Source organism: Musa acuminata, chromosome BXJ2-11 (genome assembly GCF_036884655.1).
Source record: "Musa acuminata AAA Group cultivar baxijiao chromosome BXJ2-11, Cavendish_Baxijiao_AAA, whole genome shotgun sequence".
Lineage (NCBI taxonomy): Eukaryota > Viridiplantae > Streptophyta > Magnoliopsida > Zingiberales > Musaceae > Musa > Musa acuminata.
In genome coordinates this window covers 176106-237053 of record NC_088348.1, presented here as the reverse complement: position 1 = coordinate 237053, position 60948 = coordinate 176106, and the positions used below count along the sequence as shown (strand labels likewise).

The window sequence follows — 60948 nt, the reverse complement described above, 5'->3', positions numbered from 1 at the left end:
ACTGAACATTATGGTTGGTCGAGTCTCTTGCGGCCATGATGGTTCGAAGACCAAATAGATTGGAAATCACAAGGAGTTGTGATTGGTAAGAATTGTCCACATTTTTGGGTTTAGTGTGAATGGTCGAGCCCCATAATATTAATACTAAGACATTGATTGGATCCCGATCCCCATTAGAGATTCGTTGTGGATCTCCAATTCAGGGAGTTGTGTGTTTCGTAAGAAAATGGTGGGAGTAGATTGAGATAGAAGTCTATGTCTTGATTGTTTATTTTTATGCAAAATCTGTGTTATTTATTTTTACTGTATCTTTTGTTTCTTAGAAATATGTCTTGTAAATCCCTTAGTAGTATACTTGATGTCAATCATCTTACTGGTCTAAATTACACGAATTGACTTCATAATATGAGAATCGTTCTCGCGACGAAAAAAATCAGGGATGATCTTATTCGCTCTTTTTAATTAATATAAGTTTCTCTATTAAAAAAAAAAGATTAATAAACACCCAAATTAGAAATCATGTTATCTGCGAAGCCTGATGATGATGATGATGATAGTAGGATCTAGTTCGGAATGACGCGAACAACTTGCCAGCAAATCATGTTATCTGCGAAGCCTGATGATGATGATGATGATGATGACAGTAGGATCTACTTCGGAATGACGCGAACAACTTGCCAGCAACTAATTCATGTAAACATCTCTTATTTAACTACCACAAGTACTACGCGAACCAACAGTTGGAAATCCAAGATACTGATGTTGGTGAATCGAAAGAAAGACACAGGAAAACAAGGACCATTGAAAAATAAGATTTTTCTGAATGTTATTTCTTTAGAATCAAGATTCTAAAAAATCTTTATACACCACAGGTCAAAAAGCGTACCTCAATGATTCCGGCTACCAATATCAACTAATAATAAATTGTTCATCTCATATCCTGATGCCAACCTCGTTGAACCAAGGGCAACTACAAGGCATGGATAAATAGAAACCAATATATCATATGAACCCATAAGCAGTGAGAGAGAGAGAGAGAGAGAGAGAGAGCAATTCTCTGGATGGAACACCCTACAAAACCTAAACATAACTACGGTGCTCTCGATCAAAAAAATGCATCCAACTTTGATTTTATTGGATGCGTTGGTCGAAAGTCTTGCAACGGTAGATTGGAGCTAGCCCGGATCTCATCCAAGACAGTATCTCCTCTTTCTAGTTTTATGGTCTCAAAAATGTTACCGAGCACATCTGCCGCTAGCCCACTCTCTCTTAGACAGCCTGATTCTTCGCCTCCTTCACATAGCAATCTTCCTATGTCTCTCAAAGGGGCCATATCTTCCATCACAACTTTAGCAAAAATACGACCAAGAAACTCAGGTGCTTTTGGAGCATCATTTACGGCATCCTCCAACGAAGAAATAACAGATTCAAACCTAAAAAATAGTGACGTAATAATCAGAAAAGATATCATCAAGATATAAAAAAGAGTACCTACATTATCTCAGCCATTTTGCCATTCATACATACCCCTGGAGTAGCTGATCTTTATTAAGGAAGCTATCTCTTGATTTGCAAAGCTTAACAATAAGCTCGGCTAGGAGATCTCGTTCCACATCTTTTCTTTCAAAGGAGTCGATGACCCATAACGAGATGACAGAAGGATGAAAACTTGGAGCATTTAATTCCTTGATGCACAACACAACCTCTTTCTCATCCTCGGCACTGGAGAAAAAACTAGGTTTTATATTACTTCCAGACTAAAATCCAAAGTAGTTTTGATATAGAAAAACAGCAACCTAACTACTGCATGGAAGCAATGCTTATCTAACAAGATTGGTGGATGACAGCATGATGAATTAAAAAATAAGAGAAACTATTTCAGAAAGGAAATATGGAAAACATAAACACAAATTTCATTGCTCCATGGTTGCATAAGCTAAATCAGTGACCATAATGGTAAAAGTTTACTAATGAACAAGTAGGCTTGCAAGATGAACGAGGAAAATCCTTCACTACCGCAAAATTTGGCTTTGTTAGAAAAAGAGCAATGAAATTAGAGAACTGATGTTAAGTTGAAAATTTGAGTTAATAATTATAATAGATCTTATACACGACCATATCAGCTTTAACCCTATGCTCTGTGGCTGACCTCTGGAGAACCTTTTCGGCTTTGACCTATGTTTAACAGCTGATCCCAAAGGTCCAAAAGGCCTGGATGATGATAAATAATTATAAATCAAAGAAGTATGAATGATGAAGTGGATGGGGCATATTACCATGCGTGGATCCTTTAAATGTTACCATGTGGGATGGTGCCATTCGACATTGCAATTAAAACAGATGTTGAACCTTTAAATTACAGACAGATTGAAGGGAGAAATATTAACAGCTACTGAGAAAATATGGAAAACAAAAAAAGAAACATAGAGTGGTTAAATCTAGTCCAACTCATCCCATTCTAACCCAAAAAATGCCCTAGCACCTGGTTCTTATGGGACCCATAAAACCAATTTAAGAACATATCGCTAACACATTTATTAAAATCTAACAAACCCTCAAAACATCAAATAAAACTAGGGAATCCTCATAACTTAAACTAATGAGACCCAGACTCAACATGTCCATATCTCCCTTTGCAGAAAATCAAGGATATGGCTTCATTATCTGTTTCCTAAGATGTCATTACATAAAAAATTGCTTAAACCAAATAATAGAGCTTGGTGTTAAAAACTGGTATTAAAAGAAAAAAAAAACAGATGAATTACTTCTTCTAATAGCATTGCTGGTTGTAATACTTCAAATCTCATGGGAATTTTATTAAATGGAATTCTGACAATGAAAATATGAAGTATCTACAGAAAATAAAATGCAGGAGCATTGGTGCACTGCAGTGTAGTATAGAGGGAAAAAAGCAGCCAACATATTTCTTCTAACTTTTAGAGGTAACACGTAGTCTCGTGAATCTTTGTTCCGTAATGGCATTTTAAACCATCAAAATTGGAAGGATTTTGTCAGGTATGAAAAGTGGTCACATTCTTTAAGTCCTATAAGTAGGGCTCCAGAAAGTTTTAGATTGCTATACTAACGTGAATAGTAAAACAGATCACATACTGCATATGTCCTTTCAGAAAGCAAAGTAATAGGTTAAGCTTCGACAGAAGTACAGAACAAAAAGCAGTCCAAAGGTCGTGTACAGAAGTCCAGAATTAGAGGAAGAGATCTACACATGCTCTTTTGGTAAGAGTCAAGGATATTAAATATCAAATAATACTATTGATTCTTATGAACAATCAAGGATATTAAATATCAAATAATAGCGAATAAAACAGAATGCTAATAACACTTTTGATTCTGGGTCTGGTATAGGAAACAATCACAATACATTTGCTCAAACAATCCCAAGTCATTTGCTCATGAACCCATCCATGGGCCTCTTGCAAAGCGAGGACACTAAGAGCTGAGCCACATTATCTGAATACAATAGCTCTCTAAAATCAGGGACAATATGCAATCGACGGTATCCTTTGTCAATTTGCTTATCTTAATAAAGGTACACTGTCTTTGCTGAAGTTAAGAGTTCAAAGTGTCATCCCAGTTTCTCGTGACATGGTTCTGCAACTGGTATCAAACCTTAATTTTGGTTCCAAGGCAACAATGTAGATTGCCCAGATTTCCTTTTTTCTCATCAATTCCTCTTGTAACTCACACACGTCTTTTTTTCTCTATTATTTCATTTACAATTTATTTGTTACCGTCTCAACTTGCGCTCCATTTGGCAATTACATTCCTCCAGTTTCCTGATGGCTTTGGTATCAGTTCTCGATTGTTAGTTCATCATTTTGGCATGTAGAATTTGTTAAACTGGAAAATATTGTCTTCCAAACTAAAGTCCAGCAACCTACTTTACCTCATTCATTTGACTTGAATCATCCACTTGGTTGATCTTCAAAGCATTGTTCATATTAAAATCTTATCCGTTGGTTCAACTTCATTAGAAATATAAATTTATCAGAAGAATCTCAAAGTATACATGTTACAGTACATCACAGCATCCCCATTTTCTTAGTTTCATCCTAGATTGTTCTTAATGCCAAATTTTCATGGTTATCCTCATAAGGATGAAGTTTTCTAGCCTTTGCTTAGGACAAAAGAGAATTTCAGTGTCTTCAACTTGAGATTTTACGATAATAGGGTCTCGTGAGATTTTAGTGGGGTTATAATGAACATTTTTATCTCGAAAATTTGGTTGCTTTGCTCTACAAGCCCCTCACAGCCTTGTTCAAGTTAAAAATAAAAGAAAAAAGAAGGATCATGCAACGAAGCTTTCAACTGATGGCAATGTTCATGAGATGTTATCTTGCATGTGCTGCACAAATCTTGTAAATTGCAGCATTTGAAGTTCTTAGCATGAAAGTATCTTATGTCTAACTTTACGGAATCAATAATCCAACTCAAATAGTATTTCATGCTGGTATAAGATGAACACAGAGGTTTAGATATTGAAAAGATCTTTACATGTTTACAGATATTGGTTGAACTCTTAATGTCAAAATGATAAGCAAATGATTGACAGGAAAATATCATTTAGAAGAAAAATAAATCAAGCATTTTCATCATGCTAATTATGAGAAGAAAACAAAAGTACCAAACATCACAAGCATAACTCTCATGACCTACAAAACACATGATTGAGAATGATACCTGTAGAACTCTCTAATTGCCAATATTGATTTTTCTCGTAAAACTTCTTCTGATATTGTTCTTGTTTCAGAAACCGAGTTTAGGCTGCCACCTGAAGTGCCATGAGTTCGTCCAGAAGGTAGGATAGACGTAACAGATCTCTCAAAAGTATGATCTGAACTCTTAAAGTCTCTGACCCCGTAGTAACTACTATGAACTTGAAGGTTTAATTGATCAGATGTTGCTCCAGATAACCTATCTGCCATATAACTAGTACCATTTGGACCCGACGTTATTCTACGATGTTCAACAGCTAGAGAAGTTTCAGTAGCTGGAACATTAGAGATTGATGGGTGTCCTCTGGTAGACATTCCCCTGGCAAGACCCCCTTGAGGACCAAGGGTAATAGAATCATCATCAGTAGACCTTTGCTGCAGGGGAAGTGACATTGTTCTTGTTTCAAACTGATGCCTATCCTCCACCCGCACATCCTGTTTGCCGTACCCATGGGACTGAAATGGCAATCCACGAGGACCACCAACCTGCTGAGAGTTTGGAGAAGTTAATGGCATGGAACCACGGGGACCATAATCAACTGCTTGACCTCGTCTTGGGACATTACTATTGATGGGACCACGAGCCAACCTACTTGACTGGGATTGCCTTTCTTGAGCTGCATCTCTGTGAACCTCCTCAATCTTCTTAGGCCCCTCGACTTTCATTCTCTGCTGCCATTTATTCTTCCTAAGATCAATTGCATCTCTCAGCATAAATCTAACACGTGAGGATAGCTTTTGATTTGTTGAGAGCTTTGTCATCATGTCAAAGTATGCATCCATGTGCTCCTTTGCTTTGGGGTGATCTATCATCTCCCCAATTGTACTCATCAATTTGCACAAAGCTTCAAGATCTTCCTCATCAGGATTCTGATATTGTCCCAACAACTTCTTGATGCACTCATGCATGATTCTCTCAGTCAACATCTTCTTTTTGTACAATTCCCCAATTAACCTAATATTGCCCAGCATGCGCCTGCGGGCCTGAAGCCTTTTCACTTCCCTTTCCTCTTTGGTCTGCTGGATCTCACCTTCCTCTTCAACTTTGTTAGCTTCAGCTTGTTCTCTCTCCCCTCTTTCAAATTCCTCTTGACATTTGTTCAGGAGCAGTCTTTTAAAAGTGATCTTTTCATTGTCTTCATTGAAACCCGGTAGTTCACAGGCGAGATGAACACAGAAATTAGCATACATTTCACAGAAGGTTGGTTCCATTAAAGCTTTGTCAAAAATCTGTGAGATCACACCAGTAAGAGTAACTGCATTGTCAATGTTAACCTCCTTGACCTGGGCAAAGAGTTTTTCAAAATTTTGAGGTGTTAACTTGTTAAGGATGGCTTTTAGTTGTCTTTGCTTTGCCTCTTCCTTATCAACAGATTTGCCCAGTTCATATTTTTTCTCAGCTTTGTGCATAACCTGCAAAGGTGCTTGAGGAGAGGGTATTAAACCTTTTGCGCGTTGCCACTTGTCCGCATCAGGACTTCCACGTGGCATGCTTCCCTGAGATGTCAAGGGTTGTGTTGGTCCTGACAGGATACCTCCTCCAAATTGATTGGATGCCTGGGCACGAGAATTTCTCAGAACTGCATAACTGGCACCTTGCCCAGGTCGAAGACTAACAATTGCAGCTCCATGCCCAGCGTCCAATCTAAGGTCACGTCCAGGGCCAAAAGACACAGGTGATCTGCTCCATTTTTCATCATCCAAATTGCTAACCATACGACGCTCTGACCGAGGACCCGATGGCCGGTCTATGATCCTCCCAGGACTTAGACACGGTGATTTCCCAAGTGGAGTGCTCATCAATGCATCTGCTATGTCAGAACCAATCTCAAAACCTACAGGAAGCTCCATAAACAGCTGCGAAAAGGTCATTAGAAAATCTCTCGAATATTTCTTTCGACTAGTGGCTTCATAACCATCATCACCATCTTGCTTCCCTGCTCCATCAGCTGGCTTTCCATGCTCTAATGTTTTCAGTTTTGAAGTGGATATATCAGCTGCATCTTCCCAGTCATCCAATTCAGCTTTGTTCTGCCCATCTTCCTCACTTGCAGCAACATCCTTTTTAGAATAATCTACATGTGCAACCATTGTGTCAGCTGTTGAGCTATCTATACTTGCTGAGTTACTAACAATCACATTCTTTTCCCCTGGGCCCTTGTACGCATTGTAAAGGTCAGATGCCCCTGCAGCATCTGCTCTCAAAAGTATTTCCCTTCTCTTCTTCTTTCTTCCAGCCACAATCTTAGGCATTGAGCTTTCCAAGGAAGATTTTTCCTTCTGTCCCATGCTTGCCATAGAAATCAGTCCACTAGGCAATTCCATAACTTTAGATCCCAGCTTCTGTGCCACCTCAGAAAGGGATGAATTAGGGACAGGGACCGATTCAATGGGCATAACACCAGAATCAGTCAAACCAACATCCTTGCTATATTTTACTTCACGTGTGGTTGGAAACAAATCAAGCTTATCTTTGCCGTCATTTGCAGATGAAACATCACTAACAAATGCAGTTCCAGAATCAGCTGAGTCCAAAGCTGCATCAATAGGCCTATTTTGTACATTGACTGTCCTATTTATCTCCTCTCTGGTACCAACATCTTCAACAAAGCTATTCAACGGTTTGTTGTCCGCTGCATTGTAGTCCCTAGATGTCACTTTCTCATAATTTCTTACCCCATCATCTTCTTTTAATGACACAAATTGACATGAAAATTCAGAAGAATTTCTGATGGTAGAAGATGGATGTACTTCAGCATCATTAGAATCTCGCGATGAAGCATTAAATACATCAGATTTCCCATGCTCTGTTACGTCAAGCATTTCGTCTATCCTAGCATCCAAAGCTGTGTTTGCCACACTCAAGCTAGTATCCAAACTTTTGAAATGTGTTCCATCCACCATAGGGCTCAAAGAAATTGTGGTCTCAGAAGGAAAATCCTCTATGATGGAAACACCATCAGGTGCCAAACCAAATGAATCAGCATGCCCTAGTGAAGCACCTTGGGATGCTTCCTCCTCCAATATTGCTCCAGATAAGCTAGATGCAGCAGGCGTTAAGTTACCTTCACATGGCTTAGTTGTTCCTCCTGAAAGATTCCTGTTTTCAGCTTTAAGGGAAGGCCACATCGAAGAAGCGGCCAGATCAGATGCTAAAGGAGTTTCAGTGTTCTCAGTTTTAGTGTGCCCTTCCTGAAAAATAAGTTCTCTCTCAAATCTACCCTTGGTAATTTTTAACAAAGACAGGTTTGCTCCTTCAGGAGAAGATGCATCTAACTGCAAAGATTCAAAATATTCACCAGTCAAATAACAACAAATTGAAAAAGGAAATTAACTAAGAACACAAACCTGAAGATGCTCCTTTTTACTTTGCTTCTTCTGGGTATCCTTCAAAGAATCAGATCTTTCAACAGGTTCTCTTTTCCTGCCATCAGGCCCAAATGGAATTAAGCCAGAGTCAGCAGCTGGTGATTCAGAGATCAATGGCTTTGTTGAGGGCACAGAAGCACCAGCAGTAGAGCTTGTGTTTGCGATAGGCAATGAAACATCAGCTAACAGTTTGGAACCTGACTTAGGCTGCCAAGCAGGTCCATCTGGACTTGTCTCTTTGTTTCTTTGACAGGAACGAGTAGAATCTGCCACAGTCTTTACTGACTTAGGGGCTTTGCTAACAGGCATGCTAATTACCACTGGAGGTGCCAACAAGGAAGCCCCAACTTTCTCACCTTCTGAACCAATGGATGGTTTGACAGTTACATGAACTGTGGTGGGGAGGGAGGTGGAAACTGGTATCTCTTCTGAGTTTATCCCTTTAGTAATGCAACACAGAGAGGATGAATGTGAAGGTTTGCCAACTGGAACATTGTTGACCATGGTTGACTGCATGACAGGCAAGTTTTGCCCACTTTGACTGACAGAATAGCTATATCTTGCAGCTTGTGAGCTCATCGACACCTGCCCACTGGTCAGAGGAACAGTAGTAGTAAAAATAAGTGTAGAAGGGCTATAAGAATTTTGCTGTATTTGGGGGTAATACATCTGAGGAGCAGCATTATACGTTGCAATAGCCTGAGCTTGTGGGATTACATTAGGAAGTGGCCTCTGCCCAGAGGTACCACCATCCTTGGAAGAATCAGTTTTTTTGTCAAGCCTCAACTCTTCATGAGTTTCTGGATGAGTTATTTTCACTGTGGTCCTACGAAGGCCACCAAATTTACCCGGCTGCTGTTGAGGAAATTGTGAAGTAATGCCCATTCCCAGGTTTCCTAATTGTTGGGGTAATTGATGAACAATTGATGGGGGAAACCCTAAACCTTGTCCCTGATGCATCAGTGCCTGTTGTTGCACAAAATGAGGCTGGATGCCAGGAACATAAATTTGCTGTGCAACTTGGGGGACATTGGCCACAGGTAATGTCATCGTCATTTGCAGTGAATTGGCTGCAAGACCTGGTAGCATCTGTGGGCTAGGGCCACCAAGTTGAGGAGGAACTGGTGGTTGTTGAGGTTGAAATGACATAGACATGGGCAAAGGTATCCCAGAAACTGGAAGAACAGGTGATTTTGGTGGGGGTACAACTGAGGCAGATGGGACTGGGATGCTTGTATCTCTCTTTGCTTGTGATACAGGATGTTGCTCCAGATTGCTAGACTGATGAGTACCACCACCTACCTTTTTAGTTTGTTGTCGTTGCTGCTCTATTGGAACAGAAGGTATAGGCAATGTTGGAGCAGCTCCAAAGGACTCAGCATGAGCCTGAGAAGTCAGCAAAGTAAAACATCAGTGTGATGATCAAACTCAAAGCAGCCAGGTGTCTGTTGTTAAAACTAGAGGGTCATAAAAATTGCAAGTAAACTCTGTCAAAAAAGTAGAGGGGAAACACATTATGAGGTAGGAAAAGGCCATGCACCAGAGGGAGGGAAAACAGATGCAGAAAACTCCGAACAACTCTTTTTTCTTTTGGGAAAGTGAGAAATGGAAAACATAATTTGTAGTGCTAAAATATCCACAAACCTGGTCATGTTGTTCATCCAGATTTGGCGGAGCTGAGCTTGTCCGAGCAGGAATCTTTGATAATCATAATGCATTTACCAAGTATAAGCAGAACATCACAAGAAACACATGGAAAAGAACCGACACCAAAAATAAAATTACAGAAAAAAATGCTACCTGCAATTCGTTCATGATGCCAGGATTTATTGAGCCAAACTGAAGAGTAAAGGTCTTAGATGCATCCCCTGAAAAGAGCATCACAAAATGAGAATACTGTGAAAATTCTAGTTTTTTCTTGCAGAAATTGGCTCTTGCCGGTACGCAAGTAAAGTTCACAGAAGTTCATTCTTACAGGGCAAGTCGTGAAAAAGAACATGCAACTAATCAAAATGGAATAGCATTGAACCTTTAGGAAGTGTCAAGGGCGTTGAAGAACTTGAAGCTCCAGTAGCAGACTGAGAAGATGGCACCTTTGGGATAGCTCGGGATGCATTTCTGGGGGTCAGCACATCCATCGGTTTTGCACTGCCTGGGGCTGGTGCATCTGAAAATCCTACAAAGAACCGGCATCAGGAAAACTCTATGATTCCAGTTGAAAGAAAACATGTAATAATTACAAACAGATCACAATTAATACACAGGGATTCTAACAAATTAAGAAACTATTTCTAGGTTCTGGCTGCTACTGCTAGGGCTAGCAATGGTCTTTGAAGAGGGGAATCAAAGAAAAAAAAAGACAATTAATTTGGACAGTTTACCAGGAGAGGGAGCCGGGGCCTGAGCACCATTCTGAACAGCCCGATGGACAGTAATAGCCGGAGAAGCACCACTCGCTTCAGAACTCGCGGTTGTGGGATTTATCCTAGATTGACCCCCGTGTCCATTACCAGATTTCTTGAAGCTACAGAGACCGACAACGAAAGAAATCCTTTAGGAACCCTTTCTAAAACCATTCACGCATAGAAGCAAAAACGCCAAGCCCCATCGGCGACAAAGAGGATACCGATCAGAAAGAGAGAGAAGAGATGTCACCTTCGGTTCGTCGACAATGACGAAGGAGTAGCAGGGGATGCAGAGATGGGGATAGGAGGAGGGGCGGAGCCGCCGTCGCCGCAGCCGCCCCCGCCGCCAATGGAACTCCTCTGCTGGCCGGAGCTGCCCGGTCGACCGGGTTTCCTAAGCTGCCCCTGGATCCTCTCAGCCCTGGATTGATAGACGGACATAAATCCTGACCGCACTTCCTCGTCCAAATCTGAACGATCACAACCAAAAAAGAACCAAAACGCCATCAAGCAACGAACAAACGATCGATACCACCAGATCAAACCCTAAAGATTCCACCTTCCTACGGCTTCCGCAAGTAATTCTATCAAGAAAGAAGCAAAAAAGAAGCGCTTTTTGCCTTGTCCTCCGAGCTACATAAAACATAAATGGAAGTGATCGGGGCACAGTGGTGGGGATCCAACCACTCACCTCAGAGCTCAAGAGCGACGAAAGCGGGTGATTTAGGAAGATTGGGACTCCCCGTCAGTGGAATGCGATCGGAGCGGGAATCATTAAAAGCACAGCACAAGAAAGAGGAGCATAAAAGAAAGAGGAGGATAAGAGAAGAGGAAGGAGTATGGAAACCAACCGAGAGAAGGAGATTAAGAAACAGGAGAGGCAGAGAGAAAGACGACGAGGGTAAATTGGGGAATGGAGGAGGGGAAAGCAAGAAAGAAAGAGAAAAAAAAAAGAAGAAAAGAAATAATCACGAAGAAAGAGGAAGAGGGTTAGGATTAAAAGGAACGACGACGCAAGGAGGTCAAACCCTAAGCGAAGTCCACCTGCCTGCGTCGGACCCAAATTTGATCGGGTTGCCTGCCTCTTTAGAAGCCCATTGCATTTGGGCCTTAAAGCCCACGAATCAAGATCACGGGGAAGCATACGCTGTTTGGAAGAAAACATTCCTACGTTGCTTGACAACGCCATCGATTTCGGTTCCATCAAACAATTCTGGCTTGGTAAAATCTAAATTCAGAATCAAATCGATAAAGGGTTGATTTTGGAATCGAAATCCGAATCAACGATCTGATTCGGTTTCGGTTTCGGTTTCGGTTTCGGTTCGATCGGTTTTAATTTCGATTCGAATCTATTTATTTTTATTAAAAATCAATTTATAATATGAAAAGTCATAATTTTATTTGTCGATTTTAAACAGTACCGAACAAAGATATTACACTGTTGTCACTACTTACCATTACTGTTGTCTTATCCCTTTTTAAAACCGGTCTTTGTGTTGCTTTCGTTTCCTTTGAGAAGATCCCTTTAAGGGCTTTCTATCGTTTCCGAGTGTCATAATCCAAGAATTTGGCAAAGCTCTAATTGCTTTGATGAACTTTGCAATCAACTCGAGGGTCTCGGACGGCAGCGGAGAGAGGGCCTCGGACGGCAGCGGAGAGCTCTGATCCTCACCTCACGTCACCTCACCTCACCTCGAGCTCAAACTCCCCACCATCATTCGGTAAAGATGCTGTGAAGCTGATGTGCTCATTTTTCAGGTAGAGGCTCTGCTTCTTCTCAACCACCATCTATCCTGCAAGTTCCTGAACCTTCTCCGCGAAAAGGGACTAGATCGGCTCCCATTACTCGGGCGAAGATTTTATTTGGTTACTTTAACGAGGCCAACTCCGGTATGTTTCTAACTCTAGATTTTAGGAGTTCAAAAACTCCTCTTCAAATTCTGTGGTTTATGACTCTGAGTTCGGACTAGTGTTTCCGGTTCCCGAGCACGTCCGCCGCTTGCCGTGAATCGTGCTTTTGTTTCCTAACTTTCAAATTTCCGCTGAAGCCCTTGCGATCAACCGGACCGCCTCCGGTCCGGTTCGCGTATAAAAGGATAGTGGAAAAACCCTCAAGCCCACCTCCCCGCCGCCTCTGTTTCTCACGCAGTCGCGACCGATGCTGCGACTACTCACCGCGACTTCTCGCCTCCGTTTTCTCACCGTGACCGACGCTTGCCGCTACCGGCTACCGACGCTTGCCGCGACCTCGCTGCACACCGCCACGTACGATCTTTGTCCTAATCACATCTCAGGTATGACTCTTCTCCTCTTCCTCTTCCTTACATTTGAAGGCCCTCAAGTGAGGAGGATCATGATCAGAAATGCTTTAAAAGGAACCTCTTCCTGTTCCTTACATTTGAAGGCCCTAAAGTGAGACTTGGGCATCACCTACGAGGAGGATCATGATCAGAAATGTTTGAATAGGAAATCAATCATGATTATTTGCCTCTTTGCATTTTTGATTTATTTTATCAAGTGAATAATCTTGGAGAATTTTGCTTCAAGGGTAGCATGTAAGTCGCCCGAGAGCTTCCTGCTCGACCAAAGACTGCCTTGCAAAAATATTCAATTTCAAAATAGATAAATTTACTTGTCAGGTTTAGAAAAGTTTTTATAACGATTTTCATGTTTCCTTGATTTGAGAACTGGATTGGAAAGGCTTATTTGTTAAGTGTACTAGGATAACATACTCTAGTTTCGTTGAGAAGGCACATACAAATGCTATGGAAGGGGTACCTATGCCTTTGGTAAAATGCAACTGCTTTCTCAATTTGTGTGTTCAATATATGTATATACATATCTGTATATATACATACATATATACATATGTGTATATATATATATACATATACATATATACGCATATATATACAAATACACATATATACACATACATATATATATGAACAGAACATGCATTGTAGTTTTTTTTTCAAATAATAAATTTGATCAGATATTGTGGGTTTATTAAGTAATCAATCTACTAAGATTAGCTTGTTTAGATTTTCAGACTAGTGGCTCTTTAAGAAAACCTGACTTTGTCATTCAAATAAGGAAGTGTTTTTAAACTAACTTATCTCGGTACGATATTTTCACCATTTATTAATGTCAAATGTGGGATTTGTTTTTCTTAGAGAAGTATTTTTTTATTATTATTTTCATATTGTAGATATTGATTAGTTACTCCTTTTTGGTTCCAGTAGACAAAAGGAATGCGATAAGACTCAGAGTGAACAAAGAGTTATGTAAAGGATAAGAAATCAGAAAGAGGCTAAAGAAAAAAGAGAGAGAGAGAGAGAGAGAGAGAGAGAGAGAGAGAGAGAGAGAGATGGGATCAATTAAGAAAGGAGAGATGCTTAGTTAAGGGGAATGTGAGAAAATGTTCTTCAATTAATTTACTGATTAGATCTGGATGATTCAGAATAAGCATTGGGCTAGTTTAAATTGAGGCTGGTCTTACCATCTTTGTAGTTGGGGACAGGACCCTATATGTAACCGAATCTGTGTGTAGACTGGGGCATGTCCTCTTTCATGACACGATATCATGTCATGCCAAAAAGGTACAGACATTCTCTCTGTGTCATGAAACATGAATCCTTGTTCTAATATTTGTTTGTTTTGGGCACTTACAAAGTTACAATAACCATAAAAACATGTTTTGTGATATTCTGAAGTAGGTGATTGGTGAACAAACAAAAGCACTTCCACTGTTGAATTTAGCAGTTTTACTTCAAGCACCAAGCATTAGCAAAGATTTACAAAATGATATTATGCTAGTTCACTCCTTTATGAATTATGATCAGCCAATCTTCATTACCTTGTCTACTCATTTGTCATTCTTGTCAAAGCATTTCTTACATTCATAATAGATAGCTTTCAGCAAGTTAACATAATATGTCACTCATCTATTAACTTATTGAGTATTTATTGCTTACTTCTTAACTAAGCATTTGGTCAGAGTTGGTTTAACCATTGATAGAATGTAGTTGCTACTGTTATTCTTACTTCATTTATTTCATTGTTCTTGTATTTCATTGTTCTTGTTCAAGTTATGCTCTCAATTCCTCATATTTCAATCTAAAGATGCATGTAGTTGCTACTGTTATTCTTACTTCATTTATTTCATTGTTTCTTTGTTGTTAATGATCCTCAAAGGTGATTCTATTTACATTATCCTTTAATATTAAAGATAAATATATATACTGTGAACTATAAACTTAGTCAATATGTATGTTGCTTTGGTCAATGTCAACTTTGATTAAGTTCACCAACTATATTTTAGTTATGTTCCATTAACCTTTTAATGCCTGAACAATTGTTCTTGTATTTTATGAACTCTAGGAGTTGCCTGTGGGAATTTGGAAACTTCAAATTTTAAATTTCAACAATGGGGAGGTTATACAGTCTACTGTTGCCCAGCTGTCGCTCGTTTGTCTTCAGTGGCTAATAAAGAGAGCAGTCATCCTACAGGTTTTCTTCTTTGTAGTTTAACATTCTTTAAACTAATGTTTCAGTGTCTCATTTTAGGATAATAATTGACTGTATTTTGACCTAAACCGCATACATTAATCTATTAGGAATTTCACCTATGCTTCTCTACTTCGATGAAGAGACACCTTGAATATAGATAGAAGAGAAGAATGTGTTTATTGTTGGAAAGTGGAAATGTTGTTCAAAATGATGACAAAACAGCGCTGGTATCATTGTTTATATTTGTCTTTGATTTTCTTGTTATATTTTCATTGAAAAGGAGATTAAATTGCTCTTAGAATAGCTGAAACCGAAGGCCTGTATTTGTATTCTAGGACAGAAACTTCCATATTTTGGGAAACAATCCTTGGATGTTGTTGAAACTTGAAACCTAACAGGTGCAGCAGGAGTCAGTAATGCAGAAAAGGGTCACTGGAGCTGAACAGAATTTACTGAACATTGTTTTATTCTGGACATGGGCCACCAACCCTTTGCTGCTATAACCTCTGCTGCAATATTGCTATAACTGATCCTCCTCCAAAAAGATCATCTTGCGACTTACTCCATGTGGTCTCCTCAGATGAGCCATCACTTCATTTAACAAGATGCTTACTTGTAGGCTTCCGCCATCTAGATGACATCATTTATCCAAAATCTCCAAAAAAGTCCTGAATGTAAAATCACTGGAACCTCATGCTCTCCATGGCATGGAATTTGTCTCAATACATGGTTTTTTGTCAGGAGACCAATGATACAAAGAGAACAAGATGTAATGTTCCAAATAGATGAATGTTTTTTTTATTATCTCTATGCAAATTAATATCTTTTGCTATGATCATTTAGATTTCTATTGCTTCTGCTCACACCACTAATAGTGATTAACTCACTGTCTATCCTTAATTTTTATAGTGCTCCTTTTTGAATATGGTCATACCATCCTAAGATTTTTTTTTTCGATTCTCTATCAGTAGATTTGGTGCTACACTTAATTGTTTATGAATGAAAACATATTTATATCTATATATTCTAGCATCACCCATTATCCACCTTGACATTCTCATCCTCTAGATGTTATTTCTTAGTACCTCAACATTTAATTCCATAAAGTGTGGCTTAACGATTATTTTATAATATTGTCTGATTTTCTAGAGTATTCTAATTTTATGAACAAATCTCTTATGTCAAAACTCACAACTATTATTTTAATCTATGAAATATTCGTTGATATAAACTAATTGCAGCTTTCATAATCTCCATATTATTAACAACTTCCAACTTTTTGGATTTCCTCATACCACCATTAAGTCTCTGTTTAGGCTACACACCTACCTTTAGCTCTTTTAAAATCTCCTTTGCCATGCTATCATAGTAGCTGCTAAAGTCCATATGGAATTAATATCATTTCCATCCAAGTTCAAAGCAACTTCTTTTTCCATCTTATTTTAGAAAATTTTGATTATTTTTTATATAAGTTCCTTCACTTAGTTTTGATATAAAAAAAATACTACTTTTCCATTTTATAAAAAAATATGGTTGGTCTATGTTGATTAATCAAACTTTCTCTAGGTATATACATATAATCAAACTTTTCTATTTCGAATATATATGTTTGAATGTTTGATTACCATTATGTTTACTTTTATAAGTAATCAAATGATCATCTCTTTTCTTGAAATGAAAAGGTATAAGATTATTAGAAATAGCAAAATCTTAAACTGTATCTGTGTTTCTATGACAATATTATTGATCCCTATGTAACCTCTCGTTGTTCACTAACTGTAGAATCTTGTTCAAGTTTTTTTACAACGGTGCACTTACAAGTAATTGTTGGATAGTTATGAATTATTTGAACTTTTTTTGTCTGATCATCTAGCGTAAGCACTTTGTATCTCTTCTCTTAACAAAAAATTTATCCCCAACTCTGCACATCTACAGCATCATGTTTCTTATAATATGTTTCCTTCTTTTGCAACTTGTCATAAAGAGATTTGTAAAACAGATCTGAACTCTTTATCACAACATGTCTTCATATTTATTTGATAAATTATCTAGCTTCATTGACATAGTAATACAAAGGTCACTGTCATATCTGTTCTAATCCCTAGGGATCCATTGAGTTAACTTTCAATGTTTATTGCAGAGGCTGTAGAGGAGTTATATCAGAAAATGCTCAAATCTGTTGAAGCTCAAACCATGCCTCCAAATGCTTGGTTGTGGTCTCTAATCAGCAACTGTTTGAACCGAGAGGACATAAAGCTTCTTTTCCAGATATTGCAGAAACTTCGAATATTTGTTAGTTCTATGAATTCTTGAATAAATTCAATATATGCTTGCTCTTATTCTTCTCTTTCATTCCCTCTTTGTTTCTGTGCTTTTGGATACACTTGGACACCTTTTTTCTAGAATTGGATATGTATAAATATGTGCTTAAGTTGGTTATTGGCACTCTAGAAATTTAAACAAGAAAAATTAGTATTTGACTATTCAGGTTGATTGACGCACCTGAATATAGTAAATGAGCCATGACAAACCCGATAGGAGCCAGTGTGTTTGAGGACAAGGAGATCCATAGAGTTCCTTGACCAAGTCAAGTTGCTACAGTGTTTGATGGAATTGAGTTTGGGCAGGAGCTTCGAACACTATGACTGAGTCAAATCTGTCTATCAGTTGCATTCCCCGAGGGGGCGTGGGGTGAAATCTTTGACTTCTAACCCCCCTCGGGGTAGGTGGGTGACATATAATTTTGAAGTCACTGGTTGTTTGAGGGCAATGAGATCATCAGATCTCCTTGATCAACTCCGTGTTTGGCCCTGAAAATAGTAAAACAGTCTAGGGTAGTATCTTCTCTCACAGACCTGATGTGTGTGGATCCCATGCATCATGTCTATGAGAGACCACATCAACCCTAGCAATTCCTCAGGTGGTTCAGTCCACCTAAACATCAATTTTCTTATATAAAAAAATAAATCATGAAGAATTAGCTTCTTGTTGTCCACAAATGGAGATATAATATGGATGAACTCTTATAGATTAAAAAAATTTTGGTATGTGATGTACATACTAATGGTTTCATGGTGATGATTTTGGTACTGGATATGAGAAGAAAGAAATGACACCTGGGATAAAAGGAAAAAGACTTAGTTGAGTCCAGTTAGAAGGTTTAGGAGTTGACATTTTTTAAACAATGCTGGTGATAGGATTTATGGTTGAGTAATTGTTTTCTTTAATTGGTTATGCATAATAAGTTAACTGATGATATTATAGTGGAAAGTGGCTATTTAAACTTGCCCTAGAATCATGCAGGCAATTTGTCCTGAGTTCACTAAAAACATTAATGTTTGTAATGTACCTACAGTGATCGATTCATACATGCTGATGTATATATGGTTTGAAACTCAGAAAATAATATACATTGTGTATGGTAAAATTAATTGTATTTGGTAAAATATTTTGGATGCAGAGGCTATCCAACCTTCGTATACATTCAAATTTCAACTCTCATCTTTGTATGAGAGTTTCTGAGGCGTGCACTCATGCGGATGCCCTTGACTATGGTACGTAGCTCTTTATATGAACTTGTACATGTTTTTTGTTTAGTCATAATTGTCTGATTTACTACTTTAAAGATATTACAGTCAAGTTTTGTTTCCCTGAAGTCTACTGATTGATTTCAAGAGACTTATTGTATACGGTGAGGATTAATTTCATGTTCTTAAGTTTTTGATTGTCTAGTTGACGTAAATAAGTTTTTCAAGATTAAAGTCATATCTGCAATCAGAATATCTTGTTTTCTCTTTGCTACTTTTTTTGCAAATAATAACTATTACTTCTTTGGGAAAGAATCTAGAACAGTTTTGTGTGTCAAAGAGAGAGAAAAAAAAAACAGAGGACCATAGTAAGCTTGCTAGTTTTTTCTTTAAAATATCGCAAACTACAATTTCAGAAATATACACCTCGCCAAGTAGGGCCCTTGACTATGGTATGCGGCTTTTATGAACTTGCACATGTATTTTATTGAGTTGTAATTTGTCTAATCTTACTTTAAAGATATTTCAGTCAGGTTTTTTTTTTTCTGAAGTCTACTGATTTCTTCCAAGAGACTTATTGTATACAGTGAGGATTAATTTCATGTTCTTAAGATTTTGCTCATATAGTTGACAGTTGACACAACTAAGTTTTTCAAGATAAGTCATATCTGGAGTCAGAATATCTTGTCTATTCTTTTTGCTACTTTATTTTCAAATAATAACTATTACTTTAAAATATCACAAACTACAATTTCAGAAATATACACCTCATCAGGTTGGTTTGCTTTCAAACACACTCAAAAACTTTGAAACTATTCGATAGAGAATGAAATGCAACATTATTTTCACTAGCTTTGGTGTATTTCTCTGAACAACATAATTAGATACTTCATGCTGCTTGGCTAGTGGCAAGGTGCGTACTACTGTTGTTGTGCTACTCATCATGTGGCTTATGTACATTCTCTGCACTTCATCTGTAGCATGATATGTATCAGCTGGTATGTGCGATATTATGGTAGGGATTTCTGGTGGGACCATCACATTTAGAATTGGATCAATCAGGTTAGTCAAATTGGGTCCTGGGTTCAAGTGTCTTTTGAATGATTAAAAACAGCCAAGAGTTTTCAAGGCTGAACTTGGATGGACAAAGAGAATGGTAAGCCCAACTTCATTGTCACTTTAAGAAAAGGTGAGTGTGAAGTCTCTTGAAATCGGTATGTACGTATTGTCCTTGCTTTAGGGAGGGTAACAAATGACCAAATTTTTGTCAGGAACTATCCCAAACCATGACTTCTCTCTTTTTTTTTAAAACCTCTAGGAGACTAATATAGGGGAAAAGTGAAGTGTTTTACTGCTGGAACTAAAAGGTAACAACCAAAAGTATGCCTTATCGTTTGGGTTTTATGACTTGTTATTATGTCTCTGTTGAGACATTCGGGTTGGTTAGTGCAATGTTGCATAGGTTCGAGTTCACATGTGAGCATCATATACGCCATTTAATGTATGAGTTGTTCTTATTATAACCAAAAATCTCATATATATTAGGCTACTAATGCCAAATCTTAATCACAATAAACTAATAATTATTTGAGACTAATATATCTCTCTGTAATACTTTTGTCCTCTCTTTTCTGTAAAAATATATCTCTAGAGGACTGACAGAGTAACCAAAGCTACCTATGAAGTACATTTGGCTAATAATTTTTTTAGACTTATAGTCCCCCTTTAATATCATGTTTCTCTTATTTCAACTAGGGGACTAATAGTCTTTTTTGAATAGGAATGGATCTGTAGCCTTATATGCCCTCTCTTGTCTCAATCATATGCCAAAGCAATTAGAACTTTCAAGCAAGCTCTCTTAGTCAGATCGAGATTAGTGTTTGGATCAGTTGTGTTGAATGATCTAACCTGGGCTGAAGAGGTGGATGGGCTTGGTGGGTGAGGCATTCAGGTAGCTGGTTAGGTCGGGTTTATCAGGAAAGTTGTAACATGTTAAAGGATATTTAAGAACAAACACATAATGCGCTTGACTATTCTTAGCTGCCTAAGTGTTTAAGAGGAATGATGGCTTTACTATAATGGGCAGGTTGAGTTTGGATCTTTTGTTCCCAAAGCTAGTAATATTCACATATAATACAATAATGATTTTAAATTTTTAGTTAATTTTTTAATAAAATTAGTTATTTCAAAATTTTTCAAATTTTTATTAATAAGAATTGTTTTATGAATGGTTGATCCATGCAAACATTATTCGTAGATTTAAAATATGATGAAAATTTTTAAGGAGCATTAGTGTACAAACGTAAGTATTTAGCATAGTTGCCTTGAGGCTAAATACATTAGTGTACCAACCAAATTCAATTGTTGCAGTAGAGAGGTCCCTGTATGTTTCTCTATAGATAGAGTTTGACCATGCCCAAATGGGTCATGTAGTGGTGGAGGTAATAGTTGAGGGAACCTTTTAGTTATGATATTTGATGGACAAATGTAGTTGACATGTAACTTAATTGTACCTAACACTTGTTAAACAATGATAGTTGAAGGTAATCAACGTCAAGGGTCAAAATGGGAATAATTTTTATTAAAGGTGTATACAATTCAATCATGGATAAGTAGGTTATTTAATGTTTGCATGGTTCATGAGTATATAGCCAACCTCCCCAATTATAATTAGAAAGTGTTGTGTTTTTTGTGGGGGGGGGGGGGGGGGGGGGGGGTTTGTTTACTGATAGTGGGATATCATGACAACATGATATAAAAAAAAGAGATATTTCCATTGTACATTATTATATTAAAAGCAATCAAGTTAGTTTTGGTTTTAATATTTTATTTGGCTATGCAGGGTTAAAGGCTTTATGGAAACATAATATCTATGGTTTAACTCCAAGCATTGGTTCTGCTCATTACTTACTGGTACTTGATGCTTTTAACTTATTAATCTTCATTAGATCATTTGTTTGACAAACCTTTTGTTGTAGTCATATGCTAAAGAGCACAATGATGACAAACTAATGGTAAAGATTATGCGGGTCTTGGAAAAGAACTCGATGCCGCTTCAACCAGGTACCGCAGACATAGTCTTCAGGTATGTTAGCACTCATAATTTTAGTTGTCATTTTTGGGTCCAATTGGCAGATTTCAAGCTATACTTCACTAGTTTCATATACATCTTAGTGTGATGATATAATATTTGTGAACAAGAGATGTATCATAAATTCATTACTTTGATTTGTTTGACTTTCTTGGAAGAATAAAAGGGTTGTAAGCATTGGATACAAAAATAATTGCTAGATGGTAAATGTTGTTAGGGTTGGCTGATCCATTATCTAGATCTTATGATCCTAATCAAAATTCATCTTTTTCTCTATTTGGATCTTATTATCACATTGAGATCTTAAGAAATAGGATGACCCTTTGATGGATAATTTGATCTAAATTATAATATATCTCAATGTATCATCTAAACCAAAGGATTGTTTGACTTAATTCCTCTCACATTGTAGAGGAAGGAGGGAAAAGAAGGGGAGAGGAAGGGAAGGATAATACCATCAATGATCACCATTTTTTTTGTTGCAAGTGAACTCACTGAGCGCTCACCTAGTCGAGGCGAGGCGAGGCTTGAGCACTCAACTATTGGGCTGGGTGGGCATATTCACTCATGTGCTAAGTGGGTTAGGTGCTCGCCTTGTTTGATCAGGCTAGGTTAAGCCAGAGTCAAACCAAACAAACTTATTTGGTTCGATTGAACCTATTAACCATCGAGCTTGAGTCGAACCAAACATAAGACAATTGGTTCGATTGAACTAGTTATCTGTTGTATAGTCGTAAAAAGCCCGAAACCTCGCACGTGATAAGAACCCTAACGTAGAAACGCTCTTTCCCATTTCTGCATGCGGTAGCGTTCCTAGCATCAGCGAGCGACGACATCAACCTTCTTCCCTGCCATCTTCCTTCAGCGGCAGTGGCAACATCATCCTCCAACGGCAATGATGATGTCTTCCTCTGATAATTACGACGGCAACGACAACGATGACTTCTCCCTCTTGATATATCTTTCTCCTCCCTCTTACCTCTTACCTTTGCTTCGTTCATCCGAGCGTCTTGTCTCCCCCCTCTCGACCTCGTCATAGCCCCCCTTCCCTTGTGAACAGTAGCTGCCTGCTATAGTGAACAATAGCAACCCCTTCCCCTGTGAACAACAATTGTCGGTTGTAGTGAGCAGCATTAACCCCTTCCCTTGTAAATAATAGCAGCTACCTTTTTTGTTGCAGCGAATCAATAATAAAATGTTGATTATTATTGCTATTGCTGTAGTGATTAGTGCTACTTTTTATTGTTTTGGGTTGTCATTGCAGCTTTAGAATCTTGAATCATGGTCACAGTAGGTAGCACCCAAGACGAATCATTAGTGAGAAACACAAAAAAGGATCTTGCATGGAAGTACAATTATTTACGGACCCAAAGGATCAAGGTCTGCCGTACCGGATCATACCGCCCGGTACGGGCGGTATGTATCGGTCCGACAGGTCAGCGGTACGCGGACCGCTCGGTACCGGTCCGCACTGTAGCAGTGCTACAGTGCCTGGTACACCTGAGTGTACCGCTCGGTACACCGTACCGTATCGGTACCGAGCCTGGATCGAAACGTCGGTACGGTACGATACGGCGGACTTTGCAAAGGATCCTAATACTGTTACACGTATGTTTTGCGATAAGATAATAAATGGTGGTATCTTTTGTGTAAAACAACATCAAGTTGGAAATTTCAAAAATACATCTGCATCAAAAAATGTCCTACATATGTGAAACTTAAGTTGAAGCATATATGAATAAGAAGAAGACCCAAAATATTGAATCATATGAATATTTACCTAAGGATGATGAAGTTCAAGAATTTGATGATGTTGAAGAGGTAAATGCAAATGGTAAGAGAGCAAAACTACCTAAGAAGCATGGACACGGGGCACGAGTACACACGATACTGTCACGACAACATGTCACTTTTAAAAAATTAGGATACGAACATGTCGATACACATGTTTTTTTAATATATATATATATTATTCAATTAAGATGAATTTTAAATATTTATACTTAAATTTATTGAGTATAAGATATAACATCAAGTAAACATATGTAGCCCATTAAGTTTTTAACCTATACCTTCAATAAGGGCAGAAGACGGTAATGTTGGTAAAACTTAAAATTCTAAGAATGAGGAAAAAAAGCTTTTCTCGTCACTTTAACCTATTAAGCTTTATCATCACTATTTAGAGTAATTGGCAAACTGTGAACCAATGGGTCAGCATATTACCTTGCAACATAGCATGGCAACGAGGCTTTGCTAGTGAGGAAAAGCTTCGCTAGTGAGGAAGAAGGCTTCGCTGGAGGTCGATGGTGTGGCGCTTGGGGTGAGGGTAGAGGAGGCTTTGCCGATGAGGAAGAAGGGGGCACTCGGGGGTAGTGTAGAGTAGGCTTTGTTGATGAGGAAGAAGGGGGTGCTCGGGTCGTGGGCAAAGGAGGCTTCGCCGGTGAGGAAGAAGGGTGCACTTGGAGCAAGAGTAGAGGAGGCTTCACTGGTGAGGAAGAAGGGGATGCTTGGGGTAGAGGTGGGCTTGGGACGTAGGTGGTGGATGTAGGCTTCTGTGGTTGATGTTGTGAGCTTGCATGAGCGAGGTGCTGAGGTGACGAGGCCGTGCGTGTTAGGCAATCGGTCAATGAGAGGGATGTCGAGAGAAACCCACTAGCGAGATTGTCAGTGATAGGTGACGGGTCCTTGAGGGAGGGACGAATGCTGAGGGCATGGTCGTTGCGGGTCATGCAATGGTTGTCGGTGGGGCTGCGTTTATGTGAGAGCCATGCAACTCAGCATTGCTCGCAAGTTGCAAAGCGATGAGGAAGGGCGCAGGGTTTGACACGGACACATGTTTCCAAAAAAATAATAACAACAGACGTGTCTGATCGATGTGTCCCTGATCGTGTCAGCGAGGCTGTATTCGACACATGCCCTTCATGAATACACGCATTAAATTGACTTGTCCGTGCTTTTGAGGAAACTACAAAGAAGAAAACCTGTAGGATGACTGCTCTCTTTATTTGCTATTAAAAATGAGCGATATTTGGGCAATAGTAGACTGTATAACCTCCCCATTGTTGAAATTTAAAATTTGAAGTTTCCAAATTCACGAAGGCAACTCCTAGAGTTTATAAAATACAAGACCAATTGTTAGGCATCAAAAGGTTAATGGAATATAACTAAAATATAATTGGTGAACTTAATCTAAGTTGACATTAACCAAAGGCAACATACATATTAACTAAGTTCATAAGTCACAGTATATATATTTATCTACGATATTAAGGAATAATGTAAAAAGAATCACCTTTGAGGATCAATAACAAGAAAGAAACAATGAAATAAATGCAGTAAGAATAACAGTGGTAACTACCTGCATATTTCGACAAAAATATTGAGGAATAGAGAGCATAATTCTTAAGGAAGATTCTATCAAAGGTTAAACCAACTATATGACTAAATGAAGTAAGCAATACTCAATCAATTAATAGTATGCGCTACATATGTTAACTTTGCTGAAAGCAATCTATTATGATTTTAAGAAATGCTTTTACTAGAAAGTCAAATGAGTAGACAAGGTAATGAAGCTTGGCTGATCATAATTCACAAAGGAGTGAACTTGTCATGACCCGAGTCTGATGAGCTAACTGCCCAATAACTCCATTTTGGTCCTTACAACCGCGGACCAAAATGCTTAAGCGGGAGGTTACGTAGTACACTCATCAGGCCCTTATAAGCTAATCATACACATTGCCCACTTCCGATGTGGGACTAATGAGATGTTACATTATCCCCAACTCAATCAGCTTGACGTCCTCGTCAAGGCCCAACATAACCCAGATCGAACCCTAGCATAGTGCATGTGAGGATTAACTCTGTGGTGGCTCCACGCCGTGATGAGTTATCTGACTCCATCCACGGGTAGCCCTTTCCTACTCGAGCCTTCTCACCCTGCCCAAATGCTAGGTCGGCTTTGATACCAAATGTCACAACCCGGGTCTGATGAGCTAACTGTCCAATAACTCCATTTTGGTCCTTGCAACCGCGGACCAAAATGCTTAAGCGGGACTTATCGTAGTACACTCATCAGGCCCTTATAAGCTAATCATGCATATTCCCCACTTCCGATGTGGGACTAATGGGATGTTACAGAACTAGCATAATATCATTTTGTAAATTTTTGCTAATTCTTCGTGCTTGAAATAAAACTGCTAAATTCAACAAATATTGCTGTTTCATGACAAACAAATATTGGAACAAGGATTGCTGTTTCATGACACAGTGAGCAGGTCTGGGGCTTTTTGGCATGTTATGGTACCGTGCCATGAAAGAGGGATGCCCCAGTTCACACACAGATTTGGTGACATATAGGGTTTTGTCTCCAATTACTAAGATGGTGACCAGCCCCAATTTAAACTAGCCTGATGCTTATTCTGAATCGTCTGCACCTAATCGGAAATGTAATTTAAGAACTTTCTTTCAAGTTCCCCTTAACTAAGCATCTCTCCTTTCTAACTGTTCCCATCTCTCTCTATCTCTCTTTTCTTTGGCCTCTTCCTTTCTGATTCCTTCTCCTTTACTCTCCGTAACTCTTTGTTCACCATGAGTACTATTTCATTCCCTGTCTCTACTGGAACTAAAAAGGAGTAGCGAATCATCGTCTACCATATGAAAAATAATACAAAAAGAAATACTTCTCTAATCCCACATTTGTCATTAAGAAATGATGAAAAAAATGTTCTAATTGGTATACTGAACTAAGTTTGTTTAGGAACACTTCCCTCATTTAAGTGACAAAGTCAGGTTTCTTTAAGAGCCACTAATTTAAAAATCTAAAGAAGCTAATCTTAGTAGATTGATTACTTAATAAACCGCAATATCTGTTCAAATTTATTATTAAAAATATATAATGCATGTTCTGATCTTTTATATATATGTATATATACATATGTATATATATATTATTAACACAAATTGAAAAGCATTTGTATTTTACCAAAGACGTAGGAACCCCTTCCATATGCATTTGTATGTGCCTTCTCAATGAAAATAGAATACACTATCCTATTACACTTAACAAATAAACGTTTCGAATCCAATTTTCAAATCAAGGAAACATGAAATCATTATAAAAACTTTTCTGAACCTGAGAAGTAAATTTATCTATTTCAGAATTGAATCTTCATGCAATGCAGTCTTTCTTGTCGGGAAGCTCTCAAGCTTCTTGTGAAAAGATCTCTCGTCCTGCTTGTTGCACTTCATACTTGTGCATGTTCAGATACATTTGAAGTATTTTAGGCTCCACATCTTGTGCCATAGCTTTTTTTTTCATATTCAGAAACTTATTTCTTTTTTTATAGCTTTGATCAATGTCCTTAGTTTCATTCGAAACCTGGTGGCTCTGTACAGCATTTGTCACAACACAAACAAATGGGATCTGATTTCCAAGTATTCAGCAAGGTTTCTCAAGGCTGGAGTAAAACTTCATCAAACAGCATTTGATATTTGGATGGAATTTGCTGCGAAAATTGGTACTGCATCTAAATTTTTTGTTTGAATATTATTAAATTTTAACAATAATATTATATTTTGGAGGAAAAAGTACTAACTTAGAAGTACCTTTAAAAGAAGTTCTAGTATGGTGAACTGTCTCATGTAAAGTGCTAGTATTTCATGTCTGTTGTTATGGACACTTTGTTTGATGTTCATTAAGTTATCTACAAATTTAATTTCATAATTGAATGAAAACATCAATGCACATGCATGATAACTTTTATGCTATCTTGTTGATTTGCATATAACAGGCCTTGATGAGACAACAGATTGCTTTTCATTATGAATAGATCTTGAAGTTCTTTTGATGCGTTTTAAGGCAAGCCACTATTTTGCCATGTATACTAAGTAAACATTTGGTTTTATTCTGATGCACATTTTTTTCCATAAATTTTTTTTCTCCCAGTGTCCATTTACAGTTTCTTATGGTGATGCTACATAATATCTAAGTCAAGGTTTTTAGATTGTTAGTGAACTTTTTTAACCATCTTATCAGTTTCGTTTACTTAATTGTCTGTGCTTGTTTCATACCAAGTAGATAAGTTGGTTTGGTTGCCTAGATTGGATATAGATTGGCAAATTTATATGCCAGTAAATTGACATATTTAACAACTTTCACTAAGGCAGTAGCTGGACAATTTGTACATTAAGCTACACTAAGGCAGTAGCTGGACAATATATAGATTGGCAAATTTATAGCACAATGCTTTCTTTTGAAGATTGCAGATGATCATATAAAGTTGCTTGCATAGAAGAAAATTCAATTTTCTATTAGAAAAGGTGTCTTCCTGTACTGATTTTCTCTGACTTGGTTGCACAGGAGATGTTCAATCTATTTGGAAAATTGGGAAGCTCAGAGAAAAATTTGTAAAGCGACCAACACTTTCAAATGGGTTTTCATGTGCTAAGGTAATCTTTCTCATTGGATACTTTTGACTCCTAATAAGTATTTATTCTGCACTTGCAAACTCTTGTTTATGGCACCATTTGCCCATCGTCATGTTAAATTTCTCTTATTCTAGTATTTCTATGTAATTTGGTCAGCTAGACTTTTATTTATTTCTTATAATTTATCATTTAACAAGCTTTAATGGTGTGTACAATTGTTATACCATAAGCTCTTGATTTAGCCTCATTGTATTGTTTGTTGTTTGTAATATCTTATATGGACCATATACATGATTGCATATGCAACCACATTGCTTATGCATTATGTGATACCTTGACTGCCTGCAGGAGCAGTCTGTTTTTTTGGAAGACATTTGTATTACTGGACCAATAACCTGCGTCTGTCGTATTAATTTTTGGTTGAGTAATGATGGTGTACTTCCATTTGCAAAAAGAAAATGTCAGTCATGAATTTTTGAATATTACTCTCAAAGTGCATGAATCCACTGTATACTTATTAATTGTCAAAGAAACTCTTGTAGCTTTTTCAATCCAATTCCACTTTTACCATCTTGCGCAATATCAACACCTACTTTTCCATCATTGCTAATCTAAGGTTGTCCATTGGCTAGGCTGTGAATCGTGGTTGATGTAAGTTTAACAAGAACATTATTCCAGCGGACTGTAATGGTACCTCTTAAACTAAATTGAGTAACTGTTAGATTTTACAACAAAGAAGAAATTATCTGCTTTGCTGATCATTTTTTCTAATCTTTTCTTAAGAAATGTTTTTTCACTACTTAATTTCTTTCTTTTGTGAAAGATGTCTTTGTTAAACTTTGTTTCTTGTGGCCTTCTTTTATTTGGAGCATTGCAGGGACATCTGCTTGAACATAACCCAGAGACTGCTGCTGCTACCATTCATATTCTCTACAAGGTTTGACCATCCCTTTTCCTTGCAACATGGGATAAATTAGCTTAACCGATTTTGGGTTGTCAAGCAATTTTTTGTCAGCCAATGTAGTTAAAAGTCACTCTAGGGTAATGCACTACCCTTATTAACGTATTTTAGCTTCACATTTACCCTAAGGAGAGTTACTGAGACCTCTTATATCATCAATTACATGGACTGATCAATAAAACTTGCTTCGTCTAATGTGTTTCTGATGGATATTCTTTGGTAGATTTTTCCTGTAAAAAAATACCCAATTCTATTGGTTAGTTTTTATTCAATGAAATCACCTGCTGATGAAATTACCTTGTGTCTTTAGTTGTGACATGCTTGGTTGTATGCATGTTACATTACAGCAGCTTTCTATTTTCTTAAAGGTCAGGTTCAGATATAAGTGAAAGATAATATACCTGAATAAATCTTTTGACAAAAGATTGAAATTAGTTGATCGGAAACGTGTAAGGCCATAAATTTTTTAAGTTTAATTATTTTCTTTGCATTTCTTGTGGAACGTGGTTCTTTTTAATGTAAGTGATACCCCTTCGCTGGTTCCATGACAGAACCTGCCAGATCTGAAGAAGCCACAAGTGATAGATGAACTGCAGAAACTAATTAGTCAATGGCCACAGGAGGTTATAAGGAAACAGAAGAAGGAAGACAAACAGGTAAGTCTGAATTAATATCTATTGTCGTTATAGACATAAAGATCCTAGGTTTAGAGTTCTGAAGGCAAGAATATTTGACATCTTAGTAGACACATACTAAATGTTTTGATTGTATCTGCATTCCAATGTGATTAATATATGCAAGAGTTTTTCATGCTTTGTTTGATTTCCAAAAAGTAAAATTCTACATTTTTTTATATTGTAATTACTTGTGTAATAATTGCTATTATGGATCAACATTCAATTTGTGAATTTTATACTCATGCTCTATGCTTGGAGTTCGGATCACCAAGCTCAAGGGTTAGATTCGGTCATCTTAAAGAACCCATCCAACTCAATCTGAGTTTCACTCGGATTGGAGGGAGAGTTGCACTCAGAATTAGAAGTTGAGATGGACTTCGGTAGAAAGTCTAACCCTAGTTAGGAGTCACGACAATAGAAACTCTAGCAACAGCTAACCATAGAAGAAGAGGAGATAAAACTTGAGGCAGGCAGTAACAACCTTCAACCTCAAAGAAGTTAGCACTTAGTGAGAAAAGTTCGAGCTTTACTGCGTATGAGGTCCTTTTGGTAGTTTCATGTTTAGGTACTTCTTTTCAAGTACAAAATAGATATTATTCTCTTTTGCATGATTGTATCCCCATTAAATGCAGAAAATCATAGATTAGAGGTTTATCCTTACCATTTTCTTTTAAAATTATGAAAATACCCCTATCTTTCATTGTTTTGCCTTTGGGAGTAATGCTCCATGTCTTACTCCTTCACTCATGGACACGTGGTGCTTGTGCATTGATTGGTGGGCGTTTTACCTGTGACACACTCATAGACTTCCACATGGCAACCCCTTGATTGGCCAAAAACTTGTTAGTAGACATCTTTTCACAGCTTTGCACATGGCCCAATTCCTTTGTTTTTTAACCTCTTTTTCAAGGTGCATCTCTCATTCTTCTATTTGTTCTACTAGTACTAGAGTATCCTCTCCTTAATTCTCCACGATGTGCGCGTAGGAGAATCTACATCCTAGCTTTATTTTGGATGGTTTTCCCAATAAATGCTAGCACGAGGCGGAGGGAATACACTTAGGACAGCAATCACGTGCCTCTGGGTTTCATCTTCTAAATTCTATTTCATTTTATAACATTTTACCCAGTGATTTAAAAAGCGCTAGGCGCCAAGGTCCACAAACGCCCGAGGCGCTAGGCGCTCGCCCAGGCGTTCGCCCGAGCGAAGCGAGGCGCTAAATTATAAAAATATATAATATAATTATAAAAATATATAATATAATTATAAAAATATATAATATAATTATAAAAATATATAATATAATTATAAAAATATATAATATAATTATAAAAATATATAATATAATTATAAAAATATATAATATAATTATAAAAATATATAATATAATTATAAAAATATATAATATAATTATTTAAAATTATCTAAATTATAAAATATATAATATAATTATAACAATAATTTTAAATAAATAAAAATTAACAATATTAAAATCAAAATAATATATTATTAATCTATTAACAGAAAATTAATCATTTCAAAATTCAAATAAACTTAATATTAAGAGTATACTGAGCCTGATGGAGAAACGAGGAAGCAGCGGCGAGCGGCGGCGGCGGGAAAGGGAAAGGGAGCGGAAGGCGCGAGCAGCGGGAGGCCTCGAGGGAGGCGCGAGCAGCGGGAAGGCTCGCGGGAGGGCTCGCAGGAGACGCGAGCAGCGAGAGGGCTCGCGGGAGGCGCGAGCAGCGACAGCGGTGAGCAGCGGCAGCGAGCGACGAGATCGCGATTGGGATCGGGATCAGGATCGGGATCGAGAGCGGCAGCGGCAGCAGGTTAGTGTTGGGTTAGGGTTAGGGTTAGGGTTGGGGTTATATCGGTTTAGTTGGTTCGATTGAACCAACTAACAACCGAACCAGACCTAAAATTTTGGTTCGGTCGCCTTGGTTTACCCAGGCGCTCGCCCGAAGCGCCAAGCGCCTGGGCTCGGGCGAGCGCCCAGGCGGCGCCTGTTTGAAGCGCGTCGCCTGGGACGTTAGCGAGGCGCTCGGGCCTCGCCTCGCCTCGCCCGAGCGCCTTGGCGAGCGCCCGAGCGCCTTTTGCAATCACTGATTTTACCTGCTTTTGTTATAATTGGATGTCAAATATTATTAATCTTGTTCAAACAGGAAGGAAGGAGGAGAGAAGGAAGTAGGAGGAGATGGAGGGAAGCCCTTTGGTTGACCTGAATTAGTTCACTGATCTGAACCAGTGCAGAATTTTTTTTTAAAAAATGAAGATGGATGCAAATTGATAACAACAAATTGGTGAGAACTTTTACTTAGTAAATTCCTCTTGATTATTTACCTCCTTTCAAGTGTTTTTTTTACAAATCTTCAATGGATCATAAAAAGAGAAAAGAGAGAAGATAAAAGAGAAAAAAAAAGAAAGACATTCTAGAGTCAATAATTGTATTAATATAAAAAAAAAATTTCCTTGTTGGATCCATTCTTGATGGTAGTCCCCTTGTCCTAGTTGAATCCAAGACTAGTAACCTTAGAGATTTGCTATGGCATGGGGAGGTGCATAGACTCATCCAACAAATGGTCTCGTTAGCTAGAGCGATGAAGACTAATTAGTTGGTCTTTTGGATCCTAATATAGAGCTTTCATTTAATGTATCACTTTTTCTTTATATATTTTTAGATAATTTATATATTTTAAATGACTTATGCCAATATAACAAGGAGATGTCTACTAACAACCTCTTTTCATAATAATTTTTAGATAATTTTATATATTTTAAATCTTATGCCAATATAGCAAGAAGATGTCTATTGATAACCTTTTTTGCTATTTACAACCTCATTTTAAGAACTTCTAATATTCTTAAGATCAAGGTCTGCCGTACCGTACCGTACCGGCGTTTCGACCCGGGCTCGGTACCGGTATGGTACGATACACCCAAGTGTACCGAGCACTGTAGCAGTGCTACAGTGCTACAGTGCTCGGTACGGTACAGGGCGGTCCGCGTACCGCTGGCCTGTCGGACCGGTACGTACCAGGCGGTACGGTCCGGTACGACAGACCTTGCTTAAGATAGCCTCTGTAAATGGACATAATTGCCCTTATAATCTTCTCCTTTTGCCTTCTTATTCATCTCCTAATAGCAAGCGGTGGTGAGCGGCATCACATGAATTTAAATACCTTTATTAACTTCCCTTTTTTCCCCTTCTAATCACAAGCGATGAGTAGTGTCATCGATGATGTCGTACGATGGAGTGGCAGAGAGCGACGTCGGTGTAGTTAAGGTTTCGACGGATGAAATAAGGGGTTGTGAGAATAAGGATATTACTAGTAATTATTTTAGTATTTTTGTAGGGTGTTGCTAATAATAAGTGGGTTGTCGAAAGCAATGATTTTTATTCGAATTATATCACTCGTACCAGTCCGCCAGTAGATTGGTACGCGGATCGCCCGCTACCGGGTAGTACTATCAATTGGGGCTATTTTTGCCATGTTATCACCCTAAATCGATCATCACTGCTTGTTATCGAGTGGTATTACCCAAGGTAGAAGTAAGAAGAGGAGAACCTGGAGATTCAGTGTCACTCTCTCTCCTTGTTTAAGGCGACGAGGCTTCAACGTCGTCGGCGACTTCTCATCCACGTGGGGAGAAGAATCTTCGGCGACGTCGTAGGGAGAAGAAATCTAGCATTGTCAAGGCGACGTCCCCTTGTCGCCCTTTTTTGCGCGGGAAGGAAACGGTTTCTTCTCTCCACCTTCTCTTTGTGCGAGCAAAAAAGAAGGAAACATTTTTTTTTAGTTATATATATATATATATATATATATATATAAAGTAAAAAGGTGACGTCGCCTCTTTTTTTGTTCGCGTGGGGAGAAGAAATCGAGATTTTTTTTACTTCTATAAGAGGCTAAAAGCAAGCTTCTATAAGAATTGTCAATAAGAGAAGATAAAAAGTAAATTATGTTTTGCCAAGTTGTAGTCTAAAATCTAAATAATAGTTGATTCTATAGGTCAACCCAAAGCTTAACTATTTTAAAATTATTTTCTAAAATAAAAAAGGATGTAAAAATAAAATTACTTTTTAAAATTTTTAAAATATATAAAATAATTGATGTGATAAACTAATTTGGTACTTTTTTTATTCAGCAAAAAAATTTCCTTAAATTTTATTACTTTATATAAATATGATTTATATATATATGTTACTAATTTGTTATGAAAAAAAATAACTCACTAGATTCTCTTAGAATATTTACATATTGCTGTTAAACACGAGAACTAGTCCAATCTTTTTAGTTGACTTGACATGAACCTTTGCACTAAGGTTTTTAATTTTGAATAATACCGCTTGTATCGGGCGGTATGTACTGGTCCGCCAGTAGATCGGTACATGGATCGCCCGCTACCGGGTGGTATCGTCGATAGGGGTTGTTTTTGCCCCGTTATCGTCTTAAATTGGGTAGTGACCGAGGGTGAAGAAAGAAGAGGGAGAAGGGGAAGAAAGAAAAAGGCAGAAAAGAGAACCTGGAGATCGGCGCCGCTCTCCCTCGTCTGTCGGTGACTTCTTCACGCGGGAGAAGAGTCCTCGGCGTTGCAGGGAGTTTTTTTTCCCCTTTTATATAAAGCCAACTGAGTTGAGTTAGTAAACTCGAGTTTGACTCATCTGAGTCGACCGATTGTCCTGAGCCAACTCACTAGTCGGGTGGGCTGGTTCCACCATTTGTTTACTTCAGCGACTGGCCTGACTTGCCAGGCCTGATCTGGATTGTAAGATCACACGATCCTACAGCCCAGATCCCAAGTTTAACAGCCTGGTCTCCACTGGCAAGGACAATGCAGACTCAGGAGACATCATAAGAAAGACACAAGGAAATATTGGCAGCTGCTGGATGTGCTATTTGCAAGCTAATGAACCTCCAGATAGAATGCTGGACCTGGTAGAGAAGGACTAGCAGGAGGGCTTTTGTCGGTTGCCCCAAGGCTTATAAATATTTGTGATAAATATTTGTGATGTAAAGGGATGGTCTCATATTGCCAGGGGAAGAATTTCTTTTGCAAAAGCTTGCCAAATTGACAAAAACAAGTACGTTGTTTCACCACTCAGCAGTTGCTAGTCAAATGATTTTGTTGGTTCCGAGAGAAAAAAACCAAGAATCTTGTCCTACATCATGGTGTCATTTTCTTGTCGATACAATGCATGCTGCCTTATGCAGTTCAAGGCAGCTCATTTAAAACCCTGATAAGAAAGTTCACATTAATCTATTAGGTATTTTCTGGTCACCGAATGCTTTTGATGGTCCCTCCTAATCAATTATCCTGCTTAAGTCCATGATAAACATGTACGTGTCAAAAGCTGGTGGATTTTGATTTAGTGACACTGATCCAAAATTTTAGAGTTTACTAGCTAACATTCGAATGATATATTACATGATAGGCCGTGAATGCGTTGACAAGTTATAAGCATAGATAGCATTTGTAGCTACTAAGAAAACAGAAAAAAAATAGATAACAACTAGGCTTCTTTTTTTGGTGCAACATTAAGAATTCTGGTGAATAGAGCAGAGGATTTAGGGTCCTAGAAGAGCGGAGGGGGAGGGGGGGGGGTGGGGGGACTCGTAATTAAATTTCTTGCTTGTGATATTTGATCATGTAGGCCGTATAGACTAGCAGCTACAGAGAAGTCATTATCAAAATACTCTACCATCCAAAAAATTAGGTTGATTTATGTTGTTTTTACTGCTACCTTAATTTCAACTTCTGGCTTAACCTTGACAAGGATTATGCACTAGGCTTTATGACTCTAGGCCTGGACAGGAAACTTTGTTAGAAGTATGATTAGCACATCATTGCAATCAATGAAATGCTGATAAAAAACAGACCAGCTACAGGACAAGTTTTTTGAACTTTCACAATACTTCATCCTATGTTATCTTCTTGTTGAACCATTTTTCATCTCTGATATTGAAAGTCTCCCCGCTTATTTGGCTAATGTTAGTGCTCTACAACACATTTAAACCTGTTGTGCTAACTTGTATTTTGTATAGCCTTCAAATGCTATCCTCCTCTGATTGCTGATGACTTGATGATTTTCTTGTGTTTGCTTGCACTGAATAGGCATTAATTGAAGCCCTGAAAAGGGATATCCCTGACATGGTCAGTTCGTTGTTAAACATGGGGCTTGACGTTACTATGGACCTAAAAGAACTCAGCAAACAAGAAGCATGAAATCCAGAGAAGATGAGGGCTTGACGTTCTTGCCCTTGAGAGTAGGGCTCGACTCCCACAAATTGTACAAACAATGAATTGAATTGGAATTTGAAAATCATCAAATATGAATGTGATTTGTGTCCATTTTAGTATATGAGCAACAAGCTCAATCATTCGTTAATCTATGATGCAGGAGAACGTTGTTTTGTATGCATCTGCTTCCCACATTTTGAATGTATCCTGGTGGTTACTCGCGAGATTTCTTATGGTAAAATGGTTATTAAACCCGTGACTCTGGGTGGCCTTTGGATTCATCTAATAAATCTGCTTTCATGCTTAAGGATTAATTTATATGAATGATGTCTATGGATTAATTTATATGAATGATGTCCCTTTCGATGCAAGACTTGTTGAGGACCAAGACCCATCCTTTTATGGCCCTGCATGTGGTCGACCTCTCCCGACCGACGCCGGGAACAAGATGCCTCCCCACCTCCAGCTCCTTGATTTTGTCCCGGAGCTCGTCAACAATCCCAGATAGCTGATCGATCACTACCCTTGCATCTCGAACCGATCCACCAAGCCCATCATGTAATGGTGGTTCTGCACAGCACAAGCAGACCAGCGTCAGCAAACCTCCGTGGAACAACGTGCACGAGCAGCCGACTTGGCCGAACATTTGGAGCGGGCCAAGTAAGAACTCGGGAACGTTAGCCAGAGGCTCGACAAAGTCCAAGCAGCACCTGAAGGACACCTGACGGAGGAATCGAATTCTAGAGGACAAGCTGTTGGGGATCTCGAAGGAGCTCGAGGTAAATTGGGCCGCAATTTGGGAAGTGGAGGGGGGCCTTGGCCGAAGAGCAATGTCTTGCTCCCAAACGGGCGAAAGAGGAGATTGCTAAGCACAAGGAGACGTCTAGGTTCCGGAAGGCTCTAGAGAGGTCGGGCCAGGTCTCGTATTAGTACTGGTACATTGTCACTCTCGCAAGCTTCAAGGCCAAGTATCCTGGAGATCGAGTAGACTGCCCTAAGGATGATGATGTACCAATGGGCACCAGGGTGCCTTTTGACGACAGCCTTAACCCCCTTCCGCCACCTGAGTTTTAAGTTTGAAATATACAACATAAGAAAATTTTAACATAGAAGGATTAAATGATAATGATAACATACAACTCTTTACAACAATATTTAAAAAGTTTATGAAAAAGAACAAGATTAATTCGATAAAATAAGAATCTTAGAATAAAAATAAACTTAAAAAGGATATAATAATTTGTTATAAATATAAAAAAACTAAGGATGAATCAAAGAAGAAGTTTCGGAAGAACAAGAAAGCATTCAAGATAACATGAGATGAATCAAAGAACAAACCAATGAAATCGAAACGACGAACTATGTATTGATGACTTTCAACGACGAGGTATGTATGTGACTCATATGAAATCTATTTATCTTATGATGAATTATTTGATGCATTTCATGATTTATACGATGAACTCAAAATAATCGATAAAAAATATAAATTGTTAAAAAATTGATGACTCCTTCCTTCTAATAGCAAGTCTTCATCAGTTAAACTCAGTCATTGTATCCCTTCGAGCGACTGCAAAGATAAAAAAAACCTTCTAGTGTAGCTATGTAAGGGTGAAGGTTTACCTGCTTTGTGAATAGATACGGAATGGAGCCTGAATCTAATATTATAAATAGCATAGGCCTCACTTCTCCTATCGCGAGAAAGTGAGGTGGCACCCTTCTAGATCTGATCATATCCTAAGAAGTAACGATTTCTGTCGTGTCGAAGGTAGGGTCTTCGAATCACACTTTTTATTGTTTGATATGCATAGTAAAAACTATTTCCTATGGAGAATAGGTAATAGTAACTCATTCAAAAACAAAAAAAGTCACTTTCTTTAGTCCTTGACTTTTGCTTTCTAATGAGTCACTTTGGATGGCTAGTCTAAACCAAGTATGACATATCTCTGATTTAACTAGCTGCTTCTCTTTCTCTTCCATTCCTACATAAACCATCCGCTCCTTTTCCAATTCTTCTTCTACAGAAGAAGTGAATGGATACTTGTGATTCAATCCATTCCATTCCATTCCATTTTGGGTCACGAAACAGCTTGAGAAGCGTGAAAGCATCATGCTATTAAGTAAAAATCAAACTTTCTCTCGTCGCTCGCTTCCATATATCCATCCCATGGTAAGGCTAATCCAGAAGATTGGAATACTAAATCAAGCTCTTCTTAATATCCGATCTTCCGAACTGCAGATTCAAATATATTTCTTGGCAACCAACGATGATGATGAGACTATGGCAAATCCTAAGGCCATGAGAGCAAAAGCATCGACTTTTACATTCTCATTCACTGTTCGAGATCTCTCTGCTCATCACTTACTGGACTTCCTCTTGAGTTTATGGAAGACCGTATACTATTATAATTCATTCGAGTTGTTAGCATCATTTAATGCACATAATATTTTGCTTTCCGATATGCTCAAACTATGACTTGGCGTTTCTGGCAGTGGTTTGATGAAAAGAGCACCCCATTGTTTAGTGATTTGAGATTAAACAACTCTCGGTGTCGACTTTGATGAGTTCATCATAGTCCACTCACTCGCATAAACAAAACCACAATCGTCTTTTAAGGCCACACGTCTTTGTGTTCTCGATAGTTAACCATATTTAATGTCAACTGGCGATTTCTTGTGGTTCTTCCTTATCACATTATTATCGCTGCTCTTTCCCGGAAGCAAGGAGGACAGAGAAATAGCAGATTAATCATCCTTCACAATTTAGTGTTTTCTTCGAAGGCTCAGATCAATATCATTTATGTCAAAAACCAGCAAGAGCCTCTTGAGATTGAGAGAGAGAGAGAGAGAGAGAGGTTCGACATTAAAACGGCGGATCCACTCCGAACACAGCATCTCCTGATGCGACTTGTTCGGAGTGATGAAACCATTTGCTCGTGCACTTCTCCACTGCGAACACAAGATCTTCTGCGACATACTGATTTCTTTTTGCCCGTGCTTTGTTTGATTCTTCGTCCCGTGTTGTATATGTGGTACAGTTGGCCGTCAACCTGCGGCCACGACGGTGCCGGTCCTAACGTGGACCTTGTGGGACTTGGGAGGGCTGGTGGCGGAGCCGCCCTTGTTCGAGTCCTTCCTGGAGGAAGCCTTGAGGGAGATCTTCTGGTTTTTGTCCTTGCCCTCGTCCATCTCGATCTGCTCCTGCCGGCACTCGTCGCTGCAGAACGCCATATCCCCTCTGCACATCAACTCATCCATCAGCCGAACGAACTTGCAAAACTTAGAGGAGAAGAAGAAGAAGAAGCAGCAGCAGCAGAAGGGCGAACCTGTACATGAAGATGTCGTGGTTGCGGGGGAGAGGCTTGCGGCAGAGGTTGCAAGAGTCCAAGAAGTGGTGCGGCTCGTCGTCGTCGTTGAGGCCGCCGCAGAAGAACCTGGCCTTGGGCGGCGGAGATCCCACCCCGGCTGCTTCCATGAAATTATGAGGAGGAGCGCATCCAGCCTCGAGATCAGAAGAGGAGTTGAAGGACTTCATGAGTGCAGCAGGCTTTGTGAGAGGTCTTCCACTCATCTTCTCGTTATACCGGTGTGTGTTCCTTGACTCGTCTCTTGATGGTGTAGGGAGTGTGGGGAGGGGGTGAGGGTGATGGAGCTAAGTGGGGTTATTATAGAGAGAGAGAGAGAGAGAGAGAGAGAGAGAGCGAGTGGGGGCACGTCAATTAATACAAATGCAAATCAATAAGAGGGGTGAGGGAGAGATGGCAAGAAGAGGTGGCCTTCAAACCTGCGAACCCATTGGCCAGGGCGCTGGGGCTTCTCCTTTTCTGCACCCTGGTTTGGGTTTCTTTCATGTTCTCTCCCAGAAAGGCATCCCTTGATCCGCAGAATGACCATCTGATCACCGCCCGTGCTTTATCAATTTCTGTGACAAGAAATGATGCATCGCATCGCATCGCATCGCTACAATTATTAACGAACGATGAAGTTGGTGCATCATCGTCGGATTTCAGGTTTCAGATTTGGTCTCTTCCGGTTTGGCTCACCGTCCTAAGCTACAACTTTGGGGGCAATAATTGATGAGTGGTGCCGTACACTCTCCATCATCCAGAGTCTTGCACGTCGAAACATCTCTCGAAGACAATACAATACAATGCGTAATCTTCATTTCCACGTTGAAGCATCTCCCAAACATAATGTTCGATCATAGACCCAATCGATAGGAATTTAAATGAATAAAAAGTTTTCCTCCATGTCGAAACATCTCCCGAACGTAGTGCTCAGTCGAAGACCCAATCGATGGGAGCGGAGCCTAAATGAATAGAGAGTCTTCCATGTCGAAGCATCTCCCAAACATAATGTCCAGTCGTAGACCCAACTGATGAGAGTCTTAAACGAATGAAGAATCTTTCAAGTCGAAACATCTCCCGAATACAATGTTCCACCCAACTAACTGATGGAAGTCTAAATAAATGAAGAGTCTGTCAGTTAAGAAAAAAACATATATTTTTCTAAACTCGGAATGCTTGCTTAATGAAGCAAACTTATATACTCATCCATGAGTCAACATGTTTTGGTTATAACTTGCGGAAAACACTCGTCGATCCAACGTCACTCGCCTTATTTCTTGGCACTCTCTCTCTCTCTCTCTCTCTCTATAGGTCATTCTCTGGCCCATTTCTGCCTTTCTGCCCAACACAAATAAATGGAGCTTGAACTGGCAGTGATGAGGAGTCATAACATTTTTCACAGATGCCACCATGAAGGGGGGGGGAGGGGGGGAGAGAAGACAGAGTGAGGACTTCCTCAGCTGACACATTCACGTGCAATAGCCTGTCGGCACGCGCGTGTCCCGTCTGCAGCAAACATGCATTCAGTACAACCCCCCCGCCTCTCTTCCTTTTATCATTCTTAAATCCTATGCTGCTCTTTCACCGGCACGCACCAAGCACATCTTGGGAGAGTTAAAATACGAAGAAAGAATAGCATAGAGGGCTCCGAGGTGTAAAGTTCTGGCCGTCCTCCCCATGCCGTGGCTTGCGCTTCCCACTAAAGTCGAGGCTTTCGATGCCTGGAGGAATCGACGGGGCCTTTAATTTAAGGCCCTCCTTCAAGGGAATCAGAATCCCGTGGTAGATATTGCGAGGGGGCGTAGGTAGACGCAGTTCCATGGTTTCCCGTGGGGGAGAGCACATGGTTTTCGCTTTGGGAGCAGGTCATCCTTGTCATGGCCTCGTAGACTCCGTGTCAGAGGAGTCCAGGGAGACGATGAGTTAGCTTGTCCCCTTGTGTGCATGATTTGATGATGTACACGTGTTACTCCTGTGAGAGCGTCGTCTACGTAGTGAGTTGCATGTGCTGTTTGGCACACAGCATCCCAAGTGCTCTTTCTGCGGGCGGGCGGGCGAACCTCCCGTCGCGTGGACCTACCTCGCTCGCTCGCTCGCTCGCCTCCGTCGTTCGAGACACACGAAACAGGGGTTTCCCGTTGGTCACCGTCGTGGGTCTCCTAGTTAGAACGTTGTCGTTTTCGCCGGTGCGCTTCCGGCTTGATCCCCTGGCCCGTCCGAGGCCGTAGAGCAAACAGGGTTTGCTCCAAGAGGACGAGAACAGCGGCTACCACCTCAAGAAATGAACCCTGGAACAGGGTTTCACAATTTGATCTATAAACATAAATATTCATTTGTATTAGATTGGAACACGATTTTTTTGGTGACACAATCACGGGATTGCAACTCATCAGCCGCGCACGTGCTGTTCCCTCCAGGTTCCACCATGTCTAAATACTTCCCCCCATCTCGATACAGCTCGCTCCCTGCCATGGGAGAACAAGTGACGTGGGAAAGGCGACTGCTGCTGCTGCTGCTGCCGCTGCAGTGCCGGACGCTTTCGCCTTCCTTTCACTGCGGTCCACATGATTCGCGTCACTTTTGTTAGTGCCGTGATAAAGCAACCCAGATTGGCTGGCAGTCTCGAGGTTTCTGTCGAGGACGCGTGTTGATCCACCGAGACACCACCGCCTCTCCCCTCTAGTTAATTATTAATGGCTGTCGAGGAATCCTAAACCCTCTCTCGAGTGCTTTAGAGCTACGATCCATCCATCGTCGAGTTCTTCGTTTCCGATTCACGGTTTATATATTTGTTTTTGTGAATTTAAAAAATATATATCCCTTGTTGGTGTAAACAACTTCAAGCCGTGATATCGAGTTGTCACGGCTCAGGTCCGGATGATAGGGGATCTCCCTGGGACGTTTCCTGAGATCGTCGAGGCAGCTGATTGTGTTGGCCCGATCGGGACGAGGTCGTCGTTCCCACCGGGAAAGAACCCCGCCTACGCCTTTAGTGGATGACCTCCGCCTTCGCACCTGCACAAAGGTCGGGTCAAGCCTCCGACGATCAAGTTAGTGGATAGTCGTGGGGGATTTCTTTTAACTAAGTTCTCTGTGTCTCCTCCCTTTTTTCCTCGGAGCGCGAGGGTTTTTATAGTGAGAATTACCGTTGCCTGATGTGTTGGTCCGTAGGGAGCAAGGCCGTATTTCTGGTAGCGTCTGACGTTGTCGTTGGCGTGGTGTGAGGGATCGAACCTGAACAGAGCATTAATGCGCCTTGGTAGACGTTCCGGTCCACATTGACCAGGTGCCTCATGGGTCAATAGAGACGTGATACGTCACCTGGGACAACTGATGTCACGCGAGTCTTATCGCAATTATTACCCTCATCACCCCTCTTACCCTCGACCATCATTGCCACAATCATCATCGTCTCTTTCCTATTTCCTATCTCTTCTCTCTCACCTCTTCTCCATCCTTTTTTTTTTTTATCGTAACGAGGGCGCTAGCAACGGAGGCAGATTCTATACAGCATCTTCGGTAGACAACAATCTTATCATCCTCCTCGTCAAGATTGTCTCCACAAAGATACAGACGATACCTCCATCGTTTGCCTCTGCTCTACTATCTTACTCCCATTGTAATAAGGAACGACAAGTAACAAGATACGAGGAGAGAGAAAGGAGGATGCACCCATCAAGCGAGAGAAAAAAAGACGAGCGACAAGAGAGGAGGAGAAGAAGAAGAGGGTGAGGGAGGATGCGACAAGCGACAGCACTTAGTAGAGATAGTGATGATGACGGAGCCAATCGATGAAGGACAGAATATATTTTCATCAAATTGATAATAAAAAAAACCATGTAAAAATCAAATTGAGAGACACCATACCATAAAAGCCCAATATTGATGATTTTTTAAAGTTAAAAATGCCCATTTATCAAAAATTACCTCTATAATCACTATAGATTCAATCCAGCATCGAACATATTTTATTTCTGGTCTTGAGCAACCATAATCCAAGGCAACTTTGTTTAACTAAACATGTCAATTTTGAAAATGAAGAAAATTAAAAATTAAGTTTTTGAGGAAAATAGAGGGCTAATAATGTGCATTTCAAAAATATATAATCCTAGCCATCGATCTCTTGGCCACATAAAAAAACATTCCCTCATTGCAGATATACCAACAAAGAATAAAAACTCAAAGGTACAGAGACGGTTAGATAAGCGTTTTCAGAAAAAAAAAAAAAAAAAAAAAAAAAAAAAAACATAAAAGCTTGGAAATCGCAGGAAGCTTCCAAAGATCTTGCGGAATCCGTATCTATTCTATGGAATCCGATCTGGACGAATCTGTATCCATTCTATAGATCCAACATGATGACTTTACACAATCATCGTTGATCGTTGCCCTTTTAGATCTGGTTTCATATATATATATATATATATATATATATATAGGAGTGTGAGGATCAATCCATCTCAAAAAAGGTCTTAGAAATGGCATTACCAAACATGCAATTGATCAAACCATGATTCCATTGATCATTTAAAATTAAATCAGAAACAAATGGATGTTCATCACACATGTTCATGTTAATAAATATAGGTTTTTATCATAAGTGGAGTATCGAAAAATCATTTGTCCCATAAAAGCCTAACACAGGAGCTATTTCCTAGGACCTCAATGATTCCATTGCTTTGAAGAACAAAAAAAAAAAAAAACCCCAAGTCTCCAAGATCAACTCATTGTGTCCAGTAAAAGTGAAGTTCCAAGAATGAACATTACCATATAACATGTATCCAAATATTATTTGAGTTATTTAAATATAATAAAATTCTTTTGGTTCGGAGGGCATATTTGAGATAATCAATATCATGAATACTCAACCCCTCGTCACTTTCAAAAGGTACATGTTGAACGGAAGAAATAAGGTTGTTGTTGTTAACTCAAACAAAGATCTGGAGTCCATAAATATCTCATTCTTTTCCTGGTACTTGTACCTCAGAAAAGTGATCATGCCTGAAAATTTATAAAGCAGAATAAATTTCCACACTTGGAACAACTATGAGCACAACCATGAGCAAAAATGATAAGAATTGCAATGACATGAGATGGTAGAATGTCAGAGAAATAGTAGTTCAAAGACAAATATCATAGAGCTGGGACAAGGATATCAAGAGACAGGAGGCATGCGGTGAATACTATTTTTGGAAACCAGATTTTAGTAAGTACAGCTGAAACCAGATTTTAGCATACCGAGTTTTGCGAGCCAGTTGATATATGCCTGTCCCAGCCATCACTACATTAACGCTGAAAAGGTTCCAGTTCTTCTGTAATATGACAAACAAAGAATCAGAGAATAGAATCAGTGGCAAATGCTGGAGAGTGACATTTGAATTCCGATGATATGAGGGGAAAAAACTTACCTATAGTATGCTTCGAGCACCTTGTTTACCATTGTAAATAACATTCCTATTAGCTAATTTTTCGTATCTACTTTTACATTTAGCTAACAAGAAAGACTTTGCCAGCATACCATGGATGTGCTTAACAAAGATGCCTAAGATTTTCAAGAATGATTTTTTCTTTCCATGTAAAATTTTCAGAAAACGCTAAACGAATACACGACAATGACCATAACCATTTAGCAACAATTTCACTGGTTTCAAATATGAAGCCAATATAATTGTTAAATTAAACACTGAAAAGGTTCCAGTCCTTCTGTGATATATCAAAAACAAAGTATCAGGGAATAGAATCAGTGATAAATATGGAGAACAACATCTGCGTTTCCACCATACAAGGGAACAAAACTTGCCAACTTTATACTTCAGGCACCCAATTTACCATTGTAAATAGCATTTCTACTGGCTGAAGTTTGATAGGTTGACAGACCCAGCAATGTAAATTATTATTGGAGTGGACTTAGTAAGGGATTGTATCTATTACATTTGGCTAAAAGAAAGACTTTGCAAGTAAATCATGAATGTGCTTCGCAAGGATGCCAAGGATTTTCAAGAGTGGCTTTCCCACATTGTAAAATTTTCAGAAAGAAACTAATAGAATACATGACAATGACCATAACCATTTAGCAATGTTCAAGGCAGAATTTAGAAATTTCATTGGTTTCATGTCTCACAAGCTATATGGACAAGTTACTTTTTGGACTAGACGGGCTTTGGCACATCAGACCATGATTTCTGTACATATAATGCACTAATGTTTTTTAATGAAAGAACAGCATTTTTCATCTGCATAAAAGGGCCTAAATAAATTCTTTGGCCAGATCTCATTGGTCTCAATCTCTTTATTTGTCTCTACCTATACAACTCTTCACCTTTTCTCCTCTCTTAAATTGTTATTTATTTTAATACTCAACACTCTTCTGTTAGCCTCAGATCATCCAATTCTGCAAAAAGTGAACACAGGTCAAACATGACACATCACTGTAGGCTTACAATGATCAGAAATTATCAATTCAGCCCAAGTCCAAGTTGGGCCAAGCCTGAGCTCAATTTTAGTTGGACTTGCATTCTAGGAGTCTCCTGCATGGGATTAGGACTCCGATTGAGAGTCTTCTACTTTGGAGTCTTCTCGCTACAAAAGTAAATGGGATCGGCAGCCCTGGGGAGAGAATAAAAGAGAGAGGAAACAGCAAGAAAGAAGCCTCAAGAAGCTCTTTATAATTGTGTGTGATTAGGTATTCCATTTTCAAGAAGGAACTTAAATCATTTTTCTCTTTCACATTTCTCTTCTTCCAGTGTCCCTATCAATCATCTGACAATGCGTAAATCCAATCGGAGGAAGGATTCGATCACTGAAACCTTCTCCCAAATAGATCGAGTGGTATCAAAGAGATGATCCTCCCCTGTGGATGGTTATCACCAGGCAAGGACATAAAAGTTTGGTGAAGAACTTCAGGAGTTGGAAATTAAATACTGTTCATCGACAAAAAGAGATGGTGTCACAATAGCAGAAAAACTGTACTCCAGTAGCATCATTGGATTTTGCTACTCAAGTCACATCGCTCGTGCAAAAGATGGAGAACATAATGGGTTGGATTTGAACCCAAGCCAACACGATAGCGAAAGACAATGGAGATAAGCACGTCGCAACAAAGAAGAAGCCATCTTCATCGAATACCAAATCACAATAAAATCAAAAGACAACTTGTGTTTGCATATGTTGTTGAGATTAGGATTGCTACACAAGTTCCATAATTATCAGCACGGACAATTCTGTGACTAGATATTTCTACAAAAGGTTCAGATATTATGCTGAATTGAAAGGTCAAACCAACACAAGATGCAAGATGTATGTCCATGACTCCATGTCTAGTTAACTCTAGAATCAACCATGCATATACATATGTAATCATGTATATAGCTTGGAAACTTAATTATTAAATATGACATATGACAAAACTCTATAATAAACAACTACCACGAACCAACATAGAAAGAACAATGTATAAGAAAACGAAGAAGAAATAACAAAAGACATGTCACAATAAAACTTACAGGTGTAATGACTGTGCTGTAACGTGACCAGATGAGCCCAGTACAAGTAACAGCTGCCAACATCAAACAATGACAGTCTCGTTTAGCAAAGAATATGGAGGAAAAGTTAAACAGACACTTATTGCCACAAATTGACAATAGGATATACACACCAACTTGCTGAGGATAAGAAATCTTTTCAGGTGGCTTGGAGAAGTCTGCAACATTTGCAATACTAATTCCCCACTTGAATGTTGGAGCCCAAAAATGAACTGCAGTCAAGGAACATGTTAAATGATTTAGCACATGAAGAACACAGACCTAATTCACATAAAACAACTGGGTCGATGGTAATGAAACTTCATATGAATCTTTCAACTAGCTTCACATGAAATTTACTTACGAAGATGTAGATATAGTCACAATATACAGTATGGTACTGCTCATCTCAGACCATCAGTACTTCAACAAATGCTATACAAACCATAAGCTTCTAATGACTTACTGATCCCAAGAAAGGCATAATAAACATGTTAAGATAGAAAAAAGAAAAGGCAAGAAAAAGAACAAACTGGTTTTTGGGCCAGCTGGGTGATTCCATAGAGCTTGAATCTTTGATGCTGCCATCTTAAGCTTCTATTATAATTTTATTCTCCACTGGGCTTTCTCTCCAACCTGAAAGGTAACAACATGAAATGAATATTATTCATTATCAACCCTTCCAAGAATTAAAAATACCAACTTTACATTGTAAAGAAGTTATCATGTTTGTGCCTGAAAAGAACTAATGAAGGATATTCTTGTTGAAGAATGAGAAACCTACATGTGAAATAGTTTTCTGCAATACTGTCAAGAAACTTCAAATCAGTGTGTAATATGATGGCACATTACTGACACAGATAACATTCAATGTATGTCAAAGCCTTGACCAGAATAGGCAAAGCAAAATCCATGATTTTTGGACTCTGATTTTAAGTCAGCAAATACTCTTCTCCCAGTCTCTCTGAATGACTCTTGCATTTAACCCCTATGCCTATCATCATTCATGTGAATGTTAAGTTCACTCGATTTCAGGAAAAAAAGAATTGTCACTTTGATAATCTAATAAGAAAAGTCATATTTGTCAAGAGTGTCTTCTTTTATTGTGTTTATTAAAGATTTCTGTGGTCTTCTGCTACCTCTCTTTTTACCAATAATCCTAATTGACTCATCTCATCTACTAGATGAATCTGCAAACATCTTCAGACGTATTTATACCAGAATACGTGGTTTTCACTTATTGCACCTCCACACCCAAATTGATCGCCAATGTGAATATATCTTACTATGTTGATTCGAATGACCCAACACATCCATCTCATGTCCTCATCTCAGCAATACTAATGTCTTGTACATGTTATTTTCAAGCAGTTCAGAATTGTCATCCATAAAGCATGTTGACCCTACAATCGTCTCCATACCTTAAAATAATGACATTTACATATTCGGAAAGCCTTGAAAACATTTAATATGTTACCGAAACAATCAGGTTCAATTGCATGCGACCAGCATCCTAAGCTCGTTTCCTTTATGTGTTGCTTTCTTCTGATCGTTCCTCTCACCGCAATCGGATCGATTCAACCAAAGACTAGATATTTCCACAGGTACAAAGGAATAGCAAACGTGAAAGATTCCACAACTACGGATGCTTGCTTGCATCAAAACCTAAATCAGGAAAAGGAAAGACAAGAGAAGAGAGCCAACAAAATTAAGAGTAGTAAACCGCTGACAATTTGGGGATTAATTAGGATCGACCCAGGAAATATCGACTTCGGCTAAAAGGAGTCCGGGGAACGGTAAATCGGATGAGAAAGATGGAGGATACGGAGGCAAAAGTCTGACCTTTTCGTCGGGGGTGCCCGAGCTCGGACAACGCCGAGAGAACCAAACAGTGCCTTCAGATCGCGACGTGATGGCTGGGGGCCGCATTGAAATTGAATGTACGATAAGAAGCACGTGACCGGAAACGCCACCTGCCGATAATTTAACGGGACACGATGTAACTTAACAGCCGTAATAACCAAACCATTAAACCGGCTTATACTAAGCGAGCCGTGTTGGAGTGGAGCGCAACCTGAGCCCGAACCGGCCTGCTCAAAAAAGATATTTTATATAGTAAGGCTTGCCGGATTGGCGACGTGGCTGCATCCAGAGGCGTTGGATGAAGGGGCAAGGATCATCTGACGGATGACACTTGACGGCCTAATTTTATGTACTAGCCGCGGATTGGGCAACGGAATCGGGTCGATCCCCGAAAAATACTTGTGGCCAACACAATACCTGATTCAGATAATTACCGAGTCGAATGATAGAAACCAGTAGTGATAATACATAGCTTTCCTAGTACAGTCACTGCCATGGTTTGACGAAGCTATAGATCATGTCAAATTCTTTTGTCCCTCGATGATGAGACCTAGGTAGAAGCACAAAGATGAATCCAACCAAGAGATCCACCGAGACCGGATCATCATGACAGTTTATGTTGAGAGGAAGGGCATGTGAAGCCCACAGATGATTAATGGAGAGGCAATATATCCAGAGGCAGAATGTATTATTATCCAATTCCCATTAACAATCCCAGAGGCATGAAAAAGCCTGCAGCTTGCACATATATATATTACAGGGCAGCAGGATGATGATGATACATCTGCTATGAAAGGGAAAATCTGTAGTTATGGATGGATGGTTTAGGGTTCAAATGGTCCACACCAACTTGAAATCATGTGTCTGGGAGGAGAAGTATGTATGTGGCAAGGTGTCTGGAAACTACAAGGTGATCTGAAACTTTCAGCGGTTTAGCAGATAAAAGAAAAGCTCGACAGACTCGAGCAGTGATAAGGCTGAAAAGATCTGTTTGCTTTGTTAGAAATTTCCACGGAGTTACTGGGAGGCGAGCTTAGAATGCGCTATTGATGGTGAAGAACCCCTTGGCCTCTTTTTCTAACACGAACAAGGGAAGACAGCAGTGCAACTGAAGACAGCGGTGGTCCAGTGCTAGCTGCTGAGGAGTTCACGTCCTAGGTGAGAGGGGAAGCCGATGACCGCCACCCATGCTTGATCTTGGGGGACCAGAAGGATGATACTGAGCCTGTCTACTCAAGGTTGCCACTGACAAGGCTGTGCAGTTTACCACATCTCGATGAAAAGGTGAGATACATGGTGTTCTACGGTATTTATGTATGTACGTATCCTCCCAGAGAGCAGCAAACCCTTGTAAAGGGAATCTTTCACAAGTTGCAGTCCTCCACTCTTCAACTCCCACGCCTGAAACTAGAGAGTGATTCAAAGGCAGGAGTACAAGGGAATCTTTCACAAGTTGCAGTCCTACACTCTTCAACTTCCACGCCTGAAACTAGAGAGTGATTCAAAAGCAGGAGTGTCTGAGACTTGATAGATGCATGCATTGCCTTCTGACTAGGGTTCTTGCATATACGAAAGTGAAGCCTCCTCGTCTTCGCGACCGAGCACGCGAGGGGAATGATGACCATGGTGAAATCCCAGTCTCGGAAGCTGCAGTACAGTCGGATCCAAGAATATACGGGCATGGTGTTCCTGCGGTGAGCGAGAGCAGCAGCATTCTTCTCCACTTCCGAGAAAGTCTCCGAGACGCGGGACTCTCTCTGCCCTTTATTTTGGTCACCGACAGGACGCGGTCCGGACTGCTTACTGGTATCACTCATGCGCTGCTTCTCTTCTCTCTCTTGCCGGTTTCCCACCCCCCACCCACTTGGGAGTGATTCAAAGAGCGGTAAACTTCGTCTTTTAAGCTCTTGGCCACACGATCAAATAATATCAAAGCTTGTAAGTGGTAGGCATGCACGTAGTTCCGGATGACTAAGGTGTGTGTATACTATGTATCATCAACAGCAATTTAATTTATATATTATTTAAATAAAAGTTATTATTTTAAAAATATTTAGCATACATCGATTCAATTCAAGGTGAAGAATAAGTAAATAAATATAGTAAAAACCTTATCGATCAAGAATATCATCAAGAGGAATATTATTTTTCCAATCAAGTAAAACTATTACATTCTTCAAAAATAATATATTATATATTTTATTTGATATGATAATAATCTTTCTTATTTTTTATATTTTTCATCTTTTATTCTTGTAATTGAGTTTATAAAAAAGGGTTAGAATATTATAATACATAAATAAGAAATATATTTGTTTTATTTTTTTTATCTTGTGTGTGAGTCATGTAAGATCATAATTATTTTTTGTTGTATTGATTGTTACGCAACTTCACGCTGTGGCCGAGTTGTTAACACGCAATGGTCCGTCCAAGTGTGTAAGATCATCAATATAGCTTCCTAGTTAGAGAGGGTCGACTCGAGGTTAGGTTGAGACGTCGTCCACCTAATCCACCTGAGGTGAAGCTGAGGGTTGTTTCTTTTCTCGGAGCCATAGGCTCGTGCACATAAGTTGAAGTCAAGAGAAGGATTTTTCGACTTAATCATTTCTATGGTTAAGTCAGCAAATAGAGGACGGGAGAGTATTTGAGGTCCAACCCCCTAATACTATTTTGGAAGGTGACTTTTATACCTATCATTGAACATCGCCAGATGTGGTTGCTTAATGGTCGTCGACATCTTAAGTGATCAACTTGTACCCCTAATGTAGGCAGAGGCTGAGTTGTCTAATCCTACGTTGTGCAACATTGCCCTGCGCTTCTTGAGTCACTTAGTACTAGGCGACGTCATTCCATACAGCCTCAAGCGATGTGAGAGCAGTAAGCCAACAACACAAACGACATGCGACTATCTCGTATGGATCCAATGTCAAGTCAACACGCCACGTCGACTCTAGAACACCACGTTGGCTCCACTGTGGCAACTGTGATTTGTGAGATTGATGTCAAAATATGCCATATCATCATCCATATGCAAAACATTTGGAGGTGCAAGTCCGGAGTTTGCTCATTTAATCGAGCTAAGTAGTAGTTTTATTCTTATTATCTTTTAATTATAATCTTTCTATTATGCTATTATACATCCTCCATCAAATTAGTGTCAAAGCACTTGGTCCAACTATACGTTTCACGGTCGATCCAAATTTTAATCAGAACGAGTTACTATATAGTGGGAGTACATAATGCAAGAGCAATTTAGTTTATATGTATTTTTAAATATTTTTTTAAAAATTTAAAGATTTTTTTATAAGTTGTTACATGATAACAACTACTCAAAAGTGAAGGAAAAGAATAAATATATTAAAAATGGAAAAAAAATCAGATTTATTTTTGATTGAATATTAAACACCTTGATATTTATCTATATATATATATATAATATACATATATAAATAATTTTTTAAATCGTTTTTCCTTGATGGATCATATTATATATTTGATTTTATATGATTGTAACTTTTCTTGTTTTCTATATTTTTTATTTTTATATTTGAGTTTATGAAAAGAGGTTTGTTCACTGTAGTCAAAACGAATTTCTTTTACTACCTTGTGTATATACGATAATTATTATTTTTATAGCTCACGTGAGTTATCTGTTTATTTTTTTTTATTATATAATTATTCTTCTACACGGTATATATTCATATGATAATTTTTTTTAAAACAAAACTAGAAAATTCTATAGAGAATATAAATGGACAAGGCTATGGCACATACACATAAAGCACAGCAATACAAAGCACTGACATCAGCCAATATATATATTCATCTACGATAACGCCCCTCACTCTTATGTATCTCTCCGCCTCCAAATGGCCTCTCCGTCACCTCTGCCACCACCTCCACCGGAGCCCGTCAGACATTTTCCTCCTGCGGCGGAGGCTGCTCGAGGTGCCTCCTCCTCCGCTGTGTCCCTCAGCCCCAGCCTCTTCATCATCTCCGCCATCATTGCCTTCGTCTTCGTCGCATCCGCTTCCATCCACCTCCTCCTCCGCTTCTTCTCCTCCCGCCGCGTATCCTCTTCCGTCGCCGCCGCCCCGCAGCTGCCACCGCCCGTCCTCCACCGACGCCGCTCATACTCCTCCTCAGCAACAGTCGCAGCTGCTGCGGCTCCCCCCGACTCCGGCCTATCTGACAAAGACAAGGCGGCACTCATCGATTCCCTCCCGCTCTTCTCCCTCGCCTCCTCCCTCGCTGTCCTCCCCAAGTCGTCGCCGGATTGCTCAGTCTGCCTCTGCCCCTTCCGCCCCCAAGACGAGCTCCGCCTTCTCCCCGCATGCCGCCACGCTTTCCACTCCCAGTGCGTCGACCCGTGGCTCCGGTCCATCCCTTCCTGCCCTCTCTGCCGAGCCTCCATCGCTCTTCCCGCCCTGCCCCTCCCGCCGCCGACGGTCTCAGCCCATGCGGGCCCTTCCAGGTCGGGCAGCTTCCGCGTCGAGATCGGCAGCGTCAGCCGGCGGAGATCACCTTCGGAGGTGGGACCAGCCGTGAACCATCCGCCCCACCTGCGGACGTACTCCTTGGGGTCGTCGTTCGAGTACGTGGTCGACGAGGATGTGGAGGCGGTGGTGGCTCGGCTCCGGAGACAGACGGAGAAGGATGAGAAGCGAACAACGGTGTCAGAGGAAGTCGCTTCGGGACCGGCGCCGCCGGGGGTGGAGGTGGCGGAGGCGGCTGGGGGAGGAGGGAGGGGATGGCTGCGTGAGTACGTGGACCGGCTCGCGTCCTCCTCCTTCTCCTCTTTCCGGTTCTCCGGCCGGTGGAGCCATCGCTACGACAACGGTGGAGGAGGAGGAATGGGGCGGATCTCGTGGGATTTAGAGGGGAGCGAGCGGCGGGAGGCGGAGGAGGGCGGTTACCACGGCTTCTACAGATGGCTGATAGGGGCATAAACGTCATTTCAGATCCCTCCCATCGATCCAGGCTCCTCGGCGCCGCAACGGAAACTCGACTCGGACATCCCCAAATGACTCAAACACCCACACGAGCCCGCACAAACTACCACAACGCCCCGCTGGCATCCACGCATGTCGGACACGCAACGAATCGGACGGCTCAAAAGCGAGATCCCATGGGGTGGGGCGGGCGATCAGTGAGGCGCCGACGACTGTGGTGGGGGTTGTTTTGGTGGTTACCCCATAGATTTAACGCCGGTTTAATGTGGGGAGTTGTGGACCGAAGGGCAGCGGTTTTTGTGTTGTCGTGTTACTCCAGTGGAATGGAGTTTGGCAATCATCTCACATTCCATGGATTAAGCGCCGTGGAAATTACTTGCTCGAGTTATTTCTTCATGAATACCAAAACGAAGCGAAGGAGAGAAGAGGAGGGAACCAAATTTGACGGTGGGTGTTATGGGCATCGAACAACCACGATAATGTCATGCATTCATGGAGGACCACAAACTACGTGAAGATAAGATCGTACGTAGATAAAATGATAAAGCTTTTCATTTAGTATACCATCAATACGTAAAACACAAGGAACCCGTGAAACCCAAAGAAACATCCAATTGGAATTAGATTCCAAATGCTCATGTGTATATTAAATTCTTCATGACAAAATAATAGTTATCAAAATCAGATCAGATGCCACTGCTGCACTGGCCAATTAATCGAACTGGTGTGTCGATTTATCAAGTGGTTTAATGTATAAAATATGATAGAAATGATAAAAAGGACTCTATAGAAGAGGATGGAAGATTAACAAATTATAATATATTTTTTATCATTATAATTTTAAAAAAAAGTCTTTAACTATATCGATAATAAATAAAACATGTTGATGATATATACATATATATATTTGGATACCCTTATCAAAACATCCATTCAAAAACAAACATTATAAATCGAGACAAATAAACTCAAAAAATAAATAGTTATAGGTGCAAGAACAAAAACTTTAATATCAGTGGCCGTGTTTTAGGGTAGACTTACATTCCAGAATAGGTTTATGTAGTGTTTTTAAACTACCGTTAGCCTATTAAAAAAAATTATTGCACCTGCGGAATTGCTAAGCCTTTATCTTATCAGATGACAGCCATCGTGAGATTAGACCGATGATAAGCAAATAATATAGAGAGTGTAACCATGTAATTATACTATATTAATATTGATTTATCTATTACGAACAAGTCGATACTAAGAGGACGAGATGAATTAGTGCAGAGAATAAAAACAACGATTTTGAAAAACTCTAAAAAACTTCATAAATGTACTTCACTTGAAAGCATTGAAAGCATATAGAAGCGTATTGCAGTTTGCTGTATGTAAATAGCAATAATAGAAATGCAAATCATAGATGAACACGTCAATTTTATAATGATTCAATCGTCATGACCTATATCCACTCCATCGATTCTTCTTTTATCGAAACCACCGACATTCACTAATGGTCTTTCTTCAATGGACGAATACTAACTACCCATTTACACCCCTCTCCTCATTTTCACAAGTTTATGAGATAACCTTTTACAACCCTCTTTTACAAGGTATCCCTTTCAAACCTCCCTTAGAACTCTCTTTAAGCTTTAGGACGAGGGAACTCAACTTTCTAATAGGGTTCGCAACTTTAGAATCACAGAGTTTTGCTCAATCTTTCTTGCTACTCCATGCAGGAATAGTTGAGATATTTATAGACTCAAAATGGCTTCAAAACTTGGAGTTAAAATTCAAATCCCCGAGATTTCGAGGTGCGGGCGGTACCACCGTTTGCTGCCTAACATTGGGCGGTACCACTGGCTAGGAGACTATGCCACGATGGTGCCACTTGTTGGGTCATTATTTGAGTCTTTCACTTGGCCTAACACAGCTCAAACCTGAGCCCAATTGACTCCTAATTGAGTTGGCCTAATTATATTCTAAACCAACTTAATTAGGACTTAACTTAACTCGATCTAGGTAAATTATTTCAAACACTAATTATGTGTTGTCCGACATGTCATTGATTCTTTCAGTGTTTCGTTCGATCCTTCAGCGTATCGTATTTTTTGTGACATTTGCCTAATCATTATATTGACCTCCACAACTCCAATCTCCTTGGCATAATGTCCGCTCTTCTAGGCCCGATGCTCGAATTCTCAGCCCGAAGCCTTCTGCCGACACGTCAACCGTTCCTCCGTCCCGATGTCCAATCTTTTGACATGTTCACTATATCCCAACATCTGATTCCTCCTGCTTTAATCAATTTACCTTTCCTGATCGACGTTAGCCCTACGTCACTCAAACGCATATTAGATCAATACTATCAATTGATTTCATTATCAAAATCCGAGATTCAACAATCTTTCCTCTTTTGATGATGATAACCAATTGATGACAGAGTTAACCTTAACTCCCCTCATCAATATGCCCTATCGATAGAACACTTCGATTCAAATATCCAAGCAACATGTCATCACAAAATCAAATCATGCATAACATCACTTCTCCCACTTTGTCATCAATAAAAAGAAGTAGTGCAACTATAAAGTATTTGAGATATGAAATTTTAAATCATTGTATTATAAACATAATCTTAAGTTTTATCCTCATGTAAGTTAGTAAATTTTTACATCATTTTAGAAAAGATAAGCTAGCAATTAATTTTGAGTTTTGTAAGTTCACAAATTTAGCTTTTTGTTGAGATTGGCAAAATAGTACTTTAGCTTCCTAGCAAATTTCTTCTTGCAATTGGTAAGCTAGCAAATTTAGCAAGTTTTACATCATGCAAACTAGTAAATTTTTTTTTACTTTATAACATGCATAATCACCAAATCATCATTAATTTTAAAGGTGTGCAAGATTACAAATTATGCAAGTTTGCATTTTTGCTTCTTAAGATAGACAAGCTATCGATTTTTGGTGACGTTCAAGATTGCAAGTTCTTTCTTCCCTTTTGAGAAATACTATTTTTTACTTTCTTTGCAATGTACAAGTTAGCAATTTTTACTTTCTTCTTAAATTATGCAGTTAGCATCTTTTATCTCTCCTTTTGTTATTGTCAAAAAGAAGAGAAGACCCTTTACATCACTTTTCAAATTATGACAAAGGTAAAGTATCAATCTTTTTTCAATATGTTTGTGTATTATTATAGTTTTAAATTAAAACATGCACAATTTTAAAACCTTACATTTCATCCTTCATGCATGCATGATACTAAAAATAAATCATCAATATAGACATATTATACATGATACCAAACATTAAATCAATATTTTAAAAACTTTATCACTTCATGATTGTTGGTACCAAATATTCAACATTTATTTTCTCCCCCTTTGTCATAGGCAAAAAGAGGGGAATAACACAAAGGTGTAAATATTAAAATCATTATATGGAAGATAACAAAAAAAAAATAGTGATGAGATGTACTTTATGAATTTAAGGAATTAAAAAAAAACATATCATGAAGGGTAAGATCATGTGAATACCCAAAGACATGATTCATATAGTAAATCTTCTCTTTTAAAATATACCAATAAAAATATAGGAGTACAAATAAATGATCTTGATTCATGTATAAGAATTTTTAAGTCATCAAAATAGTCATGATTTGTTTAGATGAATATTCTCTTAAAAGAGCGAATTATGCGAGAATCAATAAAGATATTTCATATTGAATATATCACTAGTTGTAAATATGATAAATGATTTAGTTGCATATATCATCTCATTAGTCATATGAAAATAGATCCAAGATCATCATCAAAATCAATTTTAAAAAAATTTAATGAAGGAAATGTAGATAGATTCACATATATAACGTCTTAATTAAAAAAATAGTTATAATTTCAAAAAATTCATGATTCATCTACAAAATTCTCCTCTTTTGTAAATGACAAAAAAAAGCATAGGAGATCAAATACAAGATCTTGATTCACATAAGATTTCATATTATAACTCTCGAGAAGTTATGATTTCGATAAAACTCATTCAAATTCATCAAATTAATTTCATGATTCATAAAATTCATAACATAAATAGATTCATTAAAAAGGATATGTAAGATGAAAACTCGATAAGATAGAGATTGAGAAATTTTTTAGAAATGCATTCCCTTTTATTTCATACAAGCATGCCTTTGCTAAATAAAAACATTCATCATCATTTAAAACTGAAAAATTAAATTTCATCATATCAACAAGTAATAAATCACAAAAATTATTATGTATAATTTTAAAATATAAACTAATTAAACATGATCATTATGTATCATTACTTTGGGTATGATACCAAAACATGGTTTCAAGTTTTCAAATTTCAAACTATAAACTCATTAAGAATGATATCAAATCTCTTAACATTTTCATTAAAATATTACACATAGCTTCATTGAACATAAAGCATAATCAAAATAAAAAATCATCAAGACCAAAAATATAATGTTAGGAATGAGTCGGAACTAAGAGAGGTGGGGGGGGGGGTGAATTAGTGCAGCGTAAAAATCATGGTTCTAAAAATTTCTTTCGTTTCATATGATAAAACCGATTTTAGAAACTTGCTCAACTTAAAAGTGTATTCGTAAACATGTTGAAAGTAGTAAGCAAGTAAGGAGGTTTGCAATAAGATAAATTACACAAAAGAAAAGGCAAATCGTACGTCGTGACCTACATCCACTCCACTGATTCCTCTTTCGTCGAGGCCACCGGCATCCACTATCGATCTTCCTTTAATAGGCGAAGATCAACCCTCCTTTTTACACCCCTCTTCTCCATTTCACAGGTTCAGGGGACAACCTTTACAAGCACACACTCCTCTCTAAACAGAATTCTAAGTTTAAGCTAGAGGAGAGGATTTCTAAAGAGATTTCTATGATATTTTCTTACTTTTAAACCCTCCGTGCTTATGTAAGTTAACCAAGGATGAGAGGGGTATTTATAGGCTTCAAGTTGATTCAAAATCGAAGCCTGAAAAGGTCTCATCCTAGGTTTCTTGGTTACTGGCGGTACCATCATCGTTCTTGGCCAGTACAACCATCGCAGGATCTGCTACTAGGAGATACCATCGTCGAACAGGGGCGGTACCATCTTTGGCAGCATTACTGCCAGCGGTACCACCACGCAGATTTCCTAGGGTGCTATTCCCCAGGCGGTGCCATCGTCGGCTAGAGTTTCAACACGTTAGTTGGGCCTTGAATCCGACCCAAACCAACCCAACTTCGAGCCTAATTAGCCCCTAATAGAGTGATGGGATTACCTCCCAATTCCAACTCTAGTTATGTGCTAACTATGATTCCTAAGACATAATATAAGCAAGATAAGTCTGATTTCTTTCGGCGAGCTTCCGACGATCTTCCGATGATCTTCCGACGATCTCTCGACAATGTTCCGGCGGACTCCGGCAAGCTCCTGAACTTCACGATGATCTTCTTGGTGAGTTCTGACGAGCTTCTTTGGTAAGCTCATAGACTTCTCGGTTGGTTCCGACAGAACTTCCAACGAACATTCAAACTTCTAACAAACTCTCGAACTCTCAATGAAATCGCGTTCTGGTCTCCGAGACTTCATTTTACTTTATGCCTTGCTATCGTAGTTAATCCAGCACAAAAAAAAAAAAACTTCAATTTAGACAATTATTGTTAAGCATGAATCATGTTGTTCGGCATGTCATTAATTCATCGACGTTTCGCCTGATTCTTCGGCGCATCATCCTCTCTTGTTGCCTATTGCCCAATCGGCTAGTTGACCTTTGAAACTCCGATATCCTTAGTGCAATATCCGCTCTTCGTGGCCCGATGCCCGAATCTATAGCCTAAAGTCTTCTGTCGATATGTCGACCAATCCTCTGGCCCGATATCTAATCTTCTAACATATTTTCCTCTGATTCAACATGATTCTTTCTACTTTAATTGTCTCTTCCTGATCGAAGCATCCTTCATCACTTTAAACGTAAATTAAATTATACACTTATCAATTGGTTTCATCATCAAAATCTGAGATTCAACATATAACACATTAAACATAAAGCCCCTTTAATCAAAATCGAAAAGCAATACGAAGATCAATATAATACACATTATTACTTCTTAAACACATACATAAGATTTATCTTAACAGATGTATAAGCATTAGATTAACATTTTATTTTATTTTCATAAAACATGCAATTGTCTTGATCAATTTTTTAAAATAACAGTTTGTGTAGTGTATAAAAATAACAGTTTTGAAAAACTTAAAAAAACTTCGTACGGAAGTGTAATGAATAAGAAAGTAAAGTAGTTTGTAGTATGTAAATGACAACAATAGAAATGCAAACCAGAGAAGAACACACCAATTTTATAATGGTTCGATCGTCGTGACCTACATCCACTCTACCGATTCCTCTTCTGTCGAGGCCACCGACATCTACTAACGGTCTTCCTTTAATAGGCGAAAATCAATTACTCTTTCATAACCCACTTTTCATTTTCACATGTTTAGGAGATAACCTTTTACAACCCTCTTTTACAAGGTATCCCTCTCACACCTCCCTTAGAACTCTCTCTATGCTTCAGGAGGGGGGAACTCAACTTTCTAATAGGATTTACAACTTTAAAATCATAGAGTTTTACTCAATCTTTCTTGCTACTCCATGGATGAATAGTTGGGATATTTCTATACCCAAAAATGGCTTCAAAACTTAGAGCTAAACTTCAAATCCTTGAGATTTTGGGGTACAGGTAGTACCACCACCTACAGCCTGACATTGGGTGGTACCACTGCCATGAAGATTGTGTCTAAACAGTTCCATCACCTGATAGAGTCTTAGAGACTGTGCCACGACGGTTCCACTTGTTAGGTCACTGTTTGGGCCTTTCATTTAGCCTAACACAGCCTAAACCTAAGCCCAATTGGCTCTTAATTGAGTTGGCCTCATTACATTTTAAATCAACCCAATTAGGACTTAGCCTAACTCGATCTAGGCAAATTATTACAAGCACTAATCATGTGTTATCCGACATGTCATTGGTTCTTTCGGTGCTTCGTCCGATCATTCGGCGCATCGTCCTCTTTTGTGGCCTTTGCCTAATCGGTATATTGACCTCCGCAACTCCAATCTCCTAGGCGCAATGTCAACTCTTCTAGGCCCGATGCCCGAATTTTCGACCCGAAACCTTCTGTGGACATGTCGCTCATTCTCCCGGTCCGACGTCCAATCTTCGAATATATTCACTCTAGCCTAATATCCGAGTCATCCTGCTTTAATCTGATTCTCCTAATTGACGTTAACCCTGCATCACTCAAACACATATTAGATCG

At 39.1% G+C, this 60948-nt stretch overlaps 5 protein-coding genes across 10 annotated transcripts; 2 read left to right on the top strand and 3 right to left on the bottom strand.

Moving 5' to 3' along the window:
• Positions 1-801: 801 nt before the first annotated feature.
• On the bottom strand, positions 802-11477 carry LOC103970037 (eukaryotic translation initiation factor 4G). 4 transcript variants are annotated; one of them, XM_065133799.1, is made up of 11 exons: positions 11202-11477; positions 10761-10980; positions 10487-10629; positions 10135-10281; positions 9906-9973; positions 9750-9803; positions 8462-9491; positions 8085-8371; positions 4702-8012; positions 1528-1722; positions 802-1433 (listed from the first exon to the last, which is right to left on the bottom strand). In XM_065133799.1, exons 2-11 carry the CDS (start codon positions 10949-10951, stop codon positions 1106-1108), a joined length of 5754 nt encoding a protein of 1917 aa, XP_064989871.1. In that variant the 5' UTR covers positions 10952-10980; positions 11202-11477; the 3' UTR covers positions 802-1105. The 4 variants fall into 4 exon arrangements, with proteins under 4 accessions (XP_064989871.1, XP_009381940.2, XP_009381941.2 ...); XM_009383665.3 differs by having other exon boundaries at positions 8085-9491; XM_009383666.3 differs by having other exon boundaries at positions 8085-9491; positions 10135-10272.
• Positions 11478-12032: 555 nt separating this feature from the next.
• On the top strand, positions 12033-36171 carry LOC103970036 (uncharacterized). Of its 2 annotated transcripts, none has more exons than XM_065134200.1 (12): positions 12033-12400; positions 12559-12804; positions 14894-15022; positions 17163-17314; positions 18483-18576; positions 21392-21462; positions 21528-21634; positions 27035-27156; positions 27999-28087; positions 28944-29003; positions 29579-29683; positions 35822-36171. In XM_065134200.1, exons 2-12 carry the CDS (start codon positions 12669-12671, stop codon positions 35930-35932), a joined length of 1176 nt encoding a protein of 391 aa, XP_064990272.1. In that variant the 5' UTR covers positions 12033-12400; positions 12559-12668; the 3' UTR covers positions 35933-36171. The 2 variants fall into 2 exon arrangements, with proteins under 2 accessions (XP_064990272.1, XP_064990273.1); XM_065134201.1 differs by having other exon boundaries at positions 12481-12804.
• A 2465-nt stretch (positions 36172-38636) lies between these two features.
• On the bottom strand, positions 38637-41004 carry LOC135627635 (FCS-Like Zinc finger 3-like). The gene is made up of 2 exons (XM_065133762.1): positions 39274-41004; positions 38637-39185 (listed from the first exon to the last, which is right to left on the bottom strand). Exons 1-2 carry the CDS (start codon positions 39516-39518, stop codon positions 38993-38995), a joined length of 438 nt encoding a protein of 145 aa, XP_064989834.1. The 5' UTR covers positions 39519-41004; the 3' UTR covers positions 38637-38992.
• A 3030-nt stretch (positions 41005-44034) lies between these two features.
• On the bottom strand, positions 44035-48784 carry LOC103970033 (mitochondrial pyruvate carrier 4). Of its 2 annotated transcripts, XM_065133595.1 has the most exons (7): positions 48654-48748; positions 48289-48476; positions 47345-47447; positions 46946-47044; positions 46794-46846; positions 44530-44603; positions 44035-44292 (listed from the first exon to the last, which is right to left on the bottom strand). In XM_065133595.1, exons 3-7 carry the CDS (start codon positions 47397-47399, stop codon positions 44250-44252), a joined length of 324 nt encoding a protein of 107 aa, XP_064989667.1. In that variant the 5' UTR covers positions 47400-47447; positions 48289-48476; positions 48654-48748; the 3' UTR covers positions 44035-44249. The 2 variants fall into 2 exon arrangements, with proteins under 2 accessions (XP_064989667.1, XP_009381935.1); XM_009383660.3 differs by lacking the exon at positions 48289-48476 and having other exon boundaries at positions 48654-48784.
• Positions 48785-52516: 3732 nt separating this feature from the next.
• LOC135627232 (E3 ubiquitin-protein ligase ATL4-like) lies at positions 52517-53914 on the top strand. The gene has a single exon (XM_065133247.1). It carries the CDS (start codon positions 52544-52546, stop codon positions 53621-53623), a length of 1080 nt encoding a protein of 359 aa, XP_064989319.1. The 5' UTR covers positions 52517-52543; the 3' UTR covers positions 53624-53914.
• Positions 53915-60948: the final 7034 nt, after the last annotated feature.

What these genes read in the sequence shown, in the direction of transcription:
- LOC135627635 (XM_065133762.1), bottom strand. Translation starts at nt 39,518, where the DNA reads ATGAGTGGAAGACCTCTCACAAAGCCTGCTGCACTCATGAAGTCCTTC. An exon ending in CACGACATCTTCATGTACAG is followed by an intron (nt 39,186 to 39,273) that starts GTTCGCCCTTCT and finishes GTTGATGTGCAG; the next exon opens with AGGGGATATGGCGTTCTGCA.
- LOC103970036 (XM_065134200.1), top strand. Translation starts at nt 12,669, where the DNA reads ATGCTGCGACTACTCACCGCGACTTCTCGCCTCCGTTTTCTCACCGTG. An exon ending in TTGTCCTAATCACATCTCAG is followed by an intron (nt 12,805 to 14,893) that starts GTATGACTCTTC and finishes TATGAACTCTAG; the next exon opens with GAGTTGCCTGTGGGAATTTG. An exon ending in GGAATTTGCTGCGAAAATTG is followed by an intron (nt 27,157 to 27,998) that starts GTACTGCATCTA and finishes TTGGTTGCACAG; the next exon opens with GAGATGTTCAATCTATTTGG.
- LOC103970037 (XM_009383665.3), bottom strand. Translation starts at nt 10,951, where the DNA reads ATGTCCGTCTATCAATCCAGGGCTGAGAGGATCCAGGGGCAGCTTAGG. An exon ending in TCATTGTCGACGAACCGAAG is followed by an intron (nt 10,630 to 10,760) that starts GTGACATCTCTT and finishes CGGTCTCTGTAG; the next exon opens with CTTCAAGAAATCTGGTAATG. An exon ending in GTAAAAAGGAGCATCTTCAG is followed by an intron (nt 8,013 to 8,084) that starts GTTTGTGTTCTT and finishes GAATCTTTGCAG; the next exon opens with TTAGATGCATCTTCTCCTGA.
- LOC103970033 (XM_009383660.3), bottom strand. Translation starts at nt 47,399, where the DNA reads ATGGCAGCATCAAAGATTCAAGCTCTATGGAATCACCCAGCTGGCCCA. An exon ending in TTCTTATCCTCAGCAAGTTG is followed by an intron (nt 46,847 to 46,945) that starts GTGTGTATATCC and finishes TGATGTTGGCAG; the next exon opens with CTGTTACTTGTACTGGGCTC. An exon ending in CAACTGGCTCGCAAAACTCG is followed by an intron (nt 44,293 to 44,529) that starts GTATGCTAAAAT and finishes ATAAATTTTCAG; the next exon opens with GCATGATCACTTTTCTGAGG.
- LOC135627232 (XM_065133247.1), top strand. Translation starts at nt 52,544, where the DNA reads ATGGCCTCTCCGTCACCTCTGCCACCACCTCCACCGGAGCCCGTCAGA.